The sequence below is a fragment of the Tenrec ecaudatus genome, chromosome 6 (assembly GCF_050624435.1).
Source record: "Tenrec ecaudatus isolate mTenEca1 chromosome 6, mTenEca1.hap1, whole genome shotgun sequence".
NCBI classification, from domain to species: Eukaryota; Metazoa; Chordata; class Mammalia; order Afrosoricida; family Tenrecidae; genus Tenrec; species Tenrec ecaudatus.
This window is the reverse complement of record NC_134535.1, coordinates 82,603,505-82,664,452: the sequence shown is the minus strand read 5'-3', so window position 1 is coordinate 82,664,452 and position 60,948 is coordinate 82,603,505. Positions and strand designations below refer to the sequence as shown.

The 60,948-nt window shown below is 51.4% G+C and overlaps 1 protein-coding gene across 1 annotated transcript; it reads right to left on the bottom strand.

Moving 5' to 3' along the window:
- Positions 1–1,183: 1,183 nt before the first annotated feature.
- GALNT6 (polypeptide N-acetylgalactosaminyltransferase 6) lies at positions 1,184–29,546 on the bottom strand. Its single transcript, XM_075552967.1, has 10 exons — positions 29,056–29,546; positions 25,603–25,775; positions 13,698–13,847; positions 12,578–12,812; positions 9,260–9,377; positions 7,108–7,308; positions 6,565–6,696; positions 5,783–5,884; positions 4,454–4,606; positions 1,184–2,999 (listed from the first exon to the last, which is right to left on the bottom strand). Exons 1-10 carry the CDS (start codon positions 29,544–29,546, stop codon positions 2,886–2,888), a joined length of 1,869 nt encoding a protein of 622 aa, XP_075409082.1. The 3' UTR covers positions 1,184–2,885.
- Positions 29,547–60,948: the final 31,402 nt, after the last annotated feature.

Sequence of the window (60,948 nt, the reverse complement as noted above, 5' to 3'; positions counted from 1 at the left end):
CTAACCACCATGTCAGCGGCTGAGGCTCCCTGCTCCCGTGGAGACCCACCGCGTCAGAAACAAGAAGGGGCAGCTCTCGCCTGCCTCATAGGTCAGAATGGACGAGTCTCCATCCTCTGTGAGTTATTCTGCGTCCCTCTTAGCTGTTACTCGGGGGCAGCAGTGAACACCCTTGATGTTATCGGAGGGCACGACGATGACAAGATTGGGCTGGGGAGCTGTCGGATGTGTGTGTGTGTGTGTGTGTGCGCGCACACACACACAACACAACGTGAAGGACGGCAAGGTGAGTGGCAACATTTCCATGCCTGAGGAAGGTTTGGGTCAGCCACTGTGCCCCTGACTCCCTGACTTCTTGGCATAACGTTCAAAGCTTTTCACAAATGGGCCGGTCAAGGCTTCTGCAAGGTTGACCTATCCAATAGTCAAGCACCTACAATACTTTCAGAGGCCCATAAAAATGGTCTAATTTCTTTTAAAAAGTGTTAGGGGCAGAGTCCAGCCTAGATCAGTCTTCATACCAATGCCGTTGTACAATGCCACTTGAGTTTTTTTAAATGGAGCAAGTGTCCCCTAAGGGCCAGAGTACATGGGACCCCGGAAGGCCAGCCTGCAGCCCTGCCCTGTGTGTCCCTCAGCCTGGGGCCTTCTGGTCTTCCAGGCCCATCTGTACCTCTGTGGCTTGACTGACCGATGCTGGTCTCTGCTTATTTTGTCCCTTCCCCCGAGGGCTCATCCTCTCAGGTAGACAGACGGTCACATGTCCTTTGGAGAGGCTTTCACTAATTCTCTTCAGCGAAAGGAAATGTCCCTTCTGACTCACCTGGCCTACCTTGGCGCATTTCCAGGCGTCTGATGGCAAACACTCTGTTTCCACAGTTAGAGTGCATTCTGTGTGGGAAGGGACGCACCTTGCCATTTCCCCAGACCCGAATCTACAGTGTTCACCATATAATATGCGGGCTAGAACTGGGGTCAGAGGATGTTTGGGGACAAGACCCAGTTGAGTGTGACACAGCTTCCCAGAGCTGAAGCGGCTGGTTCTCCTAATGGGCCCGGTACTGGAAAACACAGCAGAGGAGGAACTTTACACATGCTTTCTTCACTAGTGTCAGAAAACCTTTATTTCCCACTGAGAGCCCAGGTCCAACTCGTTTCTCTTCCCAGAAAGAACTGCCTCCTTTCTCCACCGCTGGTCGAATCCTGGCTGTGCATTTCTCTGCTTCTGGCCAGGACACCCCAAAGTGTCTTTCCAATAGGGTGCCTGGGGACTCAAGGATCTAGGCGCATGGTCCCAGGCAGCTATGGCACAATGGCGCCCTCATGTGGCAATGCCCAAGATGACACCCGAACAAAACCCCGGGGGGGGGGGGGGGGACACTGCAGGCCCGTCTGTCTCGCAGTGTGCGCCCGATCCTTCCAGCAACGAATCGGGTAGTGGGGCGCAGCCGTGGCCACCACGAGATCCGACTTGTGTGTGTCACATCTCGTCGTGTCTGCTCCATTTGGGGACTTTCCGTGGGTTCGCTCACTCAGTTGTGCTGGCCTGCGCACACTGTCCCCAGACTTCCTGGGCTCTCGGGAGCGAGCCTGTTCAGGAGGCCTGAGTTTTAGCTGCAGGTCTGTCCTTGCTGCATGACCTTGGTCAAATCACTTCGCCTTTCTGCTGCAGTACTCCCAAATGTCTCCTCCATATCCCCGATACGTCACCGGCTTTGGTTTTGTAGTAAGAAAATGATAAGGCAGGACTAAAACAAACGCTCTCAACTTGTACTCTGCAGATGTTTCCAAACTCAGGGGCTGGTAGGCATCACCCACATCTACTGTGTTATAGGTCCAACCAAACACCCTGCCATCGAGTCCACCCTATAGGACAGGGCAGAACTGTCCCTGTGAGTTTCAGAAGACTGTAAGTCTTTACAGGAGCAGAAAGCCTTGTCTTTCTCCGACAGAGTGGCTGGTGGCTTTGAAACAGTTGGCCTTGCGGATCGTAGCCCACTGTGTAACCACGATGCCACCAGGGTTCCTACTTAAAACGCAGGGTTTTGAAAATTAGGGTCTGGGACTTAAATTCAAGGACCACTGACTCCACAAGCTTTCTTTCAGCATCCTCATCTGGGATTCCCAAATGAGGTCTCTCCCACCCTGGCTCCCTGGCTCCATCGTTCTAGGCTTTACGAAAGCCAGCCGGTTGGAACAGTTGGAACTGAAGGGACGGGGCCTGGAAAGACCAGGGACTAGTTGATTAGTGTTCTCTAGGGAGCTTGGTTCCGAGTTGAGATCAATTCCGGTCCCGCCATTCACTAGCGGCGGGGCTGTGGCAAGGCCTTTTGCAGCTCTCTGCTCTGCTGTCTGTCTATAAACGGGCCCGGCGATGCCTCGCCTGCCTGTCTCTAAGGCCTACTGTGCAGATGAAACAAGATTCAGGGCCCAAGTCAGGTGCTTCCTGTAAACTAGAATTGGTTTTCAAACTGGGAGCAAGATGGCCAGGGAGGCTGTCTCAGACCTCTCCTCCCTTAGCGAGGACACATTATGAATGAGGTCCAGGGGAGCAGGGATTGAGGACAAGGTGGCAGGGGTGGGTTTGTTTGTTTGTTGTTTTTTTTTTGGTGAGTTCACACTGTTGGCTGAAGGCCCTGCCCTAGCTGCCTGCTGAGCTTTGGAAGCCTCTGTTTCTAAGGCCGAGGGAAGGTTCTAGGCCCCATGCTTCCATGAGCGTGTCCTCCATCAGTGTGACCCGATGATCTTGCAAGGAGGAGAAAAGTCTTGCCTTGGCACTTAAGGGGTCTCCAAGTCCATCCTCAAGGCCCACAAAGGCACAAATGACTGATCCCCAATCATTGGCAATGCTGTTTCCTGAGAGGCTGTGCAGGCTTCCCCAGGGCCTAGTTGAAGAGCCAGTGCTGGTGGGGATCCCTGGGATCACAGGGGGCCATGGCTGGATGCTTGTTCTGGGATGTCAGGCAGGTACCAGAGCCCAAGTTTCTGATGAGCTGATCCTAAAGGAAGAAGACAGCAGGAGGTCAGCCTGGACTTCCAGGAGCAGCGGTGGGGGCAACAGATAAAAGGCAAAGCCAACTCAACCCAACACTTTTCCTCATTGCTCCCTGAGTCGCTGCCTGTCTCCAACCGCAGCCTGGGCGGCTGGCCTAGACCAACCAAAATGTGAAAAAGCAAACCTAGAAAAATCCAAATAACTCAACAAAAGAGAGAAAAGCCCACTGCCAAGGAGTCGATTCTGAGTGGCAGGAACTAGTAACCGAGTGATGCTTCCCTTCTGGGCTCCCCACTTGGACCCCAGACTCAGACCCCTCCCCCAACATACTTCCTGCTTGGGCTCACAACCCGGCTCCTCACCTCTCACCCCGTGTTGTGTCCCAGAAGGGAGGCTCCTTGAAAGCTGCGGTTCTCAACCTGTGGGTCGCGACCCCTTTGGGGACCCAATGACCCTTTCACAAGGGTCGCCTAACACCATCAGAAAACATATTTCCCATGGTCTTAGGAACCGAGACATCGCTCACATGTCTATACGCCCACATAGGAGTATCCAGTGTGAAGACTGTTACCCATGCTATACCATGCTTCAAGACAAAATTTCATTTATTTGTCACTAGAAATAAATATTCCACAATCTATAATTACCTACTGTTCTTGTGGTGAATCACGACGATTGAATTATGTTTAATTTGCAACCATGAAATGACATCCTGCCTATCAGATATTTACATGACGATTCACAACAGTAGCAAAATGACAGTGATGAAGTAGCCACGAAAATAATGTTATGGTTGGGGGTCCCCACCACATGAGGAACTGTCTGAAAGGGTTGCGGCACCAGGGAGGTTGAGAACCGCTGTGGTAAAGGAAGTCAGGGGCTAGAGATGCACGTGTGTGCTCATGCTAGACTCCTAGGTGCTGTTGGGGCCCCGTGTGGTGGAAGTAGTCACACTGTACCCCTGGAGACCCCATTGTGTTTCCCAGGCCGAGCTTAGGTTTCAAGTCCGACACGGCAGAGTTCCAAATCCCACTAATTTACCAGGGACCAGTCTTGGTCAAGTCACAGATTTGCTGAGCCCCAGTCGCCTCGCCTATAGAAATGAAAACAGCACCCACCTGGGGAGGCTCTCTGCAGAAATAGCCAAGAGCGTGGATGTGAGCACCTAGCTTCCCACCTGCTACCCGGGCAGCAAACAGCAACCGAGAGCTACTCTGCACCCTCATCTACTCAGGTTCTGCTGAAAACTCGTTGGGCCGGGGCCGAGCTGGCTGTGGACCATAATCTCTAACCCCGTCTGGACGTGGTCCACGACAGCCAGCCCCCTCCCATCACTTAGCATCGCTCTGAGAAGCCTACCTGGGGCCAAGCCCACCTCTCCACACTTTCTGCATTGCCATGATCCAGCTCAGGCTGAAGATGGAGGAGGGGCCTGAGCTTTCTGGGCAGCTGACTCACCTGGGTCAGTCCCCACTCCTCGTCCTTGGGGACCTGGCTGTTTTTGCCAGAGTAGTGACAGCTCCTCAGGCCCAGGGTGCCAGCACTGGCGTGTAGACAAAGTTGCTTTGCGATGTTGTGGCGAAGGTCCCTCTGGGTTGTGTATTCAAAGTACTGAAAGGCAAGACCCGAGGAGTCCTGAGGGGCAGGCAGAGAGTCCGTCCGCTGCCTCCCACAGCCACCCAGCCTGCGCGACCACCCGTGGGTGGGCTGTCAAGTCGTGGCTGGCAAGCCCACACATAACGTAGCAAGCTGCTGCCTGGTGCTGGCAGCCACTGACCAATGAGAACCAGCCCCTGTGACCCACAGTCACGCTGCATCGCCCGAAGACCCGAGGTATCACCGGGTGAGCTCCGGTTTCAGGTCAGCTCTATCTAGGCTTGAATCCCAGGTCTTCTGGTTCTTGGATATAGGCCCCCTAACCCTGTCTTCCTGTCGGTCGGAGTCTGGATGCTCTGCTGAAACCTGTTCATCCTCTTAGCAATACACACACGCCACTGACAATCAGATGGGGGCTGTGCACGAGGGGCCTTGGCTGGGAATGGAACCCAGGTTTATGGAAGAGGCAGCCGTGAGGCGGTGAGAATTCGACTGGGGATCCACCATGCTCCCTCCTCTCCTCAAGACCGTCCATCCATTTACCACCTGACCCCATCTCGAAGCGCATGGTGCAGAACACTTAGGACAGCTCCACCTTCACACCACCCGACCAGTGTCCCCTGCTGGCCCTCTCCTGGCCTCCACACGCCTTCCCCGAGGCCACGCAGTCAGGGGACCTGGGGCACGGAGAGTCAGTCGCTGGCCCTCAGGGAAAGGCTGGAGTACTGTAGAGCACATTCTCCAGAGGCCAGGGGCACCACGAGATGCCCGTGGGTGGTGTGGGGGCCACTGTTGACGGGGTAAGGCTAGAGCGGTGGCTTCTGGGCAGCGGAGGCAGTGAAGATGGAAGCTGAGTGTAGGCGAGGGAAAGCTCTGAGACATGTCCACACGCGGCGTCGACGTCTGACGTCCTCCACGAAGCCTCTCCGATGAGAGGCCCCTCCACCAGCCCCTTCTCGTCTGTGCTCTTTTTTGGGTGCCCCCCATTCATACCCTATCTGCCTGTGTCATGGATTTCCCCTCAGCCCCCGGGGTGTCCTGAGGGCAAGCCTAGTCTCCCCTTCTCTTGGGATCTCCCCCACTCTGGGTCTCAGGAAGGACTCTTTTGGGGGAAGAGGGGGCAGTGAGGAGAGGGGATACCCCAGAGCCAGGCCCCTGTCCGACCTGCCCCGGCCTGTGCGGTCCACATACCTGGTTACCCCCAAGGCCGTGGCAGATGTACAGGATGAGGGGCTTCCCACCATGGTTGTTCTCGCCCACGTCCAGGCACAGGTTGGTCCCCAGGCTCTTGATCTACGAACAGAGGAGACCCCGGAGGGCACAGTCAGGAGTCTCTGCTTGGAGGTGTCCCCCCACCCCCTCGGGTCTGGTGCACAGCGGGCTTTCCCTGTGTGAGGATGCCCGCCTCGGGCCCTCTCTGCTGGCTGAGCCAGGTGACCGGGATTGGTGGCATCGTGAAGGGCAACCCCAGACCCCGGGCAAGGGCAGGGCTGAGGTTCTCTGTGGGGCAGGATGGGCAGCCTCTTGGGATGTCGGATCCCAGGAAGGCCTCAGCAAGCATGCGTGAGTTTCCTTAAGAGCAGAGGTTCACAAAGTGTGCCCCCCACCCCAGACCAATAGCAGCCCCTGGGGCTTGCAGGACATGCAAATTCTCAGCCTCTGCCCCAGACCCACTCAACCTGAAGCTGCAGAGTTGGGGCCCAGGAAGGCGTGTTTTCACAAGCCTGGGGCGGGGTGACAGTGCGGGGGCGGGGGAGGGGCGGGGTGAGAAGAGGGTTTGGGGTTTGAAAAGCCTGGGTCATTTCCCCTTCATCTGTGGAAGCCCACAGCGGCTGCCCGGGCTGGCTGCCCGGGCTTCCTGGGGGATGGGGCGTGGAAAACGGCAGTCCATCCGGCTTGCCATCCATCTGGTGGGCCATGTCAGAATCCCTGGTGGTGGCATGGCGGGTAGGCGGGTGGGTTTCAGGACTCACGGCTCCGTAGAAGGTGGGTTTCAGGTCGGGGACAAACATCTCTGGGTAGATGTTGTGTAGGAACCAGGAAAAGTTGCGACAGTGTAGCTGTTCCCTCAGCTTCAGTCGTTCCGAAATGTCACCAAAGGTCTTCTGCCAACCAAGCCAACCCCCAACGCGTCAGTACCCACAGCCTAGACCTCACGGGCCTCCTTCCCCCAAATGCGTCCCAGGACCGACTGCGCTGTTTTCTTCACCCCGCCCCCACCTTGGCTGTGGGACCCCCCTCCCACACCTCGTAAGATGCCCCACCGGGGTTTCCCCAAGTCCTTAAGTCCTCGTCTCTCAGAGGTTCTTCCTCCAAACTGCTTCTTCCTCCTTCCTCTCCCAAATGATGCTGGGAAACTCCAGGGGGACCACAGAGCCCCTCTCCTCACTGGGCCCAGAGGGGTGAAGGGAGGAACTAGAGGGTGGTGACAGTGGTGTGAGCTCTCTCAGTAGCCTGGGGTTGGCATCTGGAACGTCTCTTCACCAGTCCCCTCCTCACGCACCAACCTCCCTTACCTCTTGAGCCATCTTCGCTGCCTGCAGGTTTCTCCGGTAGAAAATCTCCTTGTAGTCGTCCATCCAGACCTCAGCCAGGCGGACTTGGTTGCGAGCAATGACATTGATGCCCTTAGGGAAGGTGTGCGGGCTCTTGGTACGGAACACGTGGCCCACCACGGAGCAGGGGATGATCTCCAGCTGGCCCCCACACTGCCACACCTGCCACAGGGGAGACAGGTGGGACCTTCAGGGCTGAGCCAGGGAAAAACATCTCCCCTGCACCCCATGACAAGCAGCTTTGTTCTACTCCCAGGGTTCTAGACCCCAGGGCGGAGGGTGCAGGTCAGAGGCTGCTCTTTCTTCTTGGGGAAAAGGCCAGAAAGCCCAGACGCTGACCAGACCTCGTTCCAGGTGCGGGAAATCAGAGCCCCAGAGGGCTAATGGCAAGGATGCCAACTACCAGGGGGTCCTGTGGGCCGTGTCCCAGGAGACAGACCAGAGGCAGGTGAGGAGCACCTTTGGTTCAGATGCCTGAGAGTCTCGGTGGCAGTGGCAGGCTGCGTTAAGGCCTGGAGGGATGCTGTGGCCAGCTTCAAGTACAGCAGCACCAGAAACATTGCGTAGGGGCAGCAAGGTGCAATTATGTGCTTCATAACGAGTCGGACACTGTGGGGGGGGGGACTTCCTCAACGAGCCCATTTGCTTATTAATGGCTTCCCCACTGGCACGGTGACTTGTGCCAATTTCACTGAAAGGAAATCCTGTCCAACTTGATTCTGGGATCCACAGAGCTCTGGGATGCATCATAACTGGGGCCTCCTACAGTTAGGCAGAGGGGACTCCTGGGACGCCAGGGCACAGGTCCTAGGAGCCAGGCAGGGGCTGCATTCATACAGGGAAAGGTTGGCGATTGGACTCTGGCCCAGAGACAATGTAAAAGATGTCCCCAGGGCTTGGATGTCCAGTCCTATGGCCACTGTGGAGCCGGACCTTCTGAGGAGTCCTGGTGTGCAGTGCTTACTCCTTGGGTGGCTAACCACAAGTTCGCTAGTTCAAACCCACCAGCTGCTCCAAGGGGGAAAGAGGAGGCTTTCTACTCCGGTAAGAGTTAGAGTCTTGAGCCAGTCAGGGTGCAGTAGAGCACTGATGAAACATACAATGTTCTTCTAGTTCAGTGGTTCTCAACCTTCCTCATGCTGCAGTCCTTTAGTTCAGTCCCTCGTGTTGTGGTGACCCCCAACCATAAAGTTATTTTGTTGCTACTGTTATGAATCAGGCGACCCCTGTGAAAGGGTCATTCGGACCCCAAAGAGGTGGAGACCCACAGGTTGAGAACCACTGCTCTGGTTCTTTAATGCTTCCGCGCCCCCCTCCCCCAAAACAATCATGACCTCAATTCTACCTTACAAATCTGGCTAGATAAGAGCTGGCAATACAGGGAATCTAGGACAGATAAGCCCTTCAGGACCAATAAGGAGAGTAGTGATACCAAAGGGGGGAAGGGAAAGGTGTGTGTGTGTGTGGGAAAGGTGCCGGGAGAAAGGGGGCACCGATCACAATGATCGAAACATAACCCTTTCCCAGGAGGATGGACAACAGAAAAGTGGGTGAAGGGAGACAGCAGTCTGTGTAAGACATGAAAAAAAAAATTAGCAAGGGTTCAGAGGGAGGGAGGGTGGAGTGGGGGGAAATAGCTGATACGATACCAAGGGCTCAAATAGAAAGAAAATGTTTTGCAAATGATGGCGACATATGTACAAGTGTGCTTGACACGGTGGATGGATGTATGGACTGTGATGAGAGCTGTAAGAGCCCCCAATAAAATGACTTAAAAAAAAAAGTTACAGTCTTGGAAAAACACAGGGGGCAGTTCTAGCCTGACTTATAGGGTCGCTGTGAATCAGAATAAATTCCATGGCAGATAGTTAGGTTTTTGTAGCTCTGAGCCCAGTAATCTGTCCATGTGTCCAGCCTGATTCCCAAGGACCCACGGCCACGGGCAGGGAGGGGACCAGAGGAAAGGCAGGGCCACGATGAGGAACATCCACCTTTTTAGCTCAGTTCCAGCTGCGGCATCTCAGTGCTGCTGCTGCACCAGAAACTGGCTCTCAGGTGTCCCCTGGGCCCTGGCGGTCCCGCCCCTCCACCCCCAAGCCCTTTGCACTCTCACCCGGAAGGACATTTCCACGTTTTCCCCGCCCCAGATCTCCATCTGATTATCATAGGTTCCGAGGTGCTCAAAGTAGGCCTTGGAGATAGAGAAGAGGCCGCCAGCAAACGTCGGGGATCTGGAGAGAGAGGGAGGGGCATGAGTGTCTCGGGGGCAGAGGAGTGGGAACTTGGATGGGACACTGGCTGGTGCGGTGCACTGGCCGCATGGCCTCCCCGTCTGTGTCCTCTCCTCTTTCTCTGAGGATGCACATCCCTTCTCCTCCAGCCCTTCATTCCTTCCTTCCTTCAGCAAACATCTCTACACATCCTGGGCTACCCTGGGGCCTCTTCCCTTCCAAAGACCAGGCCAAGAACAGAGGCGACTGGACTATCCTCTAAAAGGCACCCATTCTCCCCTTTGTTCAGCCACCCATGTCTTTATTCAGCCCGTCATTGGGCCCCTGGACATGCGGGCTGAGAAAGGCCTGACAGAGCGCCTCGCTGATGAGTCCTGCGCCTGCTTGTCTGCTTTGTGGCAGCAAAGTGCCCGGAGCTTGGGCAACACCCAGTTCTTAGCAGTTGCTTGGCAGTGTTTTGGGGACCTAGGCAGGATTCGAGTCATGAGAACATGAACAAGCTGGGCTGGCGCTATCCTGTTTTAGGGCCCTTGGTCATCCTGAGAAAGTGTTTGTTCGTTTTTTTTTAAACATTCTTATCGAGCTGATTTGGACGCAACAGTTGCAGGATGTTACTGCTCCACGGGGTTTTCTTGCTATAATTTTCACAGAACCAGACTGTCGCCGACAAATTAGCTCCGAGGATGAGCCCCACCTGGGGACCAGCACATCGCAACAATCAGCAGGCACCCTCCAGCAAACACCTTGGTATTTCCTGGGATCCCTGGGTCCTGTGACCTTTCCTCACAGCCTCCGCTTAGCTACGGAGGTGTGGGTGCGGAACACTGCCAGTAAGTGCCCTGGGGGCGTTCTGGGCAAAGTGCCCTGAGCTAGTCATGGTCAGTTCCCAGGAGATCCGGACCAGGGAGCCAATTCCTGCCACACCTCCTTTGTCATGTAGCTGGGGATTTGCGTGATGGTCAGGGGCCAGGCGCCCTGTCCCTGAGGCTGCTGTGTGGCTTGTACAGGCTGGGGGTTTTGTTGCTGCACACAGCACACAAAAGGCATCAAGGAGACAAGCAAAGGGACAAGAGTCCCCATTTCTATCCTCTCTCCTGCCACTGCTCGCCCTCCTCCTGATGGAGAGAGCAGCTGGCTCTTCAGGGACCATGGGAGCCCGCCTGTGGCCCCCATCTGCATCCTCTCTGCTGAGACCGGGCAGCATCTCCTAGGATTTTGGGTATGGAAAGGGAGAGGAGCCCCAGGCCCTTCACCTTTTAAACCTCCCCTCTTGTCACCAACCACGTATCCCCAGCCTCCTCTCCCCTCATGACACGTAGGCCAGCTGTCCGGATGTTCCCCGGTCAGTAGAGAACAACAATGGCTCATCATCCAGAACCAATATTTGAAACATCACTCCCCAACTCAGTCTGGCAGCGACAACTGTTAAAATAAACTTGTGGTCTTGCCTAGGGCAGGGCTGGGCAGGTGTATGTGTGAGGGAGAGGGGCTTCAGTGGGGTATGCAGAGTGGGTAAACACTCAGGCTCAGGCTCTAGTAGTGCCTGCGTGGCACACACAGTGATGTGTTGACTACTAGCCCAGAGGCCGGCTGTTCAAACCCAGCTGGAGGTGCCTTGGAATACAGGTGTGGCGATCTGTTTCCTAAAGGTCACAGCCTGGAAAAGCCCATGGAGCCGTATCAACTCCGCCCACGAGGGGCTGCCGCAGAGGAGGGTTGATTTGCTGACGCGAACAATATCCACTGGATGGATCCGAGACAAAGAAGTATGGCCAAGTCTGAGAACAGGTTAGATAATTTTCAAATGTGAAAAACAAAATGAAGCAGACTGCCAGTGGCCTGCACGGCCTAAAACATCTACGGGGAGCCCATCCTTCACAGCCAAGTGCAAACTGCAGAGCACTCGTCTGCTCCACTTTAACATGTTCGGTCTTCTCAAGGGAGCCCTGGTGGTGTAGTGGTTATGGGGTTGGGCTGCTGCTAGCAGCAGTTCGAAACCACCAGGTGCTCTGTGGGAGAAAGACAGACAGTCTTAGTCTTAGGAACCCACAGGGGCAAGGTCGGTCCTGTCCTCTCAGGTCACGATGTGTCGGAATTGCCTTGGTGACAGCAACTCTGGGGTTTTTTTTTGGGGGGGTGGTTATCTTTTCAAAGACTTGGGCACACGGGGCACCCCTTCAATTCCAGTGATGCTGGCAGTGGCCTCCACCCACCCTCTCTCAGCCGCTCTGCAGGCACCAGGCAGGCTCTTCCCTGTGGAGAGGAATGGATCAAGCACATAAAGCCCTCAGCCCAGGCCCGTGGGGTGAAGCAGGCAGTGCCCCAGGAGAGTGTGGGCATTGGGCCAAGCAGGCCAGAGCAGGCAGCCTTGCTGCATCATTTGCTAGCTGAATGATCTCAGACCAAGGGTTTATTCCACGGAACTTCGTGCTCTCGTTGCTGTCAACTTGAGTGGAGGGGTGGGGTCTAACCCGTCAATCAGGTTGAAGCTTGATGACCTCATTTGGAGACGCGACGGAGTTAAATAGCTCACTGGAAGCCAGACCCACTCTCTCTGCCTTCCCTTTCCTGCTGTGGAGACACTCAGAGAGCTGGAGGAGACGTGTGGAGATTCGCATCAGCGCTGAGATGCTTCTACCAACCACTGGATCCACAAGACCTTCTACCCACTGGCCTGTGATCTACCTGCATCTGGCATCATTGCATGTACTGCTTGAGTCTAAAGAGGAATTTATGGACTGGTTTCAGACATATGGGCTAATATCAGACTTATGGACTTGATCTGGACTGGGCTGGGATGTTCTCTCCATGTACAATTACTCTTTGATATAAAGCTCTTGCTTACACACATATGAATTTGTTTCTCTAGTCAACCCTGACTAACACATTTGTGAGAGAGTGAGTGAGGATTAAGTAAAATAGGACAAGAGCTTGGTGAAACCAAAACCAAACTCACTGCATGGCGTCAGTTCTGATTCATGGGGACCCTACACGACAGGGTAGAACTGGGTTTCTGAGACTGCCACTCTTTATAGGAATAGAAAGCCTCATCTTTTGCCCAAGGAGCGGCTGGTGGTTTCAAACTGCAGCCTTTCAGATTGCAGCTCAACTGGTAACCAAGCACGGAATAAACGCTCGCGTGAGATGGCTGGGTGGCTGGCCCGGGCCAGATCGGGGGCTCACCGGGCTGTGGTCCTTACTTGATGGGGTAGGTCTCATCCTTGCGCCGCTGCTTCTCATGGGCAGGGAGGGTTTCCCAGCCGAAGGTCAGGCTCCAGTCAAAGTTGCCCCGGCTATGCACCCTGCCCCTCGGGGCCGGCTTGGCAAACTGGAAAGTGTTCAGGTCGATGGTGACGATGTCTGGGCTCACCACGGCCGTCTCATCCTCGGCGATGCGCGCCAGGAGGGGCTCCAGCCAGCCATGGAAGCACTCGCCTGCGGGCCCGGACCAGAGGCAGGAGGTGGAGGTCAGGGTCCTGCCAAGGGGGAGACCCAGAGCAAGAGGACCCTCCACCACTCCCTGGTTATAGCCGGAGACACACAAGGAAGGCCCCTGGCCACGCCCGTGAACCTGGCCCTCACCCAGGTGGAGGCTGGTTTGGAGGAGAGGTTGGGGGTCTGAGAACCTGGCCCATCCAATGGTGGGGACACCGGCCCCCGCAGGGGAGGAAGATGGAGCCCGAGGACCTCGCCTCCTCCTTGAACCAGCTCTCAGCCCCCAGCAGAGTAGGACTTCTGTTTGGTACAAAGGAGGAAACAGGCTCAGTTGGTGGCAGAGACAAAGGCAAGCCTGGGTCCTCTGGCTCCTGCACTGAGTGCCTTCCAGGGGTGGGTGGGAAGGGGTGGCCTCCAAGGGTGTGCGTCCCCTCTGACTCCTTGAGAGTGATGGGGAGATGGTGAGGTATGAGGCAGGGTGGGAGGCCTTGCTGGCATTGTGTGGCCCCATAAGAAGGCGTATATCCACACCGGTGGCCGCAGGCCTCCCAGAGGGCTGAGCTCAGAACACACACAAGAGGGACAGACAGGGGAGGGGAGTGAACAGCTGAGTGCCTGCTCCCCCAAATTTTTGGGTCACCAAATGTTCGAGTGCTTCAGAGCTGGGAAGGAAAACGGGGCGGAAAAGGTTGGGGGTGGGGCAGTCCCGAGATCCAACCCCATCCCCCTGTAGTAGACAAAGAAGGGGATTTGGGGGTGCCACCTGTGGCCCAGTTTCTTTCCATTGCACCAGGTCAAGATGGGAGGCCCCAGGCCAGCCTCCACCCCGCCCCCCTGCACATGCCTCCCACAGGCCTCTTGGCAGCCAGGCCCAGCGGTACTCACAGTGGGCATCCAGGAAGGTCAGCACCTCAGCCTGGGCCACGCTGGCCCCCAGCAGCCGGGCCGTGATTAACCCCTTCCGCTCTTGCTGCCGCACCACCCTCACGATCTGTAGGTGCTGCACGTACTGGTCCAGCGGTTTCTTTAAGTACTCTGTAAGACACACGGCCAGCTCTTCCCTGTGCTGCCAACCTAATCCCCCGTGGGCACCAAGCCAAGGTGCGCTGGGGCGCTGGCACCTACTGCACTGAGCAATTCCACCAAAGATGGAGGAGGCAAAGGGACCAAAGGTGAAAACTGGGGAGAGGAACGGGACACCTTGGCTCTGCCATCCCAAGTCCACCCTGCCAGGACAGTGGCTGTGCCGTGCCAGATCCTGGGCTGCTTACCTAATGCCATGCCAGGACTTCTGGGCTATGCTTCTTTGTCCTCAAATGTAACACAACTGTCTGCCCCAGGCTGCAGCAGCCTCTCCTGGCTTCCCCACCCTCTCAGCCACCATCTTCCCGAGGCCGGACTCTGGGTTCCATGCCTGGAGTCACATCCCGTCTCCAGGGCCCAGTGTCCCAGACTCCTCAGAGGCAGCTTGACACGGAGAGCTCCCCACACCTTGGTTTCTTGCTCGCTGGACCGGCGACAGGAAGTCTTATTTGAATCCTTTTATTTATTTATTTTAAACCATTGAATTGGGTGAAGGTTTACAGAGCAGGTCAGTTTCCCAAGCAACAACTCGTTCATCTTGTTCATGTCTTTGACTATAGTCCCCACACCGTCATCACCCCACCTTTCACACTGTCCCTGTCCCTGTCCTCCTCCTTTCTTAAGCCCTCCGAGCGTTTGTCCTTGGAGCAAGGCTGCCCTCTGGAGCTCAAATGGTCGTCTGTTATAAGGAGAGGGTATCTCCCGAGAGAGATGGTCCTGCATGGACCTGTTGTTGGCTGGAGTGGAGCCTCGGGGCTGAGTCAGTTCTGGACTTGAAGGGTGGCTGGGGCTGTGTGTGTCATAGTGTGGGGGTGCCCTCAGTCTGTCCCACTGGTAAGGCTATTTTTTGCTTTTGGCCTATGGTATTCCTTAAGGAGATGAAAAGATGGTCTTCGCAGGAGGCGTAGTGTTAGAGGGATTGGGGGGGTTAGTGTAAACTCTGCTCAAGTGGTCAGTATCCTAGGGATAGGAAGGTGTTGGGAAGGAAGGTCTATCTCTGCTGAGTTGGGAAGGAAAGCTTCCCTCTGCTGAGTCCACCAGCTCTTTCCAGGTTGGGGCTTCCTTCACCAACCTGGAATTCTGTCTTGGGTGGCATAGTGGCTACGAGGTGGGCTGCACACCACTACATCAGCGGTTTGAAGTCACCAGCTGCTCCCTGGGAGAAAGGGGAGGCTTTCCACTCCTGTAAAACAATTGGTGTCTTGGAAACCCACAGGGGCATTCTGCCTCGTCCCACAGGGTCCCTATGATTCGAGATCGACTCAATGGCAATGAGTTTTGTTGTTGCTTTTTTAGTTTAAAAGTAGCTCTATTCTGGAGGACTCTGTCATTGGTTGATCAGTTCAATTGCCAACTTTGGGGCTGGTGTTACCTGGAGTTTCAGAGGTGAAAGGTGGTGGGTGCTTTCCTTTTGGGGCTGTGACCTTGCACTGAATATATTATCAGTCCTGAAATCAATCAATCAATCAATCAATCAATCAATCAATCAATCTCTCTCTCTCTCACACACACATAGTCCGAACACTTGAGCACCTACTATGTGCTTAATTTCTTATTTAATCTTCTCCATCAAAGATAACCGAGTCCCTGAGTTCAGTAAGTGGTTCCCGTGCTTGGCTGCTAACCCAAAGCCTGGAAGTTCAAGCCCACCCAGAAGCGCCTCAGAAGAAAGGCCTGGAGATTGGCTTCTAACAACAATGGGCCCTGGAAACCCTAGGAAGCAAGACTTTCACCCTGACACACCATACCTCGTCCGGGGAACGTCTTTTCACATGATGGCCGAGGGCCAGTGCTGACGCGACTTCTTTGGAAGACCACGACTCTGAAATAGGGAGTCTTCTCCCTAATGGCTTATTCTTTTACATTCTGTTTTGTTGTTGAGAACACACACAGCAAAGCACATGCCAATTCAACCATTCCTACATGTACACTCTGGTGACATGGGTCCCAAGCATTGACTTATGTCATCATGCACACCCTCCTGGTCTGAGTCACTCTTTCCTCGTGAGCATAAACTCACTGCCCCCAAGGCCCCGATCCAACCTTCCAGGTGTCCTTGTTCCTTTGACCCTGCGAAGGTAACTCTTAAGAGCTCATGCTGAGGCAGACGTGGTTTTCATGAGTTAAACTAAGCTGGGGTTGGGTCCAGCACATGCACGCGGAAGCTAGACAATGAATAAGGAAGACCAGAGAAGAATCGATGCATTTAAGTTATGCGATTGTTGACAAATGCTGAACCTACCAGAGGCTGCCGGCAGGAGGAGCAAGCAGAGCCAGGGTTCCTGTAAGAGGTCAACCCAGAGGGCTCCTTAGCCCAGCGAGTCGTCTCACATCCTGTGGCCGCGTTAGTCAGGAGACCCCGTCCTTTGGGAAAGGACATTGTGCTTGGTACAGCAGACGGTCAGCAAAAAGGAGGCAGCCACTCCACAAGACAGATCGACAGGAGGCATGTAACAGCGAGCTCACACGCGACAATTGGGAGGACGGTGCCCCACAGGGAGGAATGACTCCTGAGGAGGAAATGACTCAGCAGTGCCGTACAACCAAACCTTGGTTGGTTTTAAGATTCCAGGAGGTATTTCCAATGTAAAGTTTAAAGACGCTCTTAGGGGTTCTCCCCCCCACCGCCCGTGGCTCCACACAGTCTAGAGTTTGTGAGAATTTGAAATTCTGCTCCCCACTGTGAGCAGGCTTCTCCTGGGCAGGCACCATCCAGATCAACTAATCTCGTGGCAAAAGAGGCAGTCGGCCACACATCCTACATCCTCCAGCTCCTCCCGAGTCTCCTGTTCCTGGTGAACAGAGGCCACCTGGTGTGCTGTGGATGGCTGCGTGCAAGGTTCTCAGGCCCTAGGCACTATGTGACACCAGGAATCAGGTGACAGAACAGGAGCACCAAACTTGTTATTAAGCCAGTTCTTTGAGATGGCCCATGAAATCGTGACCCGGAACCTCTAAGCCCAGGAGCCAAATCCCTTTAGCAATCTCCAAAGGAACCCCTTATTTTTGGTCATCGAAAAGGTATCTATGCCAGAATTGTTGCCAACTACATTTTCTACAAACCTTGGCCTCAATAGAGTTGTCTTTTTAGATGAGTGAGGTCTTACACATAGTTGTCCTTTATAGTAATGGGCTTATTTCGCTTACCAGAATGTCTTCACACCCGGCCACACTGTAGCATGTCATGAAGGCTTCCTGACTCCTGCTGGCCGAGCTGAACGGCACTGGGAGTAGGTGCCACGTTCTGTTTATCCCTCCATCTGCTGGTGCCTGATGTTTATGGGGGGGAGGGGGAACTAAGACACAAAGCGATGAGGCCAAGGTCAAAGAGCAGGGGCTGGGGTGTGTCACCTCCCATCTTCGGGGGCAGCCAGGCCACCAGCAAGGACGCACGGGGAATGGGTGTCGAGATGGTCTGAGCCATTTCCCGATGTGTGATGCCCAGGGAGGAGGCGGAGAGAATGGGACTCTGTCGCTGCTTCTCCCTAGGTCAGCTGTGGTCACTGCCCAGGAGCCGGGAGAAGGAGTTTTCCTAAGTGGGGACTTCAACTCTTCTTTCTCTCCCTCAAACACATGGTGTTTCGGAAGTGGTGCTGCTTCCTTATGAAAGGACTCTCCGGACAGTCAACTGAGAACGGGCTGTAGTCTTACTCAGGAATGGGGACCTCTTGTCTCAGACGCCAGGACCCCACGAGTCAAATTGCCCCGATGCGGCAGTTCCAGCCCACCACCAACTAGCAAACGTCGGCTCAGTCCTGCCCAGGAACCCAACACTGTCCAGGGTAGGGAGGGGCCTGCCCTGGGCACAGTCTGACTACAAGCTCTGGGGGCTGGAAGGGGAGAGAAGCCCTGGCCATGAGAGTCTCCCCTCTTCTGGGTGGCTGATGTTTCCCCTGACAACCTGCTTAACTGTGCGCACAGGAAGTTCATCGTGGTAGAGATAAACCAGGGCCTAAACATCACAGGAAGTGGGATTTGTGGTAAGAGACAGTGAAGCACTGAGCTGTGAACCTCGGGGGGCCTGAGTTCTACCCAAGGCTGCCTCCTGCATCTCCCGTGCTTTCTGTCTAGACTACGGCGGTGAGGGTGGACCTGTGGTTTCTGAGCCTGAGAAGCAGGGGCCCCTCTGGGGGTGCTCATTGCTCCCAGGTGCTGGCTTCAGGCACCGAGGAAGGAAGGAGACAGCTCCCTGACGTAATACCTTTCCTGTTGGTCCTCCACCCACCACAGCCCTTGACACCCTGGACAAATGACCTAGAGAGCTGAGCGTGGAGAGGCAAACGTGCCTACCTGTACCTGACTGTCTCCTAATTCAAGTTCAATACCCCGGCCATTGCTAACCCAGATGCAGTCCACAGAATTCCAGGCCACTGCAGCACCATGTGCACACAGATGGCTGCCAAGCCTCTTTCTGGTCTTGCTAGTGTTCCCACATAGATATCTGCAAGAACCCAGCCCAGAGGGGAACTCCAGAATTTCGTCCCAAGCATGCCTGTCCCCCAGCCTCCCCTATGCCAGTACCTGCATCCCTCCAAGAGTCATGCGGGAGTCTCCCCTTTCTCACCCTCCACACCCAGTCTGTCTCTCTCTCTCTCTCCTCCTGCAAATTCTCTCCCTCAGTCTCCCTGGCCCTCCAGAACAGCACCTTCACTGGTCTCTTGGTTTCTACTCAGTCACTGTCTCCCCAGTCTGTTCTTGACATGGTAGCCACAGTGAATTATCTCCTAAAACCGTGAGGGGTCTTCAAAAAGTTCAACAGACAATGTGTATTATTATTAAAAAAATCTATGCCCAGTTTTCAAAACTGTTTTGTACCTAAAAGGAACGCTTACCAGCTTATTATGTAACATGTTTGAATAGGGTCCCGTGTGAGGCCCTCAAAGGAAGAGCCAGCAGTTTGGAAAGGGCTCCTGTAGAGCAACATAACTCCTGTGAATGTCCAAGGAAGCAAGGTGAGCATTCTACTTCTGGGGAAGCTTGGGTGGGAGGATGGTAAAATCATGGAAGCGTACAGTTTAAGGCATCATGTCCTAAAGACCATACACATTAATCTGTGAGGAAAAAAATTAATCTTGTTTGGGCCCTAAAAACAAGTAAAGGACCAACGATCAACAGCAGAAACAATAGCCAACACCCTAGACACTTCAACTGGTTCAGCTCACACATATCTGACTGAAAAATTAAAGCTAAGCAAAACAATGGTGTGGCCCTCAGCTGCAGATAAGGGCAGAATGGGAATTTTAAACAAATGGGATCAAGAGCCTGGCACATTCCTTGGAAGAACGGTAACGGGAGATGAAACATGGCTTTTTTTATCAGCAAAATCCTGAAGACAAAGCACAACAGGTGGAAGCCATCCAGTCAAAGCCGAAGCTGATTGTCCAGAGCAAAGGCCAAGGCAACGCTTACTGGGGGATGCTCACGGTGTCTTGTCTGCTGACTTTCAGGAGGGCCCCAGAACAATCACATCTACCAACGATGAGAATGCGTTGAGACAGTAAGTCAAAGCCTTAGCAGAAAAATGCCTTCACCAGAGAGTCCTTCTGCGTTACGACAAGGCTCCTACTGAATCCTTTCGTAAACAGGGGCAATTTTTTGAGAGTTTCTACAGGAAATCATTACCCATCCACCTTAAGGTCCTGCTTTGGCTCATTTGGATTTCCTTTTGTTTCCTAAACTTAACAAAAAAAAAACAACAACAAACAAACCCAAACAGTAAAGGACACCCATTTTCTTTAGTTAACAACGTAAAAAAAAGACCCTCAGTTCTTTAGGGACGAAGGAAGTAGCTGGTATCAACACTGGTGCCATGACTTATTGCCTTGACTTTGATGAAACTTATGGTGAGAAAGAAAGCTGATATAATTTATTCTTATTTTTTTAATTCCACTTCCCCACAAATGGATCGAAGGCCCCTCAGATAAGCCTGATTATTTCCTCCTGTATTTAAAGCAAATCCATGACCGTGTGGAATCATGACGATTCAAGACGAGGGACCACAGGTGCTGGTGTGGCCGTGGAAAAACTGGCCCCTCATCCCTGCCTGGGGGGCGGGGGAGGCCAATGGTACAGCCCCTGTAGAAGACAGCTGGAGGCTCCTCAGACACAGCGCATCCAGGGCACCACACGACCCAGGTCTCTCAATCCTCGGTACAGACCCAGGAGAGGTGAAGTAGGAAGGTAAGCAGACACCGACATACCACGCTCCACTGTCACCCTTTCCACAATAGCCACATGGGGGGGGGGGTGCAGCCTTTTGACATGCCCATCAGCGAGGGAATAAGCAAACCGTGGTACACGCACATAACGGAATGTTGCTCAGCCACGTGAGAAAGGATGAACAATGGAAAATGATGCCGCATGAAATAAGCCAGTCACAAGAAGGCAAAGACTGCCTGAGCACACGTGTGTGATATAAACACGTCTATAGAAAGCAAAGATCATGTAGCAGTACCAGAGAGGAGACTGGGAGGGGCTTTTTCTTGTTTGTTTCGGGGGGGCCTTGAGTTTATGCTAATGGTGGTGGAATCATTTGGAACAGGGTAGAAAAAGTGAATGTGCTGAATTCTCACTGCCGAAATTGTTGCCGAGGCGAATGCTCTCTTGCGTCTGTTTCACCACAAGCACACACAGTAACTCCACGGTGGTCACTGCACATCCTGGTGAATATCACGGATGTCACCGAACCGTGTACCTAAAAATGGTTGCAATGGCAAGTGCTCGGTTGTAGATAGTTTATGCCAATCACGGAGCAAGAGCGACATAAACCCCAACACCGACCAGCACACACACAGATCTCCATGACTCCGCTCCACTCGCCTCTCTAAACTCGCTTTGTACCTCACACTTCTGCTTCCTCGTACACGCCCCTTTGCAGGGGATAAGGAATCCTGGTAGTGTGGGGGGTTAAACAGGGGCTCTAATCACATGGTCAGCAGTTTCAACCCACCAGCCCCTCGGAGGGAAAAGATGGGGCTGTCGGCTCCTGTCAACTTCACAATTTCAGTAAACCCTAGGGAGCAGATCTTGCCTGTTCTTTAGGGTCTTTATGAGCTGTTGCTGACTCGATGGTAGTGGGTTGTTGGCTTGCTTAGAACATTCAGGATAGCCTTTCCTGACTACCTGGACTGGAAACAACAGCTGCTGTTGAGTAGAAGCTGACTCTTGGCAACTCCAGGAATGTCCAAGAATAATTGTGGTCCCCAGTACATGTAATGACTGGATTTTTGGAAGTAGATCATCTTTCTCCTGAGGCATCGCTAGGTGGACTTGAACTGCTGACTTTTGGGTTAGCAGCTGAGGACATTACCACGTGTACCAACCAGGGACTCTGAAGTAAAAGGGCTTCCTAATCATACATTAGGAACCCTTGTGGTGTAGTGGTTTACATGTTGGGCTGCTAACAGCAAGGTTCAGCAGTTTGAAACCACCAGCTGCTCCTCAGGAGAAGGATGAGGCTTTCTACTCCCATTTAAAAAAAATGACAGTCTTGAAAACCTACAGTGGTATTTCTACCCTGTCGTGTAGGGTCGCTACGAGTTGCCGACTAAGCAGTTGGATGGCAGTGAGTTTGAGATTTGGGGGTAAATTGTACACTATCCATTTCTTGCATTCTTTTCCCGTCTTTAAATAGCACTTGTTATTATCTGAAACCATGTATTTTCTGTCTTCCAAACTAGAAAAGCACAGTCCTGGGCAACAGAGACGCCACCCAACCTGTTCGCTGCTTTATCCCGGGGGGCCTTTTACCTGCGGCAACCAGGAGTGACCCAAGCGCTCCTTCGCACAGCAGGACGTTCCTGCTTTTAAGGATGCTTCTCCTGCTTCGATTGTGCCTCTCCCCCGTGGCTTCTGAAAATTAAAAAACCCCAAACTGAAAACCCTCTTCTCCCTCTTCTCTTGGGGAGGGCCACCCTTCTAAGTTATCTTACTCTGTTTGTTTTTTAGTTCACGTTCCTGCTTATTGATAGTCCGTCCTGCCTGCATTCTAATTGCAACTGGGCACTCTCTCGTGGCGCGTCCTCCTGGGCGAATGGAAGGAGAAGGACAGCGCATGACAGCTCTTGGGGTGGTCCACCATCCAGCTGGCCAGGGAGAGCATTCGGATTCTGGCCGAGTTTCTAACCAATTCAAGACTCCCTGGCTGACCCGTCCCACTTCCAGGGGCGACAAGTGGCCGGGCCGAGGCCAGTGACATGTGAGAGTAGTCGAATTTCTTTATAAGGAGATATGGAAGCTAGTACTGAAATGGAAACTCTCTCCGAAGAGTCCAAGGTTGAAGGTTCAACATGGAGAAAGTTGTGCATGTAGAGCCGCCAAAAGCACAGAAGTCAGAGATAAAGGTGAGAAAACGCCACCCGTTGGGGTAACTCTGGGAGCTGTGTGCACCCCTGTCCTGCATTGCTGATGCATCCTAGGTGGCCACCAAAGGACAGGCCCCTTAGCTCCCTTCTGAGCAGCAAGAGATGTGGGAGTGGGAGAAGTCTTGGGTCCCACAAGCTCCCCATCTCCTCCCCTGGTCCCCACACAGCCTGCCCCTTCTCTGCTGCCCTTTGTACAGAACGCCCTCCCCGAGCAAGCCCACCCCTCACTCCCCTGGGCTCCATGAAGAACTTGCACATTAAGGCTCATGTCAGTTTATGGATTCTCGGTAGGCATCTGCTCGCCCACATCAAACCAGTGAATCCCCACAGGAGGGAGACCCATTTTCCTTCTCTCCGGCTGGCCCCAGCCGCAGGGCAGGGCTTTGGGCATGGGGATGGGCCCTCGTTTGGGGCACAGGCGACTGACGGGTAGCGAGAGCCTCAGTTTTCAGAAGGTCATGGAGTCTGTCAGAGCAGGCAGGACCAGACCTGGCTGCTGACTCGGGTCCTCATGAATCAAGTGTCTGACCTCGTTCTGGCTCTGAGGTAGGAAAGAAAAAGGCGCCCAGCTGGCACGGGGCCTCCTGTCCCCTTGTATCAAATACCCATGTATTGACAGTTCTCGAGTCGCTGCGGGGCACGCCTGGGGAGGAGGACAGAGAACTCAGACATTGTATTCCAGCCGAGACACAGCCCTCGATTGTGTGTGTGTAACGTGAGCAGGTTAATCTGATCCAAGGGTCAGATGTGTGGGAAATTCGATCCCACTGTGGACCGCAGAGATCTCTGACCATGAACTTGAATCTTACCTCCACCCCCACCCCTTTCTCCACTAAACTGAACATTGTTCAAAGTATCTTTTGAGTCTGCAGGCCCTCAAGGTAGGGCAGGGTTATCCTCAGGTGTGCCACCTCCCTGAAATTAACGTGCAGACACGTGTGTGCGCACACTGTCTTGAGCAACTGCACGGGCGGTGGGGAGAAGGGCGTAGCTCCTAGCAGCTTCTCTCAAAGGTCGGCCAGGGCCCGGGGGAAATGAGAATGGCTGGCTTTGGTTTGTCAGAGAGGCTGGAATAGGCCCGAAGAGACCCTCTAAGGCACCAGAGGAAGCGATGACCAGAGCAAAGGTGAGCAAGTGTCTGGGGGCCCATGGGAGCAGGCACTTTGGAGATGATGACGCTGGGTCTTGTGCCGCCTGGGGCCCAGGAGACGCCGCCCTTAGTGGCTGCTCCTGTCGGGCTGGCCCTGCGTCACTAGTCTGGCCTGGTTAGAGGAGGGGCCGACCTACCTGACGCTTGTGCCTCAGGAGCTCATCACATGGGGCGCACAAGTGCGAATTCCCCGCACGTGATTCAGGGAGGAGGAGCTTCCGGGGGCAGGGTCCTGGGGGCGTCCAGTAGGAGCGGAAGGTGGGCCCCTGCATGGCCCACACCCTCACCCCAGGGAGGACCTGCAGGCCGCGCCTAGCTCTGTTCCCAGGCGCCCTGGTGGCATGGTGGTTGAACGCTCAGCTGCCCACGGGAAGGTCTGTGGTTGGAAGCCACCAGCTGCGCTGTGGGTGCAGACGTGGTGGCCTGCTGACGCATAGATGGACAGCCCTGGGAGGCCCGTGGGGAAGTCCTTCTCTGTCCTCGTGGGCCCTGACATTAACTCCACGGCAGTGGGGGGTGGGTGTCCTCGATTGTGGTCAGGCTTTGTCCCTTCGTCCTTTCCCGGAAACAGAATGGACACGCTCCTTGTCCCCCCAGGCCCTGCTCACGCCATCCTTGATATCTGCTTGCTTTTGCTTTGTGGGGGGCTTCTCTGGGGAGAGGGTGCCCACCACTCTCCCACTCAGTCCTCCTGGCACGCCTTCCCCAGGCCCAGTCCTCTGGGGTGTAGTACTGCCCCAACCCGGAGGCAGGAGGGACACTGGGAAGGGAAGGAGGCAGCGGCAGCCTTCTGTGGGTGGCCCGAGAGCCTAGCATGGGAGTCCGTCCCTGCCCTCAATTTGGGGCTTAGGCACGGAAGGGCCACCTCGGAGAAGCCCAGACACCACATGCCACCAGGGAAGAGCATCGCAGTCCAATAATGGGCCTGTCCCACAGGCCCTCTCCTCGAACAAGCCCCGTCACCCCACTCTCAAGGGAGTTTGAGAACTAGCTCTGGGCACGCTGAGTCCTCTGCCTCTCTTTCTGCCCATGACCACACCACCTGTCTGCCCTCAAAGTTGCCTTTGTTCCGAAACACACCTTCTCCAGTGGAAACCTGCCAAAGACTCATTTCTTCCACAATGCTTTTAGCACGGCGTGGGTGCCGATGACCTTTTGTGGCTAATTTTCTAAAACCAACCTAAGCTTCAGCCATACGTCTCCCAAAGTTCTACCCACACACACGTGTCTTGAAGACTGCATATGTGGTTTTCTGGGAATGCCCTTCATCTCTTCTCTCCAACGACAATGCCCTGACCCTTTAAGGCCCAGCTCCACGCTGGCCTCCCCTGGGAGGCCCCCAGCCCTGCCAGGCAGAACTAATAGCCCCAGGCTCTGCCCTCCCAGAGTGCACTGCTCCCACCGACAGTTAAATGAGACGCACACAGCTGAAGGGCTTACTCCGAGCCAAGTGCTCGGTGGCACACACATGAGCTCATTCATCGGGCACCTTGGGTCCTTGACAGACCATGCGAGGGAGTCAACCGCCTTTCCTTTTTCAGAAGAGGAAACTGATGTTCAGAGGCACTCGCAGCCGCAGAATTTGTTTGGATCCCTGGATGTCAGACCCCCAAGTCCATGGTCTTGTTAGCTGTAAGTGGTTGGGGTTGTAAGGGCCCCTGACCTCATAAGGCTTGGTAACTTTTCGAGGTAGGACCTGCCTCATCTGTCATGGTGTCCCCCAGCCCGAGGTCAAGGCCAGGGCCCAGGGCAGGTGCTCAGTAGATGTTTCCAGAACTGCCTTGAAGGGTGAGCAATCTCACATCCTCAACAATCATAGCAAAGAGGGCTTGGGGGTGGAATCTTCAAGACCAGAAGAGCGGTTTGCAAGTAGGATACAGAGGGAAGGACGGCCCACTTCCCACTCTGCCTTGGCCTCTCCCAGCTCTTCAGAACTGGGATCGGCGGTGGCAGTCTTCAGGGAACTCTGGAGACCACAACTGGAAAGCTCTTTAGAGGAAGGACGCATGAAACCCCGGCTTTAGGAATGTGGCCTATTCGCCCTCTGTCCCACGACCTTGACTTCTTCCTCTCCCCAGCCTTTACAATGAGCGGTGATGACAGGCAGGAGACTATGAGGTGGTACCCGCTCCCTCAAGCCACCCCATCTTCCTTCCCAGAGTGGCCTGGCAATCCAAGGGCCCTCTGGCCTCACCTTCAGTGCTGGCGTCATCCACCAGGATGATCTCCTTCAGGAAGATGGCAGGGGCCGTGTGTAGGACGCTGTACACCGTCCGCAGCAGTGTGGACCAGGCCTCGTTGTGGAACACAATGATGACGCTGGTGGTGGGTAGCTGCGGGCAGCGAGGGAACTTCTGGTCCACACACCTAGAGGGACGAAAGCGTCGGCAGAGCTCTCCAGATCCCTAAGAGTCCCCTGGGATATGGGAGCTTTGTCCACAGGGGGTCCTCAGAAGCACCCTAGGTTCCTCTGAACCAGCAGCCACACTCCCTGGCCCAGGCTCGGAGTTCCTGGGTTCCAGCGCTCACTCCAGGGAAACCGAGACTGGAGGCTTGAGTCCGCAGGGGGGACCTCCTTGGAAGGAAGGCAGGAAGACCTGCTGCATTTTTCTCGTACAGGTAAGTCACATGCACAATGCACACAGGAGACGAGCGTCCGGGGGGGTTAGGTGGTTGGCAAAAACTCATATAATGCACACGATATTTGTGCAAACAGATGATGCATCCAAAAAATATCAGCCATTGGATCACTGTGGAAGCCAGCGCTACGCTGGCACATGCAGGGTCACCATGTGCTAGAACTTGGGCTTGACAACACGGGCTGGTTTGACTGACTCCTGGTTCTCGCTAAAGGAGACTTGGAGGCACCCTGGGCTGCTAACGGCAGGGTCAGCAGCAGTTCAAAACCACTAGCCACCCCCTGGGAGAAAGGGGAGGCTTTCTATGCTTTTGCCAAGAGTTTCCGCCTCAGAAGCCACTGTGTCCTTCGGGGTCACTATGAGTCGCATAAAGTGGGTGTTTGGATTTAGTTTGGCTTTATATCTGCCACCCAGCCCAGGCCTCTGCCCTGGTTCGTAGCCCATCTCCCCAGAGCTGGCTTGTCCCACCAGGCAAGATGCTTGGTCTGCTCATGGCTGTCAGGTGGGGAGTTCCCAGAGCGGAGCGGGTCCTCTCTTCTTCTGTAATGTGTTTGCTGGGTCACGTGGAACCCAACCCAGAGGTTCCTGAGGGGGGAGTGATAATTGACATCTGAGAAAAGTGACTGCAGGTTCCGCACTCACTGATAGGAGACCCCTCCTCTCTTTACATTGTCGAGTGCCTCTTGAATCTATGTCCTCATTAAGTCCCTACAATGTGACACGATCATCACGTCTAGTTTCTGTGACCTTTCTCTGTCATCCACACCAGTCACTCAGTGGCACCTGGCTGTAGCCCCTTCTTTTGTGTGTGTGTGTGCTAGTTTTTTTTTTAATTAGGGGCTCATATAACTCTTACCAGAGTCCTTACATACATCAATTGTGTAAAACACATTTGTACATTCATTGCCTTCATCATTCTCAAAACATCGGGTCCTCATTTTTTTCCCTCCCTCATGAACACTTGATAATTTATAAATTATTATTTTGTCATATCTTGCCCTGTCCGACATCTCCCTTCATCCACTTTTCTGTTGTCCGCCCCCAGGGAGGAGGTCACATGCAGATCCTTGTAATTGGTTCCCCCTTTCTAACCCACCCTCCTTCTACCCTCCCAGTATCGCCACTCACACCACTGGTCCTGAAGGGTTCATCTACCCTGGATTCCATGTTTCCAGTTCTTATCTCTACCAGTGTACATCCTCTGGTCTAGCCAGACTTGCAAGGTAGAATTGGGATCATGATTGGGGGTGGGGGGAAGCATTTAGGAACTAGAGGAAAGTTGTATTTTTCATCGTTGCTACATCGCACGCTGACTGGTTCATCTCCTCCCTGAGACCCTCTGTAAGGGGGTGTCCAGTGGCCTACAGATGGGCTTTGGGGCTCCATTCCACACTCCCCACCTCATTCACTATGGTAAGATTTTTTTGTTCTGATGATGCCTGATACCTGATCTCTTTGACACCTTGTGTTCGCACTGGCTGATATCTGTAGCCCCTTCTTGACAATGCATTTTGGGGGTGCGGATGGGAGTGTGTGAACCCTGAACCTAACGGAGTCAGCAGGCTGGACGCCCTTCCTTAACCTCCTTTGCTGTCACCCTCCACTGGCTGTCCTCACACCCAATGCCTTTTTCTTTCTTTCTAACCGTTTTGTTAACACTTTATCCACGTCATATAATTCAATAATATCAAGAAGAGTGGCATAATCGTCATCATATTCAATTCTAGAACATATTCTTCTTCCTTGTAGTCATGTATTTTTTTTCTTTTCTAATTGTGCCCAATGCCCTTTTCTGCTGATGAGTTCCCGACGCCCGATTTCCATGGCTGCTTCTTCTAGGGCAGCTAGAACGCTCCGTGTGGATCTGAGGGCCCTAGAGAGCCACAAAGCCTCTCTCACTGCCATCGAGTCCATGCTGACTCATAGCGACCCTACTGGACAAGGGAGAACCGCCCCCCTGTGCTTCCGAAACTGTAACTCTTTATGGGAGGAGAAATCCCCGTCTTTCTGCAACCGAGCAGTTGGCGGTTCTGAACTGCCGATCTCTCAGCGGCCCAATGTGTAACCACTCTGCCACCATGGCTCGGTCCCCAGGTTCATGGCCCCAAAGAATCACGAGTTGGGGCATGGAGGCCACCTGGAAAGAGAAGGCCAGAAAGGGTCTGACTCTTGACTCAGGAGGACAAAGGCTACACGAGGCAGACACAATGTCTTTCACTGAAGGCCACAGCCCCGGTTGTATGAGAGAGAGGGAGCCAAGCTTTGGTTTGGCCGGTCAATCTGGAAAAGATAAACAAGTTCAAATACAGGCCGGAAGGAAATCCTGGTGTGTGGCCTCCGTGAAGAAAGCCAGGGGCTGTGAGCATCTTCCAGGCCAGGGGCGCTGCTGCCAGCAAACGCAGCCCCCCTCCCCCGCAGCACCAGCTCTGATCTGGGGTTTGGGTGTGACTTCAGCCAAACCACAGCTTGGACTCAGTCCTTTGCAGGGGCCCCTGTAGCAGGTCCTGGCCCCAGGCTCTGCGTGGCTTCCTCTGGACCCTGTCACCTTCGGCTCCTTGCTTCATTCCTGCTGGTCTTTCAGGGCCTCTAGCATCACTGTACTAGAGGGCACTGTATGCCCGAACCCCCCCTGCCCCCCACCCTCCAGGGATCAAGCCAATTGGTCTGTGGAAACCAACAGGTCTGGGGCCAGAGGAAATTCTCTCCCCTATTTTAAAATCTCCGTTCATTCTTTCCTTGCCACCAGGCTGTGGCGAAGGTCAGGATACCCTGAAGAGCTCGGTGAAGAAGCAAAAACCGGGTGCTTCAAATCTACCCAGCTCCACAATGGGAGCCAGGGCTGGCAGTCTTTTTCTGACCGCTCGTAGGCACTGGGAACCACCCTGACACCGCGGATGGGGTGGGCATGAGGTACAAATGACTCCGGGGTAACTGTTTTTTGGGGGTAGGGGTGGGGATCGGGGTGATGGTCACAGCAATCCCCACCCCAGGATTGCGGTGTTACTCACTCAGGAGGCCGGGAGTCCGGTCCCAGCGCCCTCTGCAGGGAAATGCGGTCACTGGCAAAGGCGTTGAAACAGTGTTTCTTGTAGCCCGCCTCTTTCTCCTGGGTCTCTTGGGGGCTCCACGTGCTTTTCTGAAACGCCTTTCCATCTGCCCCAGGGCTGTTGGGGTCCTGTGGCGGCCGCTCCCAGAAGGGCTTCAGCTCTGCAGGGGCATAGAAGCCAGGGAGGCAGGACAGGCTTGTGGACACCACGGTCTCCTGGGGCTCCGGAGCCTTGATCTGGAGCTTGGGGATCGAATCCCGAAGGTTGTTGACGGCTCCCAGCATGAGGTCCAGGACGTGGTCCTTCTGACTCACCAGGGACTTCAGCCACGGTTTCTCGGTGGCTTGCTCCCTGTAGCTCACGTCCCTCTGCAGGACGAAGAGGAAGAGCAAGAAGGCGCCACCCACCATGGCCAGGCGCAGGGGCATGTGGCGCCTGCGGAGGAGCCGCATCCTCGGGAGTCAATGGGGGCGCCCCCCGCCGGGTCGAGGTCAAGTGCGGGGGGGGGGGGTCCACACTGGAAATCGCTCTACGTGTTGTGGCGGCCACACCTTGGGGTCTGCGCCTGAAAGGGGAGGGCAAGAGATGAGCCAGGGGGAGTGGAGGGAGGCCTGGGGTGAGCGTGGAGTCCAGGCGAGGTGTTGAGGGGCGGCATCTCCTTAGGGCCAGTTGCTTAAGTTTCCTGTTTCAAAATTCCCTTTTTTTCAACTTTGCTATGTCAGAATTCACCGGGTCTCTCCTGCACTTAGATTCCGAGATTCCTGGAACTAAAGAAAGCAGGCATCCATCGGGAGCACTACTCATACATGCCCAAACTCATTTGGCTTACCGCACCCTTCTCAGAAAAACGCTACGTCATGTCCCCCTGGCCATGAATAACTTTTGTAGTCTAGCCTGCAATTCAGGATAAAGTGTAGGTATCTGTCTTTGTAGCCCCGTTGGGATTATTCCAGCGCCCCTCCCCCCTTGGGGATGCTTTCACCCCTCTGATAAATACTGAATTATATGAAGAGATTTATATCAACATAACTACGTTGGAAGCAAGTTGGCACGATCAAGGATGATTTAGAAGGTGCACGCCTCGCAATCCAGCCGTGCCACCCACCCCTACTTTTTCTGTCCCAAATAAACTCTTGCCCGCATGAACCAGGAGGCATGTACGAGAATGCCCCAGCAGCCCTGACTACAGGGGCAAAGATTGGGAACAACACAAATGCCCATCAGCAATACAGACAAAAACAAAACCCCAAAGCAAGCCCATTGTCATCCAGCTGATTCCAACTACAAGAATGATTTCTGTTAGAAGGAACAGCACAAAACTGGATCCGATGAGGCAGAGATCAAAAATAGCCCAAATGACCGACTTTTCCAAAGTGCTGTCACCACTCCATCATCTCCAACATCAGCTCCACCGGCCTCCCTCAGTGCTCTCCCTCCTGATTTCTGGGTGCTGTAATTCACTGCAATATCTCACAGAATTCATGAGCCACCAAGGAAATGACTCACGTGTTAGTGGATGCTGGGAAATCCAAAATCTGTGGGTCAGCTATCAGGCAGGAGGCTCCCCTTGACTCGTGTGGTAGCAGGGGCTGATGGACCCAAATCAGCTCATAAGGCTTCGGAAGCTGGCAAATCAGGCCCGATGATGGGCTCAAGGTCCAAGGCACGTGCCCCTTTCCCTTTGCCTTCACCTTCCTAGTGATGCCGAGTGGAGATCTTCAAGAGCCCTGTAATGCTCCCTGTTCATCCACCGGCCCGTGATCTTCCTGTAGTCTGCATCATTGCTTGTGGTTGCGTGAGTCTGAAGAGGGATTTATGGGCTAGTATCAGACTTATGGACTTGAGTTGGGCTGGGCTGGGATGTTTTATTGATGCAAAATGACTTCTCTATAGAAAGTTTTCTACTACACATATATGAGTGTCCCAGGGTTTGTTTCTCTAGTCAGCCCAGTCTAACACAGACCACAAATTGGAGAATAATTATATCATTATACAAATACCAAGTGACATAATTACATAACTGCCAAACTATGGAAAATCACGTACCAGCCAAGTCGCTATACAACTTTAACCATCACAGGTTCCAAACACCTTATTTGCATTCAAGCTGTCCAATCTCTTTGGTGAGCCACAAGAACCTTATTTGCATAGCTCTACCCAACCATTACGAGCCTGGGTGGTGCAATGGGTTACACATTGGACTGCTAACTGCAAGGTTAGCAGTTTGAGACCACCACTAGTTACAAGGAAGAAAGATGAGGTTTTCTACTCCTGTAAAGATTTTCTGTCTTAGAAACTTACCGGAGTGGTTCTATTCTATCTTAAAGGGTCAGAATTGACTCAATGGCAGCGAATTTGGTTTTGACTTTGGGAGCCAATCATTGCGTGGGAATTACAAAGACCATCCCTGTAAGAGCCATATGAAGTCATTGGTTGTCCCACACTCATTTTGACCCTACAGGGCATAAAAATGCCTAGGCCATAATCTTTACAGAAGCAGACTGCCCCATCTTTCTTCTGCTGATGGGTTTGAACTGCCAACCTTTCCGTGAGCAGGCAAGCACTTAACCACTGCACCACCAGGGCTCCTCCATTAGCAACAGAATGAATAAAATGTGAAATCCACCCCCTCTTCACTTATCAATGCGTTGGGTTCCAAGGACCAGATGGTTATATAAAAATCAGTGTTATGTGAAAATGGAGGCTGGCCATTGTCAGATGACAAACTGGAAGATGAACACCTCATTATATATCCGCCCAACCACATCCTGGCACAGATACCATATTACATCATTATATAACTGCCAAGCCACTGAGAATCAGCCTAGCCAAGCTGACCTATAACCGTAACCTCCTATCTTAGCATACTGACAGCCGCACATCATTAATGCACGAGACAGTACCCAGGACAGTCGGTTTTCTACCATTGTCTTGTGCAACCTGTCAGATCATGAGACCGCTGAGCAGCGAGGAGCAGGTGGAACACCACAGCAGTTAAGAAGGAACCACTTTTACACGTGATGACATGGATGCAAAAAAGCACGTTGCAGAAAGATAACACACGATGCTTATTATAATAAATAGTATGCTGTTTAGGAAAACATGTATATGGTGAAACTATAAAGAAAACTAGAGGGAAGAGAAAACCAAGATTTCAGAAGAGGGAGGGAAGTATATGAATAGAGACTTCAAAGGGAATTTGAACTCCAGTGTCTGGGACACTGGTGGCCCAGCTGTTGGTGGCAGTGTTCTTCTACACACCCTGCTGTTAGAGGTGCTGTCAAGCGATTCTGACTCGTAACAACCCTATTAGACCCTACCTACATTTTACAAATGTTCTTTGGTATGTCTGCTCGTGTCTTGCTTTTGATTGGGGCAAAACACACATGAAATAAAATGCATGCTCTCGTACCATTTCAGACCTCATGAAAACATCTTCCAGGCAGAACTGACCATAGACACCATACCCCCAGGCACATGCCCCTCCACCCCCACCCCAGCTCAGAGAATGAATGCTGGCAACACTTTCTCTAGAAAAATCTGTGCACATAACGCTCCCTGCTTAAAGGCTGGATGTTGGTGGTAACAGACCAGGACACAAATCCCAGACCCGCCCCTTATTGTAATAGCACCTACCTCCCAGGGTTGCTTTGAAGATTAACCTCAGCGCAATCATTCATGAAAGTGTTTAGCTGTCCCTGCACATAGCAAGTGCTCAGAAAGTGGTGCGTTTCTTTTGAAATCATTAGCAGCCGTGTGACCCTTGGACAAATTATTGGATTTCTCTAAGCCTCGATTTCCTCATCTATGAAATGACAGTAACTAAGGCTTAGCTCACAGGGTTGTGGTGAGGATGAAATCTGACAATGTGCATCAAGCACTGTGTTTTCACGTGGATCACAGCACGTCACATGGATCTTGCGGACTACACCGTCCCCTCCCGTGCCAGTTTCCAGTTCGTGCTGTGCCTGTGCAGTGGACACACGACTGTGGGAAGATGTGGTAGTTGGCAGAGAGCCTGGCCACTTTCAAAGAGGGGGACTTCAAAAAGGTTGGTGGGAAAAACTCCATTATCTTTTCATTCCATTTGTATATAAACTGTTTGAAGACCCCTCGTACACTGACCTACAATAGGAAACCATGGCGTGGATTACGACTCATCGTGACCTTATAGGACAGGGTAGATCTGCCCCTGTGGCCTTCCTAGACTGTAACTCTTCGCCAGAGTAGAAAGCCTTTTCGTTCTCTTTCTCCTGCAGAGCGGCTGGTGGTTTCAAACTGCTGACCTGGTGGCTAGCAGCCCAACATGTAACCCCCGACACCACCAGGTCTCCTCCAGCCTGAAATAGAAGGCATCAACGATCACTGTAATGATGAATAAGTCCCTCCTCAATTTGCCGGCCATTATTCTCAAGCATCTGGTCCTTGGCCAGAGTTACACCTGTCATTCCTCAGTCTGTCTCGCTCAAAAGCCAGTTCCGTGGAGCTACGCTGCGCTGCGCTGTGATTTATTTATACCTGTAGGTGCCTGCTGTGGAGCGGTCTAGGTGTATCCAGGTAGGGAGTTTGTGGCCACTGTGATCTACAGGGGAATCAGGGTTCACTCTGGGCAGAAGAAGACAGGAGGTTTATTTTATAACATCAGAGACAGTAGCACCACAACAAAGTCAAAGGGACATCTCTTAGTGTCTACTTGTATTGGACATCATCCAGGAGGCAGGAGGAGAGAGATGCTCATTCTGCCCCTACCTGTCAAATACCTGTGACATGCCAGGTAGCCTGAAAGATGCATGGGTACAGAGGTAAGGAAACCCAGCCCTCAAGCACTGCACAGTCAACTGGGGGTGGTGGGGGAAAGCCAGAATTTAAGGCAGCAGGACAGAGTCAGCTCAGGTGCTGGGGAAACTCAGCAAACAGGGCAGGGAGGGCGCCTGTGAGGAGGCCCTGCAAGAAGAGGAGCTCGGGCTGAGTCCCATCATGTGAGCAGGATCTGCAGGCCAGGAAGGTACCTTTCACATGCCAGGGCCCAGTGGTGGCAGAGAGCAGGACCAAGCAGAATAGTGCAGGTAGTTTGGTGGGGAGGTCGAAGGGGGACAGTAGTAGTGGGAGATGGGTTTGGAAGGATGGTTGAAGCCAAGATGTGAGGGCCTCGTTCATCACACCAAGCACTTCACCCTTGGCGAGAGGTGCGGGGAGCAATGCGCGGAGGCCAAGGATTATAGGAAGATCACCATGGCAGCTGTGTGACGGGCATCGGGGAGATGGGCCTGGCTGACACATAGATGCCCAGTTAAGAGGGGTTTGCAGTCTGATACAAGAAAACAGCAGTACTGATGGGGGATGGCACAAGTGGTATTAGGGAAATTATCTTGGATCATAAGGTCAAACAATTCACGCCAGTAGGAACGCAGACGGGGATAAGAAGGTTAGAGAGCCTTCCCCAGGGGCTTAAAAAAACAGAACAAGACCGGACTCTACTAGGTCCAGGTAGCACCTGTGTGGGAAAAGAACAGGGGTAGGAAACGGGATTTTCACTAAACATCTTTTTGCAGTTTGGATCCTTGGAAGATTGCCTGCTCCAAAATGAATACAACGCATGTGGGATGATAAACAGCAAATGCCGAGCTGCAGAAAGCAGGGCTGCCCGTGGGTTTGGAAGGCTTCAAGGAAAAAACGGGCATTAGGTGCCGAGACGGCTCCCTGTTCCAGGGTCCGGCTATGCTGGGATCATCTGTCAGTTCTAGAACTGTCCTGGCTAAGCCCAATGAGAGGGCCAGGAGAAGGGGGGAGGGGAATGTTTGCCATCCAGCATGGAACCATCCCAGGACTGTCTTCCTTGCTAATATTTGGTCCATCTTCCCAGTCCAGCAAGAGCAAGAGCCCAGCTAGAAACAAAGGCGCGTAATCGCTTCGTTACCAGCCGTGGCCAGTGCTCAAAACTCACCTCCAGGAAGCCTTCCCTGACTGATTTGACTCAGAATCACCCAGGCCGCTCCAATTCCTGTCCTCACACTGCCTTCCAGTCCCTCGCGGTGGGGCTCATTGTAGTTCCTTTTATTTCCCACCTGGCTCTCTAAACCTCTACGGGCAGCAGTTCCTTACCATACTAACCACATCCGGAAGGAAACAAGACACCTAGGATTAGCCTGGGCTGTAAAGGACACGCTAGGTTGTTTGCTTGGCGTGTGGGCACCAGGAGAGAGAGCTTGGAAGGAGACACATCATCCTGGGAAGCCAGCGCTGTTGGGGTTGGGGATTCCTGCTCTCTGCATAGGAAACAATTCCCAGAAGGGAGGAGAGCCAGGCTGGGAGATCACCCTTCCACCAGCCTGGAATAAAGAGCCCTTAGGCTGGTACTTAGGGAGCGCTGACCAGTCACAGGGTACTCGGCAGGTGTCCCACACTGCTCCCTTCCCGGCAGGCTCCTAGCGCTTGGTCTCCAGGTGAGCCACCAAGGTGCCCACCGTCCTCACCCACCCACCCTCCTCTTGCTGCTGAGTGTTCGTTTCTGGATCTTCCATCTCCCCCCACCCTTGGGCCGGCAACTCATCAGAGCATCTTGGCTTCAGTGCTGAGATGACGTGGCAAATCCTCTTCTCTGAAACGGAGCACGGGGCCTCGCTCCCACATGGAACTACTCTGACTGGTAAGAGGGGCTCAGGCTTCGGCCACAGGACCGGGAAATAAATTCAGTGTGTTGCAAGGCAGCAAGAAGACATAGCCCTAAGGAAGATGTCAAAATCCATCCATCGCATGTCTTGTTTGCCAAGCCTTTCAGCTATTTTAAACCATCTCGAGAGGGCACCCAATCTGTATGTTAGCTGTGGAGCTGATCCCGGTCCGAGTGTCTCAGAGTGGACCGGTCTGATGGACGCCTCATTCCCGGAGCACACGAGTCCACGGCTTGAGTGTGTTTCACAGGTGGTGTGCAAGCATCGCCGCCTTGCCTTCATTTTCAGCACCCGTGCTGCCGAAGCAAGTGCCTGTGTCTTCATTTTCACATCCCCGATTATGAACTCCAGGAGTCCTGGCGGCGGCGGAGTGGTCACCATGGGGCTGCGAACCCCAAGGTCAGCAGTTTTAACCCCGCAGCCGTGCCATGGGGTAAAGCAGCCGTTTCCTGCTCTTGGAAACTCCCAGGGGCCTTTCTCTCCTGTCCTGTTGGGTCACTATGAGTCAGTGCTGACTCAATGGCAGATGTTTGGTTTTTGGGTTCTTATTATTTGGTTGATTATAAGCCAAATTATTCTTATTATTTGGTTTATTATCATGCTCCCATTTCCTCCACCTCCCTACCGCAACTCTAAGAAACCATTCATCTAGTTACCATCTCTATAAATTTGCTTATCCTGGATTTCCATAAAGAAAATCACCCCAACCTCCACCCCAGTACCCCTCCCATCAGCCCCCCGCCCCCAACAGCAACAAGTGCCATCACCGGGCGTTCAATGGCTGGTTCTGGGGAAGCAGATCACCAGGCCTTCCTTCTCAGGCATCTCTGGGTGGACTTGAACCTCCAACCTTTCCATTGGGAGCTGACCTGTTCCACCCATGGTCTCAAAGTTTGATGGCCGTTTTTAGCTTTCTTCTTATTATTATCTGGGTGAACGTTTCCAGAGCAGATTAGTTTGACACTCAACAATGTATACGCGTTTTGATTTTCAACATTCATTGTAATTTCCTCATCATTCTCTCCACTTCCTCCCTGTGTTCCTCATTTCCTTTTGTCCTTTCCTGTCTCCTCCTGCTTTCTGAGCTTTATTTTTGGGCCCATGCTGCCCCTTTGGGCTCATATGGCTGCTTGTTCTAAGGAATGTGCTCCTCCCTGGTCCTGTTGGTCACGCTATAGAAAAGTCTACTGTCGATGTGAAAGGTGCAGTGAGTTCCCCTCCAGGCTTAGAGGGATGCATCCTGGGAGTTTCCCTAATCCAGCAGTTCTCAACCTGTGGATCGTGGCCCCTTTGGGGGTTGAACGACACTTTCACAGGAGCTGCCGGATTCATAGCAGTAGCAAAATGACAGTGATGAAGTAGCAACGAAAATCATGTTATGGTTGGGGGTCACCCGCCACACGAGGAACTGTTTGAGAGGGTCGCGGCGTGAGGAAGATGGAGAACCACTGCCCTAATTTCTATCACACCAGCAAGTCTGAGCCTTCTGATGAGTTTGAATTTTGTCTCTCATTTTCCGTCAGAGCAGTCAGTAGTGCACCCAGGCACCATCTAATTCTTCCGGTCCCTAGTAATGGAGGTTGCGGTTGGGGATGTCCATTCGTCCTTTGACTAATTGTCTCTTCATTGGTCTCTGCTCCGGATGGGGAGAGACCAAGAGTGACAGCTGAAAAGGTCGCTCACAAGCTTTTAAGACCCCAGTCACTAGGTCCCTCACCGAAGTAGGGCATAGAACACTGTCTTTGTGGACTATGATATGCCAATTGAGCTAGCTGTCCCCCAAGACAATGGTCCTAAGTCCCCAAGTCAAATGGCTCAGTTCCTCAAGGAGTTTGGTTATGGCTGAGAAGTTTTCAGAACTTTGCCCTCTGTATGTTTTACTATATAAATGGATAGACTCCTATCTGTAGCACATATCAGACATGTGGAAATACGCTCCACCAATGCTATATAGATAATGGGTATAGTCCAACATGCTTTCCTACATGTGGGGGGAGGTCAGACGCTCACTGGCATCCTCCCTAACGGCAATCAGTTGCCAGACTGCAGTGGACCCCACTCCCTGCTGTTAAGGAAAAATGGATGCCTGCAGTCATCTATTTGGTTCCTGTAGGTGGGGTTTACACCCTACTGATAATGGTTCCTATGGAGATCTAGAGAACAGGTCAAAGGTAAGCCGCCATCCTAAACCTAGGATCCGCCCATCTTGTCACATGCATGCCCCAATCCCTCCTCTTCCTATTGCATGTATGTCCCTAGACCACCCCCTCTCATTACTGTATTACCTATAGCACAGCCCCTTCCTGTGACGTATGTCCTCACCTGTAATTAGGGGGCTTGCATGTCCCCAGAGAATATAAAAAGCCTGGGCTAGCATTAAATCTCTCTCTCTCTCCCTCCACGTGGACCATCGAGTGGGGCTGAGGTGAACATGCTACCATGAATCGTGTCTGACTCCATTTATTTCAATACTTGTCTTCTCTCTCTCATGCTCTCTATAACTTTACTATGATCTTTACTTATCATCGCTGTACAATTGTGCCTACCGGACCCGTCATGATGTGTTAGGGGCTGGCTTCCCCTGACACCTACACTTGCATGTCTATCCATGTATCCATCTGTCATCAGAACGTTTTATTTAAATTCCTTTAACCTTTATTTAGTTTCATAAATTTTAAATTATAGATGTTTTATTTTAATGTCTGCTTCAGTCGAAGGATGATGGTAAATCACCTAACACAATTGAAAATAAAAATTTGATATTTAAAATTCATAAAACTAAATAAAAAGAAATTTAAATGACTAAAATTTCAAATGATATTTTGTTGCTGTTGTTTGCAGAATTTTTACTTCTGGTTTTGATAAAGGGCAAAAGTGCTCTGAAACCCTTATTGTATTCTGTCTTACCGTGGTCCAGCCATAGCCGTTCGACAGTTAGTGAGTGACAGAAGGCAGTCCTATGCCTCTTTCACATCCTCGCTCCCTCCAAGAAGCCCTCCCAGAGCTCCCAGAAGAATGAATCCCCCCATTTGCCTCATTCTCCCACTGCCATCCAGGTGACGCGAATGCATAGCAACCTGAGACTTCCCAGAAATGTAAATCTTTAAGGGAGCCAATAATCTCACTTGTCTCCCTTGGAGCAGCTGGTGGGTTTGAACTGCCAACCTGGTGGTTAGCTTAGCAATGATTAACCCACAGTGCGACCAGGCCTCCTTAACTTGTCCCCATAGCAAGCCAGTTATGTCTCTTCTCTGGGTCACGGTTACGGTTCTGAGTCTGCTCTCCCTGAAGCTTGTGAGCTCCTCGCCCTGAGAGGCCGGGCGGTTTTATCTTTGCGTTTCTTGCAGACTAGCTGTTGTTAAGTGAAGTCAATTCCTTGCTAAACCTGTCTCAAGTCTTTCAAGGGACTGCTATTCCAGAGTCTCCAGGTGGTCGGCCATGTCATAGTAAGCCCCAGCTTCGCAAATGCTGGTCTAGTCAAGCATTTATTACAGCAAGCTTTCAAGTTATATGATGCTCTCTCCTTAAGAATTAATTTTTATTTCTCTCTTTTTAATTGTGGTAAAATGTATCTAGCACAACATTTGTTACTTAAGTCATTCGGCTTCACTGTAGTTTTTCTCAAAAACCAAACTCACTGCCATCGAGTCAATGCTGACACATTGTAACCCTGTAGGACAGGGTAGAACTACTCCTGTGAGTTTTCCAAGGCTGTAACTATTTACGGGAGTAGAATGCCTCATCTTTCTCCCACAGAGTGGTTGGCGGTTTTGAACTGCTGACACTGGGGACTGTAGCCCAACAGGCAACCACTAGCCACCAAGCTTCCTGTTGTAGTCCCTGAGTAGTACGAACTGTTAAGGTGCTCAGCTGCTAACAGAGAGGTCAGAGGCTTGAGTTCACCTAGAGGTGCCTCAGAAGAAAGGACTGGTGATCTACTTCCAAAAATCCCAGCCATTTGAAGACCACCTGGAGCACAGTTGCCCTCTGACCCACGGGGTCATCATGAGTCAGAATCGACTTGCCAGGCGTCACGCGCATCCACAGTGATGTGCAGCCATTGGAACGATTTCCAATACCTTCTCCTCACCCCTGTACCCATTAGCCAATAACCCCTTCACCCCCACCCCCACCCTTAACCCGCTAACGTGGAGCAGATCACAGCTCATAGCAGCCCGACAGGACAGAGGCTTCTACAACTCATAGCAACTCTACAGGGCTGGGGGAGCTAGCTGCCCCCACCCCCACCGGTGTCATCTCTTTAGAAGCAGGCGATTCGCTCTTCCTCTCCTGCAGCAGCTGGTGGGTTTGAACCGCCAGCACTTGGGTTGGTAACTGAGTGCATAACCACACCAGGACTCCCTTCTCAGTCCCCAGGGGCCAGCCACATTTGCTGAGTGTAGCTATTTCACAGAAGCTGGATCACACTATTTGTCTTGTGGGCTGGTACTTTTATGACATGCATATGCTCCTTGGACTATGTGCCTGCGGGAGCCTAATCTCCTCACTCTTCAGGTGAGGCCAGAGGGGTTAGGAACCTTCGCTACGTACGATCATAAACCTGGCTTTCTAGCTCCCAGGCCACTCTGTTCACTACAGTGCTACCTCCTGCCGGAAGCAGCAGCTCCACCACCACCAGCACCCAAGTTACTCAAGGGTCCCTCCAGAGTTTGGGGACTGGCCAGGCTGGCTGGAGCAGGGATCGGGCTGTTCGCTTGGACCTCCCCCAACTCTCTTCTTAAGACTCGTGCCCACCCCAACAACCCCCCCTCAACTCCCCCAAATCTGTGCTTGCCCTTCCCAGTTCTGACTCTGGGTTAAAAAATGCTTTAAAGATGCCGAAACCGACCGGCCTTAGGCAAGATCTGCTCCCGTGAATGTCAGGGTCGGCCACCCAGAACACGCCCTTGCTGGCCAGGTGGCCTCTTTGTAACAAAGTTTCTTTTTGTTTATCAATTGAGCGGCTCACCTCCGGGAGACGTGGCAGCCAGGAAGTATGCGGTCACCACAGGGCTGTTTGCTCAAGTTACTCAGACTCTGGCTCAATTACAGGATTCTTCGAAAATGGTCACCACGCTGCCTGAGGCCACAGGTGTAGACAGGTGGACACGGAGGTGAGATGCAGACGGGGCAATTCCCAGCAAGTGAGGGCGCCGGGGTGCGGAGTGCTTGTTTGGCCCAATCATCGTCTGGCCCTTTCCTCCTTGCACAGCACTTTCCCTCCATCAAACACAGCCCTTGTTCCCTTTCCCTGCACTCAGGCGACGGTCCGAACAGCACATTATCTCCCCCCAGTCCTCCTCCCACTTCTGATCATAGGATGCTCAAAGTTTTCGCTGTCCCCCGCAATTACACCTTTAAGATACTCAGCTTTTTCCCGGGCCTAAAGCTACAAGGGCTGTGGTTTGTTTCCCCAGAAAGATGCATGGAACATTATTTCCATAGCTCGTCTATCAGGTTCACGCTATGCTTATGTAACAGTTTAAATTCATGTTACCGGAACGTGAATGTTCTATAAATAAAAAAACAACCGCAAGCCAACTTTGTTCACCACTGTAGAACTAGAACAGTGCTTGGGACACGGTAGGTGCTCAGTAAGTAGCCAGTGACCTTTTCCCAAGTGTGTTAATGTCACCAAAATATCAGTAGGATACGGGATCCACAGGAACGATGTCACAAGTTTCTCCTTGGGTGACCTCAGGGTAGGAGTGTGTCGCTGCTCTCCAATTGAGCCTCAAGACTGGTGGCTCCCGAGAACCCAAGGGAGAACAAAGGACCCTGGTGGGACAGCGGAGGGACACCCTGCTCTCTGTCCAAGGAGCTATTTCTAACAATCAGGCGGGGCTTGACGAAAAACAAAACACGAACTTGAATTGAGTCTCACCATCTGGCTCGTGGGAAGGGAGAAGAGAAAAGAATGGGAGAGACATCCAGGAGGAATGTTCTCAAAGGAAGCTGCCTGGGTGGCACAGGCAGTTTGTGCTCAATCGCTCACCTCAAGATTGTCAGTTTGGACTCACCCGGTGGCACAAAGGAGGAAAGGCCTGGCAATCTCTGTGACACACAAGGTCGACGCAGCCACCACAGGCATGACATTCAGTCTAGGGCCATGGTGCTGGCGGGAGGCAGCAGAACTCTGCTGCACACTCTGCTCTCTGCTGCCGAACGGATGTTCAACATGCCATGCCCTGGACTCCGTCTTTACCTTGCCCCTTCCGCTGGGCAGTCTTTCTAATGCCCATTGCTGCCCTGGTGGTGTACGCACTGGGCCGCTAACCACAAGGTCAGCAGTTTAAAACTACCAGCCGCCCCACTGCAGAAAGACACGGCTTTGGACTCCCATAAAGATGGACAGCTTAGGAAACCAGAGGAACACGTCTGTCCTGCCCTACAGGGTCAGAATCGACGAGAGGGCAGTGAGTTTGGATTGTTTGGGCCAGCAGGCTCTGGGATCCTTCGCACAATCTCTGCCTGGGTCTTACTCTTCAAGCCTAGAGTGGTTTTCTGTTTTTGTTAAGGGAACGAAGAGGATGTTATATGTAAAAACTACACACTCCTCTACGTAAATTATAGGGGTGCTAAGAGTCAGCATTGACTGGATGACAGTGAGATACATAAAACATCGACGAGGTAAAGGAAAAGATCACCAAGAATTCTCCTTCGCCAAAGGATTTTTTGGCAATTTGGAATATTCTTCCATGCACATGATACACACCAATAGGCATGTGCTTACTTAGATTTGTCCACCAGCACACAGACATAAAGTTCTGTTAAAACAGAAAGCAATCATATCGATACAATCTTGTAAACTCCTTTTCTGACTCATGGACCTTCTCCATGCCGACAAACCGCATCCAAATAGTTGAATTTAATTTCTGAATGATATCAAGGTATATGAATATGCTCACATTATTTAGCCAATCTTTCATTTCTGCTTTTGCTTACAATATGTTTTGTTGCCATAAACTTTAAACATATCAAAAAACTTTATACCTATCTCATGCAATCATTTTCTTAAAATTGATGTCTAGAACCAAGGGTTTGCAAATTTACAAGGAGTCTGCTATTTATTGACATCGAGGCGGCTGGGAAGGTTATATAAACTTATACTCATTCTATCAAGTGCATTCTCCACTCTGTTATCAACGTAGAGCCCTCGTTGGTTTTAATGCCTTCTCAAAGGCAAGTTCAACTCCTCCCCATGCCATCCCCAGATCCCTCTGGTTCCTTCCTTCCTTCCCAATCTCACAACCCCATCACTCGGCATCTGGAGGAGCTGCCAGAGCCTCCTGTAACCTCCTTTGCCCCCTGTCTCGCTCCTGTTATTTCCATCGTCCTGTGCAGCAGTCCCGTATCCTCAGTGTCCTGCCTGCTCCGCACCCTCCTGCCTGCCCAGTGCTTGGTACTGGCTATCTCTCCCACTTGTCAAAGCTCTTGTCCAGGACCAAGGGTGTGAGGGACGATGCTGGGAGAGTGGAGGGTGAGTGGGTTGGAAAGGGGGAACTGATTACAAGGATCCACATGTGACCTCTTCCCTGGGAGAGGGACAGCAGAGAAGGGGGGAAGGGAGACTCCGGATAGGGCAAGATATGACAAAACAACGATGTATAAATTACCAAGGGCATATGAGGGAGGGGGGAATGGGGAGGGAGGAGGGGGAAAAAAAGAGGACCTGATGCAAGGGGCTTAAGTGGAGAGCAAATGCCTTGAGAATGATTGGGGCAGGGAATGTATGGATGTGCTTTATACAATTGATGTATGTATATGTATGGATTGTGGTAAGAGTTGTATGAGTCCCTAATAAAATGTAAAAGAAGAAAAGAGAAAAAAATGATTAGGGCAAAGACTGTACAGATGTGCTTTATACAATTGATGTATGTATATATATGAACTGTGAAAAGAATTGTATGAGCCCCAATAAATTGTTAAAATTAAAAAAAAAAAAAAAAAGCTCTTGTCCTTTTGCTAAGCGAACCATGTCCCTTTGCCCTTTCAAATCCTTCCTCTGACCCAGCGGTGCTCAACCTGTGGGTCACGACCCCTTTGGGGGGGCGTGTCGCACGACCCTTTCACAGGGGTCGCCCGATTCATAACAGTAGCAAAATGACAGTGAAGAAGTAGCAATGAAAATAATGTTATGGTTGTGGATCACCACCCCATGAGGAACTGTATGAAAGGGTCGCGGCGTGAGGAAGGTTGAGAACCACTGCTCTAAACTCTCCTCTCCCAAGAAGCCTTCCTAGACGAAGGCAGGCAGAGCTCACTGTCCTCCGAATGCACCTGCACTTGTCGGCACCCGTGCGTTCTCCACGTGGGACTGCCCCTGCCCCACCCAGCCTTTACAGGGGCAGGAAAACCGACAGGCCCAGACACAGGCCACCTCAATCCTGTTCTCCTTCTTTCTCCATCCTCAAATCCTGGTCCCCAAACTTTTGCCTCCAGCAGGACTTTCCCGATCATCACATGATGTAGCTCCCATTCCGTTCCTGTAGCAGTGTGTGCTGCCCTCCTGTGCCCGCTGACTGGGCGGCCCGCTCCAGGGCTCTCTATTATATGCAGCACAGAGGCTGAGGATCAGGTGTCTGCCTCCATCCAAAGGTCTACCCAGAGTTTGGGCTGAGTGGCACTGGGCACAGGAGAATAAGCTGACCTCACGGAGCGGCCAGGTGCTGGACAAGTCTTCTAACAGTCTTTCTTCTCTCTGAACTGAGCCCATCCTTGTTTGCCACGCATGCCCCTGACACAGCACAATCACCGCATTGAGCTCCCCACAGAGACAGGCACTGCCCTGCACTTGACCCCTTGCTTTTCCAAGCCCTCCTCCTCCTCCCCACCAAATGAGACCAGGCATCTTCGGCTTTTCCAGAAAGGGGAGCAGGGCTATGAGTTCTGAGCTCACCCACGCCTGTGACAAGGACACTCACTGGGTGCCTCTGGCAACCTCTACTCTCGATTGGTCCTCAGTCCCACTTCCAGGGCTGTAGCTGTTGAAACATGTCTGCGGGAGCCTGGGAAGGTTTATTTAGGTCGGTGTTCCCCCTGCTCTTAATATTCCCAAACCAAACTCACCCACTGCCATCGAGTCAATTCTGTCTCATGGTGACCCTGTAGCGCAGGGTAGAACAGCCCCTGTGGGTTTCTGAGACTGGTTAAGGAACAGAAAGCCTCATCTTTCTCCTCTAGAATAGCTGGTGGGTTTTGAATTGCTGACGTCATAGTTAGCAGCCCAGCGTGTAACCACTACACCACCAGGGCTCAGCTTTTAACATTAACAAACAAACAAACAAACTCACTGCCACTGGGTGGAGGCCGACTCATAGGTACCCTATGGGGCAGGGTATACCTGCCCCTAGAGTTTCCAAGACTGTAACTGTTTACGGGGTAGAAAGACCTCAGCCATGTTGCCACCCGGGCTCCTGCTTTTAATATTACTACTTATAATAATATCAAGTCAAGTTGGAGCTCATGCCTCCATGCTACACAGGTTACTAAAGTATAGGGAGGTTGAATGACTAAGACCACACAGCTAGGAAGTAGCAGAGGCTGAATTTGCACCCGGCCTAGGTCTCTGCAAAGCCCCTCCCCTCTCTCTTAGCACCATTTTTTCCAAAAACTTTTCATTAGGAGGTAATACAGGATTCATATCATTCCAGAGTTCAGTCACATCAAACAGTATTGTACAGTGGCCACCACAATCAGTTTCAAAACATTTTCTTCTTGAACGCCTTGATTTCAGCTCCTCTTTACCCCCTCCTCCTACCCTCCCCCATCGTACTCCCCTAAACCCTCATTCTACTGGTTGTCTCTATAGATTCATCAATCGTGGGTTTTGCATACCAAAATACAAAACAAAACAAAAAAAACCCTATAGCAAACATTCACGGGGAAAGCCCACTCTTTCACACTGCACCTATGGCCTTGCATTGGCTGGTGCTTGGAACATTGCCCAAACACACTTATATGTATTTTCTCATTGGCTCTCCACCCAGGAAGTGTTTATGTGGTTTGGCCAAGATTATACAGCTAAATCGGTGACGGAGTTGGTCAGCTGCCTGGCCCCATTATGTTCATGACCTCCCTCCGTTGGGAAGCCCTTGGCCCTAACATTGCTGCCACTCCTATTCCTGATTTGTGTTCTACACAATAGCCACAGGGACAAGCCATGGCCATATCTCCTGTCCAGGCTTCCTCAAGCTGCACTTGGTCTAAGACGCTTCTGAGCTCAGAGGGCATCTGACACACATCCACTGTCTGCTGACTGTGGGCAGGGATTCCGAGGGTGAGGTCATCTTGGACAGCCCACGGTCCTTTGTGGTTCTGTCTGCTCCTGACTTCCCTCTTCCCTTGGATGGTCCTGTGCTGTCCTCTGCCCTGGTGCCCCTGGCAGCAGCTTTCCCTCCGGAGCTTGGAGTGCCCACAGCAGAGGACATCTTTGAGGAACTGAAGCTAGGGGACAGGACGCTGGCTTCTGACAGACCCTCAAAAGCACAGTGTACCTCAAACCCTCACGTCAGCCCATTGTATTCAGCCAGGAGTTTGCCTACCTGTCCTCTGTAGCCTTCCTCTGATGCGGAGGGACAGGACAGTGTGGACAGGGCACACACCCCTTGGGTAAGATCAGCACAAGCCTCTTTGGGGGTACAATTATAACCCCTCCAGGTGCCTGCAAACTGCATCCCTGGGCCTGGGGTGAGTTGACAGAAGTCTTAAAACTACCAGTGTGACTTGGGCCTTGGGTGTGTGTGTGTCTCCTTTACACACACACACACACACACACACGCACGCACGCACGCGCGCACAAACTACCCTACCCATAATAAGCTGTTTCTCCTTTTCGTTCGCCTGGGATTCGGAACAAGGGACAGAGAAATCGGGAAGTTGGTGACAGTCACTGTCGCCAAGGCGCATCACAACCCTTCCCCCCACAAAACCGCAGCGCACCAACCCAACCCCAGAGAGCCGAGCATCTGGAGGAAAGGGGAGCCAGTCTCTGCTCAGACTATCACCACGGGGGGGGCCTCCCCCTGCCACCCTATCACGTCTCTCAGTCCACGTGGAACCAGCAGGGGGACCTCTCGGCAAGAGGTTCTGGGTTGGGGGGCAGGTAAGGGCAACCTGGGGAGCCGTGGGTGAGGGGCAGATGGAATGCTGGGAGCGTGAATGTGTGAAGGGAAGAAGTTGTAGAGTTCTGATGGGAGGGCTATAACCTGTTGTGCCCCCCCCCCCCCTTGAGTCCCTCATCCCCCACGTCCAGTCCAGTTCGAGAGATGGGGGCTACCCACTCATCCTTTCAGGAAGTGCCATAGGTGAGGGGATCCGCTCTGCCCCAAAGTACAGGTTCGAGAAGATCTGGACCGAGAAGGTGAGTTGAGGGAGTGAGGGTGGGGGGGTCCTACGGAGGGAGGAGCTAGAGGCCGCGACCAGGACAAATAGCGGGGCAGGAGGCTATAGGTCTGGCCCTGCCCTTTCATTTCCCAGTGGGGGCTGGAGGGCAGCAGGAGGTGAAGGTGGGCGGGGAGTGGGGAGCCAGGGCTAGCCGGAGGGAGACCCGCGGCCCGGGGAAAGCACGCGCGAGCCCGGGGTACCGAGGCCAGGGCCGGGGCGGGGGCGCGTGCCCGCTTACCTGGAGCGCAGAGTCCGAGCTGCGCGCCGCGCCGCTGCGCTCGCCACTCTCCCGACGGGGCGCACCGGAGGGCGGGGCCGGGGCGGGTCCCGCTGGGCCGCGGCGCGTCCCGCCCGGCTCTCCCGCGGCCAGGTGCGCCCGCCAGCCCGTCGCCGCCGCGCCCCTGGGCTGCCGGCCGCCGCCTGGCTCTCAGCACCGACGCCCGGCGGCCGGTGCGAGCCAGCGGTCCGGAGATCCTCGGACGCGCGCGCGTGCGGCACGGTTAACTGGCCCAACGACCCCTCCCCGCTGGCCAAGACACTGCCCATCGGCAGGCCCCCACGCCCTCAAGACGTGCCCAGGGTACCTGTCACTGGCTGCCATGCCCTAGATGGGCCTCTGGTCCTACGCGCCCCAAAGGTGACCGGGGCCACGAGCAGAACCCGAGAAGGAGGCGCCTCGTGCCGGGGTGCGGCCGGCCGGTAGCGCAGCGCGTAAAGTCCGGCCGCTCCGGACAAAGACTCCTCTCCATCCTACAACAATAAAACCCACGGTCCTGGAGACGATCGCGACTCATAGCGACCCTATAGGACGGGGTGGAAGTATACTTTAGTTTCCGAAACAACCGATCCTGTTTTGAAGAACAAGCCACCTTTTCTCCCTTCGAGCCTCTGGTGGATTTGAACCGCTGCCCTTGTGGTTAGCAGCCAAATGCTTAACCTGCTGCGTTACAGCGCCAACGGCATCGTGTGCCGAGTCTCTGCCGAACCCCCAACCCTAGCACGCACCTACCTACCATCATTATCTTAAATGAACACAAGAAGCCGCTAAAATAGCTGGAGCGTGTTTCTTAAGGTGTGGTCTCTGGTCCAGCAGCCTGGGCATCACCTGGGAAGTGGTAAGAACCGGAGATTCTAACCAGAGGTTGGGCCCCACCCTCGTCTAAATAATCCGGAATGACGCAGGTGGGGCCCTTCGACCTGTGTTTTTCAAAGCCCTCCAGGCAAATCAGCACCAGCACAGGCGCTACTAACAGCAGGGCTGGGATTAGAATCAGATGAATTCACTTCTTCACACCCGCCTGCCCCTCTCCGCCAGGGCCTGAGTCGTGCCAGGAAAGCCCCTGCCTGCTCACGTGACCTTCCCAGTTCTCAAATTCTAAGATTTCATCTTTGCACCCTTATCTCAATGATGGAAAACAGCATATTTGGAAACGTCCTGCTTACCAGTGGAATTCATTTTGTGGTAGGTACTCCGACCACACAGTGGGAAGTTGCTATTTGGAGTGAGAGGTGTTTTGCTGGGACCAGAGATGGAAACTGGGGAGACCAGGCCAGCAGAGTGGAGAAAAAGAGCTCACTGCAGGTGATGGAGAAGAGTATGCATCCTCGGAGGAGAAGGGAGGCAGTGCTTGGCCTGGCCACCCTTCGTTCTAGCTCAGAAAAAACTTGGTAATGCCCTGACTCCCTTCCTTTCACACGTTGGAGACTCTTACTAGGGGTTCAGACGCCTAGCGAGACCTTCCATAGGCTACCTTGATAGCCCCCCTTTAGTCGCTTACAGCCCGTCAGAACTCTCTCAGCACTCAGCTGTCACCATTCTTGTCACTCGTCTTATGCCACAAGCTGTCTTCAGAATATTGAAGATTGTAGAATGCTACCCTGCAGTTTTCTCTTCCCGGGGTCTAAATGCTGCCCTAGAACTTTTGCCTCTCTCTACTTGTCTGAGCCTACAAACCTTGCTCCATCCTTCTAACTCGGGAGGTGGGACCCTCTGGGCCTCACGCCTTCGTCACAGCCCAGGGCAACCTGGGAGTGACGGGCTAGACTGAGCTTGCAGCCTCAGCTGGCGAGGCGAGGGCTAGGAGTGCTTGCCTCGGTCCGCCTGGAGTTCCCCTGAGGACTGCGCTCCCTTTCCCAAGGACACACCACTGCCTGTGTGGTGTGCTCTGCTTCCTGGAAGCAACTTACTCATCGTATTTTTCTTCAGCTGACTCTGATTTTAAACGTGACTTTGAATCCTCAGAATAATTAGCTGCCTAGCTAATTTGGAGGTGCATGTAGTTTGCAGCATAGATGACCCACCCCTAATGTGTCATGCACTGGGCTGTTGTCTCCCAGTGGGAGTGGCTCCTCTCTCATTGGTCCTAGGAAAGTCTGGGAAGAGTCACTGCAGAATGGTGATGGGGACCTTGGCTTGCCACTGAAAGAAATAATTGTCTTCGTTCATAAAAAAGTAAGTAATACATGCATGTGGTGGTGGTGTGGGGGCGAGGGACTAGGATCAAGCACCATAGAAAGGCACTTCACCGTTTATCTGCCAGTTTGTTGTCTTGTGGTGACTTGCATGTTGCTGTGATGCTGGAAGCTGTGTCACTGGGATTTCACATGCCGGCAGGGTCACCCCTGATGAACAAGTTTCAGTAGGGCTTTCAGACTCGGAACAGACTATGAAGAAAAAAAAAAGAACCAATGCGTTTGAATCGTGGTGCTGGTGAAGAATACAGAAAACACCATGGCTGCCAAACGGACAGACAAGTTCGTCTTGAAGAACCATGACCAGGGTGCCCCTTAGAGGCACGGATGGCGAGACTTTGTCTTACCTACTCTGGACATGCTGTCAGGAGAGGCCAGTCCCCGGAGAGAGACATCGTGCTCGGGAGAGTAGAGGGCCAGGGAGAAAGAGGAAGGCCCTCGGTGAGCCGGACTGACACAGTGGCTGCAAGCATGGGCTCAAGCACAGGACCAGGCAGGGTTGCACAGAGGTTTGCTATGGTTCAGATCAGACCCGATGGTACCTGACAGTGCCACCAGGATGAAGCACAAGCGCATCTGCCTTGGAAGAAATACAGCTAGAATGCTCCTGAGAAGCAGGGTGGTGAGACTTCATGTCAGTACTTGAGAGATCCCTTCCTGGGAAAGGACCTCATGCTTGACAAGGGCCAGGGCCAGTGAAGAAGAAGACCATCAAGGAGATGGACTGACACCTCAGGAGGCCTCAGGAATTTCAGTGCTTGGTTCTACCCCGCCTCCCCACCCGCTCCAGCCTATTCCTGGTTCATGGCCACTTTAGATTCTGTTTGTGGGTGTTCTGAGTCTCGCTTGTCACAGTGTGTTTCAAGGGGTTTCCCCATCCGCAAGGCAGGAAGCAGAGTGCAGAGCTGAGCAGCTGAATCAAGCGCGACCAGGCAGCTCTGTGAGGTTCTTGGCATCAGCTCTGCGCCTTATCTGGTCTCTTCCTTCCGCACACAGTCCTTGGTGAGGGGGCGGCCTGCCTCTGGGCGGGGCAGAATAAAGACCTGTCCATTGGGACTAGGTGTGGGCCCCATTTAGCAGGGGACGTTTGCAGAGGACACTGTCTCAAGCGTGCCAGGGCAGCTCGCCAGCCTCCCCATGCCACCCGGGACTCCCTCGGACTCCGACGGCCACTAACGGACTGTATGAGCTCCAGCAAGTCCCTCGCCTTTTCAAGCCTTGGTTTCTTAGGGTCACGAAGCCCAGGGTGGCTGTGAAGCTGAAGGGAAATCCCTGATGTGAAACTGTCACACGGTTGGTTTCTTCTGTTTCCTCTGTTCCTTTACCTCTTCTGCCTCCCTCTCCCTCACCCCCCCGCACCCCTGCCATCTCCTCTCACCTCTCTGCCCTTTTCCCTGGTCTTCTCAGCTCCTTTCCATATCCGGAAGAGGCTCAAAGTAAGAGATGTGTTAACAACTGATTTGCCTACTGCTGTCCAGCTGATTCAAAGTGACCCTGTGAGACAGAGTGGGGCTGCCCTTAAGGTTTCTGAGACCAAAAATCAGGGCGGCTGGTGGGGTCAAACGGCTGAGTTTCCAGTGAGCTTCGACCACTGTGCCACCAGGGAGCCGTTAGCAGCTACTCCAGGTTCTGCCCGAATCACTCCAAGTTCTGCCCGAATCACTCGCGCATCATAATTCACTGGCCGGTGGGCCTCAACACCCCCCACGGAAAGGGGATAATATCGCTATTATTGGACTGTTAGATCAAATAAGTAAAGCATTTAACCCACTATCTGGTATGTAACAGGTACAAAAAGTTCAGACATTAGCTGTTATTATTAGTTGCTTTTCTTCTTGCCTCCCCTCCTCTCTTTGTTGTAGCCTGACCACGCGCTAGCCTCTATACCAGGTATCCTGTCAGACTCCCATCATCTAGCAGGGGAGGCTGATAAATGTAGAAAGGATTATGATTGGGGCATTGGGTGGATGAGGGAGACACTTGCCTTGAATGCAAATTATAAGGGGACGTAAAAAACTTCATTATCCAGATAAAATGTTATTTTATTATAAACATTTAAACCGTCAAAATATTAAAGGTTTTGAACAAGAAAAGAGGTTCTGATTTATAGCAATGATGCAGTGAACCCTGAAACCCCACTACGCAAAATAACTCAGCCAGAGGACCAATGATGTGTGGCCTCAATTATAGGAACTATTTCCAATAGACAGATGCTGAAAGACGAAATTAATTTGTTGGTTACAGAGGAGAAGGAGGAACGGAGTTATTGTTGAACGAATACTGAGTTTCTTTTGGGGGTGATAACAAACTTTCAGAAAGATAGAGGTGCATGTTGTTACTGTCGCTGAATCAATCATAGACTAAAATGTCATGAAAATGTAGAATTTTCTTCTCTCTACAGATGATTCTGTCTTAGCTACCTAGTGTTGTGAACACAGAACCATCAGCAGCATTGAACACACAAATTTATTTTCACACAGTGTAGGAGATTCAAAGTCTGAACTTAGGGCACAGCTTTAGAGGAAGGCTTTCTCTACCAGCTCCGAGGAAAGTCCCCCTCTCTCTCCAGCTTCTGTCCCTCTGTTCCATGGCCATCCGCGTGTGGAGTGGCATCTATCTTTCCCCATCTCTGTTTGCTTGCTTCTCCACCGACGCTACTTTTATACCTCAAAAGCAATTGGCTTAAAACACACACGACATAAATATGGCCTCATGAACATAACAAAGAAAATCCTATTTCCAGATGAGATTACACCCACAAGCAAAGGGGTTAGGATTTACAACACAGTTTTGACTGTCTGTCACAAGTTAACTCAAAACAATTACCAGGATTCAAAAATAAAATTAAAAAAAGAAATATCTTGCTGAGGCCTATGGAACTGGAGACAAAATTGTTACCCCTCTACCCGCCCCTGGGCCCACCACACACACATATGCAAGTAATTTAAAAAGTACAAAATCTATGTATCTCACATCATCTTCGGTTTAAATATTGTACCTATAACCATTTATTTAAGATTGCCACTTGGTCAAAAGAAAGGATCAAACATGGTAATTCTCTCCATTGAAAATGAAATAAGCCCCCCCCCCCCAACTACCATGATCTGAATTCTACCTTGAAGGATTGAATAGGGCAGAGGTTATACACTGGTGCATATGGGAGCTGGAGGCACAGGGAATCCAGGGTGGACGATACCTTCAGGACCAGGGGTGTGAGGGGCGATGTTAGGAGAGTGGAGGGTGAGTGGGTTGGAAAGGGGGAACTGATTACAAGGATCCACATGTGACCTCCTCCCTGGGAGATGGACGGCAGAGAAGGGGGGGAAGGGAGACTCCGGATAGGGCAAGATATGACAGGATAATGATCTATAAATTGTCGGGGGATCCTGGGGGAGGGGGGAGTGGGGAGGGAGGGGGAAAAAAAAGGACCTGATGCAAAGGGCTTAAGTGGAGAGCAAATGCTTTGAAAATGATTAGGGCAAAGAATGTACGGATGTGCTTTATACAATTGATGTATGTATACGTATGGATTGTGATAAGAGTTGTATGAGTCCCTAATAAAATGTAAAAAAAAAAAAAAAGAGTCAAAAAACAGACCTGGAACTATTCATAGGCGTTTAAAAAAAAGAAAGTGGGTAGTGAAAATGTTGTTGATGAGCTTGCTTGCATCCAGACTTGGGTACCTCACGGTGACAACATGGGCTTGCCCCAGAGGGCTTTCTTGGGGCAGAGCTGCAGGTCTTTCTCGGGGGTGGGGTGGGGAGGGGGGAAGCAGAACCAAGAGCAGATAAGAGGGTCTGACTCACCAGCCTTGCACTCGGCAGAGGAGAGAGCACTTAACCTTACCCCCCTGGGTGCCTCTGTATTAAAGCTGGGGTTCCATTTCCATTGTGCCTCACTGGCGCTCAGCACAGCATTGTGTTGGGGTCTGGATAAAAGCAGCAGAGGGGAGTAGAAGGGGGACAGGTTAGAGGAGCCATGGTTGGAGGTCTAATACGTACTTTTACTGCCCAAAGATCATTTTTGATCCATGAAATTTAGCACAGAAAACCACCAAGAAGAAATTAAGTTACGCAGGAGAAGGCATTCTACTTCCAGGTGCTGGTGGACCCCCCTCCCTCACGGAGCTGGTGCTGCTAGGGATCCTTTACTTTCAGTTTTGTCTGGGTCCTAGGACTGTTTTTTGCACATATCATCTTTATTTTGTACGCATGAGACTTAAAGGTGTTTATTTTTAAATGGAATTAAAAGATGAAAAATACAAATTTTCTCAACATAAGTCTATCAATTTCAAGACCCACTTGCAGACAATGCTATCAGCCATTTGCCATAGTTCATCCCTCGGTAACTGAAAGTCATAGGAATTTAACCACGCCAAAGTAGTATTTTGGCTTTCTGAAAACACTTGCATACAAAAATCAGAACAAAGCAAAACAAACTACAAAGCCAACCCCCTGGAGAAGATTGTGACTCACAGGGATCCTCTCCTGTTGACTTGTTAGAAGCTGGACTAGACTCCTGATGGCACTGGCTTTTTAAATGTTTTACTCTTTGGTCCTCCGGAAAGTCAACAAGCAAAATGCCTTTGGCACTCCAGTGATTGTTGCCATAACTTTTGCAATGCACTGGATGGTCTGCTTTTGCTTTGACTACGATACTTGACTTCCGTGAAGCCATTACATTGACTGTTATTCCTCTAACAATTCTTCTAAGAAATGTAGGATCTTGATCCAACACATTTGAGATTCCCAAAGAAAGCACTGCTTTTTTCTTGGGCTGACCCGGGAGGAACAGTTTTGGCACCCATGGAGCAGAGAGCTAGCTCAACTTAAATTTTTTGGTCAGAATTGTGTAAGCTGAACCAACTGAGATGCCTGTGGTACTGGCTATTGTTGCTGGTGTTAATTTCAGTCTTTTTCAATCAGGACACAATTCCCACCCCCCTCACAAATGAATGTGGATGGGCTGTCACTGCAGGCTACATCTTCAACATCATCTCCCTTTTACAAATGTGTTACCACTTGACTTCTTTGGGGAATTGTCACTATAGACTTTTTGTAAACATCAGTGACCATTCTTCAACCCACATTTCACCATAGATTTGATGTTTGTTCTTGCTTCAATTTTAGCAGGTCATGTTGCTCTGATAAAAGCTCTTTTCTTTTTTAAAATCATTTTATTAGGTGCTCATACAACTCTTATCACAATCCATACGTACATCAATTGTGTCAAGCACATTTGTATATGCATCGCCTTCATCATTCTTAAAACATTTGCTCTCCATTTAAGTCCTTGGCATCAGCTCCTCATTTTTCCCCCTCCCTCCCTGTTCCCCCCTCCCTCATGAACCCTTGATAATTTATAAATTATTGTTTTGTCATATCTTACACTGTCTGATGTCTCCCTTCGCCCACTTTTCTGTTGTCCATCCCCCAGGGAGGTTATATGTAGATCCTTGTAATCGGTTCCCCCTTTCCACCCCTCACTTCACCCTCCCGGTATTGCCACTCTCACCACTGGTCCTGGAGGGATCTTCCACCCTGGATTCCCTATCTGTACCAGTGTACATCCTCTGGTCTGGCCAGATTTGTAAGGTAAAATTGCAATCATGATAGTGGGTTGGAGGGGGAAGCATTTAGGAACTAGAGGAAAGTTGTATGTTTCATCATTCTACACTGCACCCTGACTGGCTCGTCTCCTCCCTGTGACTCTTCCATAAGGGGATGTCCATTTGCCTACAGATGGGCTTTGGGTCTCCACTCCGCACTCCCTCTCATTCACAATGGTATGATTTTTTGTTCCGATGATGCCTGATCCCTTCGATACCTCGTGATCACACAGGCTGGTGTGCTTCTTCCATGTGGACTTTGTTGCTTCTGAGCTAGATGGCTGCCTGTGTACCTTCAAGTCTTTAAGACCCAGATGCTATATCTTTTGATAGCCGGGCACCATCAGCTTTCTTCACCACATTTGCCCATGCACCCATTTGTCTTCAGCAATTGTATCATGGAGGTGAGAAGTGCTTTTCAAGATGATGTCTTATCTTAGTGCTTCAAATGAGATGCTGTTCAGACATGTTATAATATGTAAGTATGAGCTTACCTTGGTGTAAAATATAAAAAGGAAAAATCCATGCCCAGTTTGTTTTTTCTAATACACATTTTCATGAACTCTTGAGACCTTTTGTACAGAGGTTCAGAAGGTTTGAGTTTTACATTTCTAACCAAGTAAAACTATTTTCTATTGTGATGGCCCTTAATTTATGCTAAACGACAGTTTAACAAACCCAAATATTCATTTAAATGTCTTCAGCGAAATTTGCATGTCCTTCATACTCTCAGGAAAACATGCACACTAAACTATCAGCAACTAAACGATGTGTAAAAAAAACAGTCCCATTCCAAAGGTCAGGGAGATTTCTCTTCTCGTCTCAGAGCACAGGTGTAGATTTGAGATGGCTTTTAATCTGAGGCATTTAGAATATTGAACATTGAGCACTCACCCTCTCCTCAAAATCTGCTGATGATACAGAATCTGTAGGTACCCCCTTCAGTGGAGGCCTCATGTCCTAGGGCATCCTCATCACATTTTGCCAGTTGACACAGAAAGGAATTTAGGACTGACATAGATCCAAAGTTGCTTGGTTTCTTAGGAAATTCATAGAAATCACTGTGCCAGGAAGAATGCAGGTGTAAGAAAACGGAATGAACTACAGAGTTGGTTTGTGGGGCAGCAATGTTCTTATCTTGGAAGCTAGACTTCCCATCTGTTAGATGAGACCTCTCAAGAGCTTGTTTCAGAAAAGGCCCCGGTCAAACCAAGGTCAAGTACAAGTGCTCTAGGTCTTCCGTGAAAACACATGCTCCACAAAAACAAAGAAGCGCATCTTCCAAAAGGGAAAGAGCAGAGAGAGGAAGTTAAAAAAGGAGTATTGAAAAGGTGGGTCTTTATAGACCGGATATACTTAGTTTTCTTTAATCTCTTTCGACACTGAATGAAAGCCAAGCCCAAAGGCCATTTCATCTTCTGCACAAAGATTACACGGTCAAAGACCAAAGAGCCAATGGAGTGAACTCAGACAAGTAATGGGAAGATCATTCAAGCAATTCAAGGCAGCCGAAGACCCACTTTGGCAAAGAAAGCGTTGGACAAAGAGGAAAAACCTGTACACCAGCTCCTGCAAGCAGGACTCCGTCAGCTACTCCGGCACCTCGCTTGTCTTCTTCTTTTTGTTCAGATGAAATTTTATCAAAAGGGATAATGTTATGCAAGACAAATACTGCAAAAATGAGAGGGAAGAATTCCTCCCCACCTGAAGATTTTACGTTTCAGCCACTGGAGGGTCTGAAGACCCATCAAGCCACGTCCAGGATGAAGTTCAAAAGAAGCAATGCTTTTGTGACATCTAGTTACTGTGCGCAGCTAATCTCCTTCAAAGGCAGAGTGGGTGAAAAGACAAAAGAAATTTGGTGGCAAAAAATGTAAAAAAAAAATCCGTCTCCTGAAACAGTGCAGCAAGATTCAAATACAGTACAGTGTCCTTTGGGATTTCCAACAGTTTGAAACAAAGAATTGTCTTAAGTTAAAAATGAAACTTTTCTGGAATGCTGAGGGTGACAGAGTGAGTGCCCTCAAGTTCTACATTATGGCAGAGGGCTTTGATCGAACTTGTTTTTTAAAAAAAAAGGTCATTCCAGGTGATGCATCTCGAGCACTGATCCTCACCCCCTTGCCCTGAACCTCAGGTCTACACAAGGGCACAGGAGACAAGTGTTGCCTTTGTGTAAGTTATGTAACCCATATTAAAAAAATTCTTCTGTCTTAATGGTGGACCTTTTTGTTTGAAAGCTATCTTTCAAGTGGTCAGACACTGTGGTACCCTCCTCTTTTTGTCCCCACCCCAATTTAGAGAGATGACGGCTTTTGGGGTCCCTCTGGGTTGGTTAGGAAATGTAGGCTCCAGAGCTTTACCTGTACGCAGACTTGACCCGTTCCATCAAGGTGCACACCGTACAGAAAAAAGAAAACCATGAAGCTTCTACTGAAAATTCACATGGGCCTCCCCATCAAAGAAGGGCCATCCCTTAAGATGGACAAAGGCCAGATAGCTCAGCCATGACTGCAGGTGCCATGGTTTAGAAATACTCTTCAGTCAGCAACCGAAAAACTAACTTCGTGCTGCCCTGGGTGGGACAGGAAGCTTGAATGACCCATTCCAGATGATGCTAAGGATCTTATTCTTATCTCAATTGGTCAAATACTGTTTATGAAAGAAACCTTCAAGCCGTTTGAAGGGACGGTGAACGATTGTGAATAAATGAGCTTCATACAGATTCTGATGGACGGATTTGGGAATACGGTTGTAAACCCAAAGCTCAATGTTCTGAGAAAAGTTGAGGAATCTGGCGGCAACACAGTAATAAGACACACGGAAAAGTTCAGGAAAAGGCTGTGTCAAGTCTAGAGAATAAACCAAAGCAAGACAATTGTAGCTGGAAACAGGAATTGTAGCTGGAAATAGCCTCGCTTCAATGGGAGGGATAATTAAAGTAGGAAGAAGACACAGCAGCAGTTTCTGTAAATCAAAAGAAGCTGCTAAAATAAGATTGGATACAGGCTTTAAAAAAATTCAGTTAAATAAACCTCAGAACTTTATATTTCCTGAGCATCATTGTCAAAGACAGGACACCTGTCTCAGTCTGTCGGCAAAGCTGCATCTCAGAGCAGGGCTCAGATGAACATTCAAAAACTGGCGGCAGCGCCAGACACCTGGGCCTCAGAGCTCCAAGAGGCGACCCATTCTTAATAAGCCTTTGCTTTCAAGTACCCCTCACCACAGGAGCAGCATGGCAAAAGGTGCCCAGTGCCCAAGATTCCAGGGTAGAATTGAAATAAAGAAACCAGAACACACAAAAAAAGAAACCATGCAGTGGATTGTGTTTACCCACTGAAGGAAGGAATTTGCTTCTCCTTGTGGGTGATGGCCGATAAGACAAGAAATATAAAGGAAGACATTTCAGGTGTTGTGGAAAGAATGGAATGGGATTGTCCCACTAGAGCACACGATGTTTTTGATAAGTAGTCCTGGAAAAAACATACAATCACAAAATACCATCTCACAGGAGGAAGTAACTAAATGTCTTTATGCCAATCAGCACGGTTGGGTAATAAAAGTCACTGCTGAAGCGTCTTCTTGATTCGCCATGCGGAATCGCCAGACATATGTCCTCTGGTGCATGGCACCCTTACTGCTTCTGCACCTCTAAGGTTCCTCAGGGCAGAGCAGCGTTTCCCAAAGTGGCCCAGACCACCCACTGTGGACACAGGCACAAGGGGGCAGGGTGCAAACATCAGATCCCTGCACTTTGTCCTGATTATGGGCTGGAGCACAAACGTTTCTCTTGGCCAAAGGGTAATTTTTTATATCTGAAAAGGGGGTGGTAGGCCAAATAAGTTGGGGAACCTACAGTGCAGAACTGCCAGAAGACTTTCAAATCATTTTATTGGGGGCTCGTACAACTCTTATCACAATCCATATATACATCCATTGTGTCAAGCATATTTGTACATTTGTTGCCATCATCTTTCTCAAAACATTTGCTTTCTATTTGAGCCCTTGGTATCAGCTCCTCATTTCCCCCCCTCCCTCCCTGCTTCCCCTCCCTCGTGAACCCTTGATAATTTATAAATGATTATTATTTTTTCATGTCTTACACTGTCCGATATCTCCCTTCACCCACTTTTCTGTTGTCCGTCCCCCAGGGAGGAGGTTATATGTAGATCCTAATCAGTTCCCCCTTTCTACCCCACCTTCCCTCCACCCTCCCCGTATCGCCACTCACATCACTGGTCCTGAAGGGGTCATCTGTCCTGGATTTCAGTTCCTATCTTTACCAGTGTACACCTTCTCAGTCAGAAGAATTTAAAGGTAAATCCAAACTGGTTTTCCTTCATATGATCAATGGCTGTGATATAGTCTCAGAAATATTAAAATTTAGACTATGGATTTGTGTTCAGTAGTATTCAATGCATTTATATATTGTCATGCGATGTTTTAATATTCTGTGCTCACCAGTGTCTTGGGTGTGATAGGTGGGATATTTCGTACATTATTAGCCTTGCAGAATGAATAAGCTTAAAGCTAAGTGGACTTACTTAGAGCGAATGTGGCATTCTTCCATTTACTCAAAATGTCAGCTAAAACTTTGATAGGCGCATGTGAATTCTTTTATATGTCGATCTAGGTTTAAACTCCAATCTGTATAGGGACCAACTTTGCACATTGCATTTCCCAATGTGTATGGAATTTGTCCAGTGGAGCTTTCTGTGGTCTGAGGTCAGATTTCAAATGATTAAGTAATTAGAATTCCAAAGGCTGCCGCCTTCCATTCGATTCCTCTCTAGGATTTCTGAGGTGGTAACGCTACAGGAGCGGATAGCTGCTTCTTTCTTCTGGGGAGCAGCGGGGGGGGGGGGGGGGTTGAATTGCTGCCATTGAGGCTGGCGTTCCAATGCCTCCATTGTTTGAAGTGTCCACTGAAAAGAAAGAAAGAAAGGACGTAACCTGTAACTGTGACCACTGCTACTGTTTGGTTATACTATGCTTGCTGCAGATTGAATGATTTCTCTCCAAAGCGTGCGTTGTGAACCCTGACCTACCTGTGTTGCAGTCTCATTTAGGAATAGGAATTTCTTAGTTGTGTTCGTGATACAGTATTAATGTAGGGCGTGTCTTAAGTCAATCACTTGAGACAAAAAAGACAAAATTAAGAAAGCAGTGAGGAAGCAGAGATAGGGGATGTGTTAGTCCGGGTAGACTAGAGAAACAAATTCATAGACACTCATATGTGTATAAGAAAGAGATTTATATACAAGATCAATTAAATATTGAGAAAATAGCCCAGCCTAGGCCAGATCTAGATATTAGCTCTTATGTCCAATACTAATCTATAAATTCGTCTTCAGACTCACGAAACACATGCAATGATGCTGAATGCAGGAAGAAAGATCACAGGCCGGTGGATGGAAAGTCCTGTGGGTATGGGGGCAGTGGAAGCACCTCAGCGCTGGCAGGAGTCTCCACATGTTTCCTTCAGCTCTAGGGCTTTAGCATCGTCCCCCGTGTCTTGTCAGGAAGCATGTCTCGCAGAGAGTGTGTGTGTGTCCCGCCTCCAGTGAGCTATTTATCTCCTTAGCGCCCCCAGATGAGGTCATCAAGCTGCAACCTGATTGACAGGCTAAACTCCACCTCTTCACTCATAAGTCTCAAATTGACAACAGATTATGTAACTACCGCAGGGGAAGATGCATATAAAGACTGCCAAGG

What these genes read in the sequence shown, in the direction of transcription:
- GALNT6 (XM_075552967.1), bottom strand. Translation starts at nt 29,546, where the DNA reads ATGCGGCTCCTCCGCAGGCGCCACATGCCCCTGCGCCTGGCCATGGTG. An exon ending in GGATGACGCCAGCACTGAAG is followed by an intron (nt 13,848 to 25,602) that starts GTGAGGCCAGAG and finishes TGTGTCTTACAG; the next exon opens with AGTACTTAAAGAAACCGCTG. An exon ending in ACGTGGAAATGTCCTTCCGG is followed by an intron (nt 7,309 to 9,259) that starts GTGAGAGTGCAA and finishes CCCCTGTGGCAG; the next exon opens with GTGTGGCAGTGTGGGGGCCA.